The following is a 55,234-nucleotide window of genomic DNA, read 5'->3' on the forward strand; positions in this document are numbered from 1 at the left end:
CTCTCTCTCTCTCCAAAGGCTTTCTTCCTTGATTTTTTTTTTATTATTAGAAATTGAAAAGATCCTCTTGTTGATTATTGAAAAAAAAAGTAATTGCGAGCATGATTAACGGTTTTATACGGTAGTAAGTAGTACTAAGTAGAGAGCAAGGAAAGAATTGGGTTGGCAATGGTGTCAGTGCCATCTGTCCTATAAATAGCATGCTGAATGACAAGCTGTCGCAGTGTCGTGAGCAACGTGATCACACTCACACTCACAGTTATCCACTGCCTTTGTGCCTCCCTCCCTTTCCTTGCTTCATCGCAACCTTCCACTTCTTTTTCCATTTATTCATTCCACTCTTCCCTTCCCTTTCCTTTCCTTTTCTTCTTTCTTATAGTTATAGCACCCCAAATACTTGTTTTTATTCCTTTAGCTTAAATTACCAGATTCATACACATTATGCATGGCAATGGCTTCACAATGAAAGAACAAAACAAAACAGTACTAGGTGTTAAAATGACAAATATGTCAATAACTTAGGGAATTCAACCTTAAATAATTCATCCGGATATATAAGTATATATGATTAATGTACAGAATCACAGTAGCAGTAAATTTAACTAGCCATGGCATTTTAAGTTTTAACCTCTATTATATATTACTAATTTTGCCAATAAGTAATAGCTCAAATGGCATAGTCTCTCCATACTCAATTAAGAGGTTGTGGGTTTGAGTCTCATATCTTTGGTAAAATATATATATTACTAATTTTACAATTTTTTATATTACATATCACTGTCATTACAATTGAAATCAAATTTTTTCTTGTGAAATTAAAGAGTTCTTCCATTCTCTTTCTTTTTCTATGTCTCTTATTCTTTCACTCACTCTATCTTTCTTATATATCATTATCAACGGAAATGTTTGGTAACCAAAGAAAATCAGCCAAAAACAGTCATAATTTGCCTTATTTAGCATTTATTAATTATTGTGACAATTAATTAATATTAAATAAGGTAAATTTTGGCTGTTTTTTGGTCTACCTAGCATTACTCCATTATCAATAAGTAATTACAAATTTGAGAATCAAAATCTACAACATAGTATTCTCTAATTGCAATCAAATTAAATTAAATTAAAATTAAAATTAAAATACTAAAATTGAAATATAACTATATTATATATTATATTTATATATTACTAACTAATTTAATAACTAAAACGTGTCACATGACAATCTTTTATTAAAATTTAGAAAAAATATTTCTCTTCAAAATTAGTAAACTTCCTTCTTATATTCTTTTATCTATCTCTCTCTCTTTTTTTTATTTCTTTCTATCCTTTTCACTCTATATATAATTTATGTTTTATATTTTATATTAATAATTTGACAAATCAAAATATATCACCAGATATTTTTCATTATAATTAAAATAAAATTTTTTCTTAACTTCCAAAATTAACAAACTCCCTCTTTCATTTTTCTTTCTTTATCTTTCTCGCTCTCTCTTTTCTTTCATTTTCTATTTTTCTCTACCTTTCTATTTTACAAAAAAAAAAATTTAACAACATAATATAATTTAAATAAAAATATTATTATATGCATATTTTTTTTATTTAATTTTAAATTTTTACTGCTTATCTTTTTAATTTATATTTTTTTCCTTCAAATATTTATTACATATAATTTAGAGAAAATACTAATATTTCAATTAAAAGTTAGAATAAAGATTCAATTGTTTTAAAAAAAATTAAGTTAGTTTTATAACTATCAATATAATTTTTTTATGCTAATATCTAATTATAATTTTATATATATAAAGAAAAAATATTATTTTTAAATAACAAGCATAAAAAATAATTATTTCTATTTGTGCAAAAGAATTAATACCTAATCAGATATAAAAGTATACACATTAAATTCTTTCAAATTTTAGATAACGAATGTTAAAATTAATTATTAGTAAAAAATTAAACTCTTTCATATGAAAATAATAACTAAAAGACTTATTATTTAATTTTTTATCTACAAAGATCTTAGTCTTTTTAGCCAAATGGGACTTTTATCTCTTACGAGTTACAACCTTTTTTAAAAGTAGTTTAATGTTATAAATTTTTTTGGACATATTTTATAATATCAGCACCGACATAATTTTAAAAGATTTATATTTTCGTAATATTATTATGGATAAAAATACTAGTTAATTATATTTTCATTCCACAAATTTCGTTTACAATTTATTTTTAATCATTTTAGTAATTGCTTATTTTTATGATAAATATTAGATAATTAAATTTTTTTATTATATTATTTTTGTATTTGAATCAATACTAGTTAACTCTCCATATTTCTTTTCACTAAAAATATTAGCTCCTAAATTCTCTTCATTTTCATGTATATGAGAAAATCTCGTATATTTCATATGACTTCAATAGAGAGACAATTAGTGCCAATTGATAAATTTAAAAATTCTAAATGAAAAACAAAAATCATATACATAAAAAATATACAGTAACATTTAGTATATATTATTTATATAAATAACATAATTTTTATCTTGATTATATATATATGAGCTCAAATGTACAAGTAAATCCACCTTGCAATGTAATTAAGATTAATACCCAAAATTTACTTATTATCATTTCAATCTTAGAATAATGAACTAAAATAGAATAATATTAAGTGACCAATAAAATTTATTATTTTTAATAAATATTTTAAATTCTAAATATAAATTTTAAATACTAAATTTTAATAGTAAATATTAATTAAATATTGACTAATATTAATAAAAAAATATGAATATGACATTTTTCAACCTAGTATAACACGATGATGAGCATGAGGTTGGAGAAATATATATAACCATATGCCCCGGGTGGCTTGGTAAATATTAAGTATATACATGTTTTATTGCTCGAAAACAAGAATAGGAAGATTAGAATATTGTTATTGGCGTGGAAGGCAAGTATACATATTATGATGAGACATTGCATTTGCATGAGAAGCGAAGGATCTGAGGAGAGATGAATGATGAGGGGCCAGAGGTAGCAGACCACGATTGGTGCAATCGACCAAACTTGACAGTTAAATATCAAAGAATGGCATTGGCCTACACATATAATACATATATAACACACCACTCGGTATTACTCTCCCTGTCTGCTGGAACTGCAACCTCCTACCTACGCCATGTCTCAATTAATACACTGCTATATATTACTCTATGCTCATAAACTTATTAACTTAGTATGTATAATGTTAAGAAGAATACTAACACACTATCAAAATTTATTATTTTTAGTTATTGATTAAACTATAAATATTTAAAAATATGAGATAAAATATATAATTAAATTTAATTAAATAAACTAGACTAAGACCCAATTTGAGTAACTAAATTAATTTTTTTTGAAAAAAAAAAATTTAAACCATAAAGATTTGTATTAAAAACAGTTTATAAATAAGTTATTTTATATTTGTATTTTTAGTTATAGAAGTACTTGTTTAATAAATAAAAGTGATAAAAAAAATTTTGAGAAAGAGAGAAGTCTTTTTTTTTTTTTGTATTTTTTCCAAAGTTCTTAAATAACTTTTGGAGAAGTTAAAAGTATCTTTTAAAAACTGTACCAAACGTTAATATGATTTTTCGTGATTCAAAAGTAAAAAGAAAAATAGCTTTTGCCACTTCTCAAAGGGACTCTAAAGGAATTGAGTTGATCGCTAAATGATGGCCAAAACAAATAAATTATGATGTCCTCCTAGTATTTCTCTAATGTTATTTCGATATTTTTTTATTTCTTTTAGAGTAAAGTATCGTTTTTGTCTCCAATATTTGGGGTAAGTCTCAAAATTGCCCATAACGTTTGAATCGTCCTATTTAAGTCCCTAACGTTTCAATATTGACTCAATGTTGTCCTGCCGTTAGAAATCTGTTAACGGAATTGACAGCAGGACAAAATTGAGACGATTTTAAAACGTTAAGGACTTAAATAGGACGAAAGCGTTGGGGACAAAAATGATACATAAAAATAAATTTTAATTTTATCCTTCACTAATATAAATCTTTTACGGTACATAGTTATTAAATTATTTTTTAATCACATTTAAGTTAATTACACTTAATCACATTATTTTGATTCTAAATAATTTTTTTCTTATAATTATACTCTTAAAGATTTTTACTCATCATGAAATATTTATAAAATGACTAGAATCACATTACTTTATTGTATATGTATTATTTTTTTCCCACAAATTGATGTACTAGTAATTCTACAAATATTTTATGATGAGTAAAAATTTTTAATAGTAAAATTATAAAAAAATTATTTAGAATAAAATAATGTGATTAAGTGTAATTTACTTAGATGTGATTAAAAAATAATTGAATAACTATGTACCGTAAAAGATTGATATTATTAAAGGGTAAAATTAAAATTTATTTCTATGTATCGTTTTTGTCCCCAACGTTTTCGTCCTATTTAAGTTCCTAACGTTTCAAAATCGTCTCAATTTTGTCCCGCCGTCAATTCCGTTAACAGATTCCTAACGGTAAGATAACATTGAGTCAATTTTAAAATGTTAGAGACTTAAATAAGACGACTCAAACGTTAGAGACAACTTTGAGACTTATTTCAAACGTTTGGAATAAAAATTTATATTTGCTCCAAAATAATTCTCACTTCAAATTTTAGTGTATTATCTAATTATATTACATTATGATGATGTATATAAGTATACATAACTTTCATCTATACTGTTAGAATATAATTAGGATCAATTAGGATCAATTAGAATTATTTAGTATATCTGAATATTTATTATAGAATATTACGTCTTTATTATTACGATTCTCTTAGCCCCTATAAATAACTTTTTATATTGTATTATTCCAGACAACTTGAATAGACAACTTGATTACACTTAATAATACACAAATCCTTCATCCAGTTTAGTCTCTTGTTTCTAACATGGTATCAGATACTTTTTCACCTCATCGATTAGTCTGTTCTCTTTGTCTTGTGTTTTTTTTTCAAGTCGAATGATCAAACACTATTGTCATCAGCTGCTTATCTATTCTCATGAAGAAATCATATAGTTTTCGCTCTCTTTCGGCAATTCCGTCTGTGTTCTCTCGTGACAGTTCCGTATGCGTTCTCTTGTGGCAGTTTCATCTGCATTCTCTCGTGGCAGTTCCGTTTGTGTTCTCTCGTGGCAGTTCCGTCTGTGTTTTGTCTGTGTTTCCTTGTGGCAGTTACGTCTGGGTTTCTTTCTGGTAGTTCCATCTGCACTTCCTTTAGTCAAGCTGCAGTTCCGTCTGCGCTTCTTTCAGACTAGCGGCAGTTCCGTCTGCGCTTCCTTCAGACTAGCAGCAGTTCCATCTGCGATTCCTTCAGATAAGCGGCAGTTCCATATGTGCTTCCTTTCGGCAGTTTCGTTTGCACCCGTTTTATCAGTTTATGCAGTTTTTTTCCTCTTTATTTCGTTGTTTTAAATAAGTTTCAAACTCAAGTTGTCACTTCAACTTGAGTTTGAGGGGGAATGTTAGAATATAATTAGGATCAATTAAGATCAATTAGAATTATTTAGTATATCTGAATATTTATTATAGAATATTACGTCTTTATTATTACGATTCTCTTAACCCCTATAAATAACTTTTTATATTGTATTATCCCAGACAACTTGAATAGACAACTTGATTACACTTAATAATACACAAATCCTTTCTCCAGTCTAGTTTATTATTTCTAACATATACAAAGGAAAGATTAAACTACTACTACTACAGTTATATTTTGAAATACTTCTATTTTATAAACTTAAATTATATAATTTTGCAAGTAGTCCATTCATTTCTAAGAAACAATATGGAAAAAGAAAAGAGGTAACTGTCTATATGTTTTATTATTTGGGTTTTAAATATATATAAACAAAATATTTTAAAATGGATATAAGTGTAATTATCAATTTCATGTATTCATAAATACATTAATAATAAAAATGGTACTACATAATTCAAATATAAATACTATTTAATTTCTTTTTAAGATGCAAACACAATAATGCTCTGTCTTAATTCTTGAAGAATTGAAGTCAATCAAACAATATTTAATTTGATAATATTATACATATAAGTATTTTTGTAAATTAAGTTTAATTAAATTAGCATAAATTTAATAAAAAAACATATTTTTTTGTGTTTTTTCAGCACAAATTTTTTTATTAAAGAGCACAAAAATTTATTAATATAACATAGAAATTTTTATACATGACACATAAATTTTTACACGTAACACAAATTTATTATTGATATAGCATAAAAAATTTTACACAACACATAAATTTTTACTCATAACAAGTTTTTGCACATAACACATAAATATTGCTGCAAATATATTTTGTTAGTTGAGTAAGTCAATTGTGGTGCTTCAAATATTTTTGTTATGCATAAATTTTTTTTGTGTTGTGTGTATTTTGTTAATTGGGTATCAATATTTTTGACATATTGTCCTTCAAAAATTTGTGTTATACATCAAAATTTTTGTTATACACCAAAATTTCTGTGTTATGCACCAAAATTTCTGTGTTTTGCGTATTTTGTTAGTTGGATATCAATATTCTGGGCATGTAGTCTTTTAAAATTTGGGTTGTACATCAAAATTTTTGTGCTTTGTATCAAAAAATTATGTGCTATGAATAAAAATTTATGTGATTTAATTTTTTGAACATATATAAAAAAAGAAGATGAAGAAAACGATGATGGTGATGGTGATGATAATGATAATGAAGGATGAAGAGAAAAAAAAGGAGGAAAAAAAATCAAACAAGAGAAGGTAACGATGAAGACAATGATATTATCGAAGAAGAAATGTGCAGAAAAAGAAGTATAAAAAAGAATAAGGACCAATAGGAGGAGGAGGAGAGGAGGAGGAGAGGAGGAAGAGGAGAAAAAGAAGAAGAAGAAGATAATGACTATGTCATTGAAAAAAGAAGTGATGCGTATCTTAATTATAGTGTCCAGATAGACAAAAATTCATATTTAATTTTTTTATGTAAAATTAATAGTTGAGAGTCGTTAGATAACAATTTAGTCAAATTTATCAAATTAGCTATAAATAACTTAGTTTAGATGTCTAAATAGAAAATGCCATGTGCAATGAAAAATACAAGCACGGCCTGGAAAAAGATTTTTTATTACTTTCAACTATCAACTTCATATGAAAATAATTACACATGAATTTCACTGGTAAGATATTATAAACACCATAATTAAATTTTAATTTTAACTTTTTTGTTTTTTATTTGAATTTTGTTTATAAAAAGGACAATATTAAAATATTTATAAAATATTAAAAAAATTAAGAAAAAATAAGGACAAAATTAAAAATTTTTCCAAAAGTTTTAGATAAAAACAAACGCTTTTCATTAAAGTATTAAGTATGTCTAAATGTTTATAGTCAAAGAAAAACTTGATAATACTTATAAGCTATGTTACAAATCTTTCTCCTAAAAATAATTAATCCAAACATGAGAGTATGAGAGAGAGACCGCGAGAGAGGTGGGAAAACACTGGGTGGGGTAGCAATAGGCAAACAACCAAACACGGAAAGGATCCTAGAATTTGGAACAAGGAAGAGTATCACCGATTGGAGCTTGATTCTTTTTCCGTATTTGTTGACAACCTCCCGGTTGATATATCAAAACGAGAACTTTTTAGTTTGTTCAACTGAATAAGCAGGATTATTGACATCTATCTGTCACGGAAGAACAAGAATGAATAGATCTATCTGTTCGCATTTGTGCGGTAAGTACAAAGGGGAGAGCTTTAAAGGCTGTTGCAGAAATAAATCAGATGGTGTTGAGAGGAAAAAGAATTCTTGTAGCAGAAATAAAGTACAGAAGAAAACCTGAATTGAAGGACATTAAAGGTAAAGAGGTGCAAGGATCCATAAGACAAGGTGAAGAAGGTAGCCTTCAACAATATAGGGATACAAAGAAAGTGGAAGCGAAGGTGGAAAAGTCTTCGAGAGATGCGAATGTTAAAGACCCAAATAAGAATAGATGGACTAAGAAAATAGAAATTCCAGTGGCAAAAGATAAAGTTATATGGTTACAAAGGAGTATTGTCAAAGGTACAAAACTTTCAAGCACTCCGTCGAAAGATTCATAATGAATGGCCGTGTGTAACGCATGTACGGAAATTGGGTGCATACAAAGTAATGCTAACGTTTGACACAATATCCAGTGCGGAGGAAGCATACACATTCAGAATGAATGAGTTAGTAAAATTGTTCTATATGGTATGGAGATGAGATGAGTGAGAGGAGTGAGACAAGAAGAATATGGTTGGAGTGCTATGGAGTACCAATTCATGTCTGGTCAACGGAGACTTTTACCAGATTAGGAGATCAATAGGGAGAGGTGGTAAAGTGTGATAATTTAATGAAAACTTGTAATTCATTCATTATTAGCCGCATTTTGATTGATACATATATGTTCGATATGATTAATAAGTGGATTTATGTCACCATTGGTGCGAGCGGATTTGACGTCCTTGTGAAAGAGGTAGGTGGAGAGGTGTATCGAGAAGAATGCTTTCCGGAGACAAAGGTTGACCAAATAGATAAACGCATAGTGATCAGGGAAGATATGCAGCATGTTGACATAAGAGATGAAGCCGGTAGTGGCGCTGAGCTAATGGTGGCTAGATGGGATCCGGTGGCGAAGCTTACGGTGGAGGAACAATTGGATGAGAAACAACACAAGGGTAAAGTTGTGATTCTACCCTCTGAATTAAATGAATGGAATATTCAAAATTCAAAATGCCATTATGCGAGTGATGGTTATGCATTAATTAAAGGAAAGGAGAATTATATGGCATCAATTGTAACTCATCATGAGGAAGACTCGGATTGCACTCTATCATGTAATTATGAGGAGTTACGAAATGGGTATTCAAATGGTTATGGAAGGGTCCTTAATGGGCTATTGGCAAAAAGGCCCATTGACCTCGAACAAAGAAAAAGGTAAACATAACAAGAACGAGGCCCAACTGAAGGAGGGTGGTCTTGGGCTAGCTAAACTGATTAGGGTTGGCCCGGTAGAGGAGGTGACTCGGTTGGATGGCTATGCGATGATTCCAGCGGCTTCCTTAGGCAATGCACGATAACACCAGTGGGGAGAGGATGAGGTGTTCATGGACGGGAGTCCAATCATCCAAGGGGACTGTTGCGCAAATAGGGAGAACAAATAGGGAAATGCCACAACTGCTAATCAATTGCAAGAGACTAATCAAAGGAGGAGGAATCTGAAACAGGGGGAAGTGGAAGGAAGAGAGCCAATTGAAGGTGTACAGAGACAGTATGATGGTAGAGCAAAAATAGCAAACTTGGACGCACAAGAAGAGGGTCGGGTACCTGGTGGTGCAAAAGGCAAGGGAGACATCGGTGGTGGGTTTGGGAGAAGGATCTGGGGATGGGGAAGAAAATGAACATAAAGACCACGTAGTAGAAGAGACTGGCACAGAGGTAGATATGCACGGAGATGCGGCGATGTACAGAGACAACCAAATCCAGAGTTGGGAAGAGGAAATGGCAGAGAATAAAGAGGCGTGAAAACTGGCGGTAGAGTCAGGAGCAATACCATGCAGTGATGAGCAGGACATCATGGCTATTCTCCAAGAGCAAAATAAAGCAATAGCTATGAAACGAAGACAATTGAAGCAAAAGGAGAAAATCAGAAGACGTCGCCCAAAAACACGGAAGCAGGTGTGTAATAAAATTTACAAATGATTTTGAGCTCTTGGAATGTAGTTGGGAGGTGTTGCAAAATTGAATATGATAAAAACTGCAAAAATAAGTTTAGGTTAGATATGTTGGATTTGATAGAAACAAAAAGAGAGGTGGAGAATAAATATGATGTAGCTAGAATTTGGGGTAATAATAGTGCTAGTTGGGAGTGTGTTAATTCTACTAGAGCCTCCAGAGGTTTACTATTAATATAGGATGAATCTGTATTTAAATTGTTAAATTGCTATAAAGGAGATAGGTGGTTATGTGTAGAAGGAGTGATGCCTAAAGATAATTTTCACTGTGCGATTTGTCTGGTATATGGGCTGCATGTGAGAGATGAAAATCTCTTAATCTGAGAGGAATTAAGCTATATTATAGTATTGCGTCAAATTCCATTTTGCTACATGGGAGATTTAAATGAAATTGTGCATATAGAGGAAAGAAAAGGGGCGACCAGCTTGCCAGCTTCTGCTGAAGAATTCATAGCATGGATTAATTATATGGAGTTGGTGGACTTGGCACTTAATGATCACAAGTATACATGGTTTAGAGGTCAGTCCTACAGTCGTATTGATAGATGTCTGGTCAGCTTGGAATGGCTAGATGTGTACCCAGACACTCGTCTAAGAGGAGGACCGAGAGGCTTATCAGATTATTGCCCTTTGATAGTGGAAGAGAGAAGAATAATTTAGGGTCTAAGACCATTCCGCAGTTTAGACTCGTGGTTCGCACATGAAGGCTTCCTAAGGATGATGAAGGAAGAATGGAGGGGATTGGGCGATGTACAGTTTTTGGATTAATTGAAGGCATTGTCAAAACCACTGGGTAGATGGCATAAGCAGTACTTTAGGAATATACCTGAGAATATACAAAAGTTTGAGGACGAGATCAAGAAAGTGGACGATATGGTTAGCAACGAAGTATATGATGGTACAGTAGAAGAAAGAAGAAAGGCGTTGGTAAGATATTGTGAGGTAGGGTATACGAGATAAGATATACACTGGAAGCAAATGTCTAGATCTCAACAGGCCAACGAGATGGACAGGAATACTAGATACTTCCACAATATTGCATCAGCAAGAAAAAGAAACAACTGGATTTGAGTCTTTAGTGATTAATGGAAGGTTAGTGAGGAATCATGCAAGAATTAAGATCGTCATTAGAGATTTCTACAGAAACCTATACCACCAAGAAGAGTCGCCAAATATTAGCTTTAGAGATGGTCTAGTTAATCGGTTAGAGATGGAGGAAGCTCAAGCACTAGAAGTGTTACCGTCGAAGGAGGACATAAAGGATACAGTTTGGGACTGTGAATCATTTAAGGCTTCGGGTAGTGATGGATATAACATGAACTTTATAAAAAGGTGCTGGGAGGAGATTGGAGTGGAATTCACTAAAGCTGTGATGAGTTTCTTTGAGACGGCGAGGCTACCAGCAAAATCCAATGTTACTTGGGTAGCACTGGCTCCGAAGTTTGTGGGTGCAAAGGAGATAAAGGATCTTAGACCGATCAGTATGGTTGGGTGCCTTTATAAGGTCATATCAAAAGTGTTGACAAGAAGAATGAAGAGTGTAATGCCAGGGTTAGTGGGAGAATCAAAGAGTGAATTTGTAAAGGGCAGGAGGATACATGATGGAGCGTTAATAGCATGTGAAACTGTACAATGGCTAAAACTGAAGAAGAAGGCATCAGCAATCATCAAACTAGACTTCCAGAAAGCCTATGACAGAGTCAAATGGAATTTTGTTGATATTGTGCTAGAAAAGATGGATTTAGTAGAAGATGGAGGGCATGGACAGAGTGCATTAGATCAGCATCTGCCTCCAAAATAGTTAACAGGGCACCATCGAAACCGTTTAAGATGGAAAGGGGACTTTGGCAAGGCGATCCGTTATCACCATTTTTGTTTGTACTCGTTGTAGATGTGTTGAATAGGATGATCAGAGAGGCGGTAAGAAATAGGAGAATAACCCCTCTTTTAGTCGGCATGGATAATATAGAGTTATCACACCTTCAATTTGCTGATGATACTATATTGTTCTGTCCACCAGAAGAGGAGACATTGAAAAATTACAAGAGACTTCTGAGGTGTTTTGAAGTGATGTCCAGATTGAGTTTTAACTTCGACAAGTCTAGTTTGATACCGGTGAATTGTAGTAAGAAGTGGGTTGGTCGGATGTACCGACTATTAGGGTGCCAGGTGGCGAGTCTACCAGTGAAGTACCTGGGTATTAATCTAGGAGCAAATCCGAGGTTAGTTAAAAATGGAAGCCAGTAATAGATAAAGTAGAGGAGAAACTTAGTTTGTGGAAAGCAAAAGTTCTCAGTAAAGCAGGGAAGCTAGTTCTCATCAAGTCGGTGATTAATAGTCTGCCTACTTACTATTTGAGTTTGTATAAAATGCCGATGACGGTGGCAAAAAAATAATCTCATTGCAAAGGAGGTTCTTTTGAGGGAGGGACAATGGACGACCTGGGCTGGCTCATGTAAAATGGGAGTTGATACAAGCACCAAAGAAGCTAGGAGGGTTAGGTGTGGGAGATGCGATGATTCGTAAAATCGCATTATTGTTCAAGTGGTGGTGGAGATTTTCTAAGGAAGATTGTCCTTTATGGAAGAAGGTTGTGTGCTCCTGCAATAATCTAAACCCTCGGCAGTTATTGTCTACTCAAGCTATACAAGCAAAAGGGGGCCCGTGGAGAGATATATACCACTTTCAAATAAAAGAACATGTCAGACAAAAGATGATTGACAGTCTCGTTGTGGAAGTAGGTGATGGTAGATCAACCAAATTTTGGGAAGATGTATGGTTACAATCGAGAAAGCTGAAAGACTCCTTTTCGAGGCTCTACTTGATTTCAAATAATAAAGGATCTGTGATTAGGGACTGTGGGTTTTGGGATGGGATAGAGTGGGTATAGAACTTCTAATGGAGAAGGGAACTCCGCCAATGGAACTTCCAGTGGGTTTTGAACCAATTGCTTGATATCTTGCAAGCTGTGAGATTGACAGAAGGTGCACAAGATAGAGTGGTGTAGAAATTTGATAAAGAAGGCATTTATACTACTAACTCATTTGTGCAGGTTTTGTAGGTACAGACTTTGACGGATGATATACTCAGCTACAAGTTCACAAATGGAATCTGGAAAGGACTGGTACCCCCATCGAGTAGAGTTATTTACTTGGTTTGTGCTTGTAGGCCGATTAATACAAAGGATCGCCTGAACAGATTGGGCATCATTGAACGAAGTGATAATGTCTGTGCTATGTGTAACAAGGAAATTGAAACTGTGCAACATTTGTTTGTCACGTGTGAGTATACTTGGCAGGTGTGGTGTGCATGGATGACTTATGTAGGTCGTGTATGGAGCATCCCAGGTTCCATAAAAGAGCTCTATGAGAGCTGGAGGACGATGCCATTAAGAAAAGACGTGCGAAAAACATGGTTAGTGGGATTCTTCTCAATTATATGGAATATCTGGCTATGTAGAAACGATTTCATTTTTCAGAATAAGACAACAGATATGGTGGATTGTGTTACTAGGTCGTTTGGTTGTTCTAGAAAATAGTGCAAAAGTTAACCCATGTTGTTGATGGTAATACCGAAGATGACATAGGAGTTGCTAAATTTCATGTTATATCTTTTATATGATCCACTGAGTGTGTTGAGCTTGTTTTTGTAAACTCTGCTAAATTAGTAAATAATTAGTCAATAAATTAAATTTTAAAAAGAAAAATAAAAAATGTGAATATTAGATTAAAATAGGATAGAGCTCTTTAAAACGAGAATTTTGACACTAATTTCGAAGAATTTGGCCCAAGATTGGGCCAAACCGGGCCTGTGGGCCCAACTGGACCCATCACTTAAATGAGCTGAAGCTCATCTCCTTCCCCATTCAGCAAAGAAGAATGATGAACACAGCCAAGGGAAGAGGAGAACTTCCAAACCCTAAGCTCACTTTAATCCACCATAACTTTTCCATCCGAGCTCCGATCGCCGCACCGTTTACGGCCACGCGACTACCGCGTCGAGCTCTACGATTTCAACAGAACAATTTCATAGGTAAGTCACTCTATCACTCCAGTTTCTCTACCCCTTGAATTTCGAAAATTGGTGAGAACCCATATTGAGATTTGGTTGATTTTCGTACTCTAGGTTCAATTTAGCTTATGGAGCTTGTTGGTTTTGGCTCTCTTGATATGTGGGTATGGTGAGGTCTCTAACCCTAGCCAATCCTTATTTTTAGTATGTTAAATTCTGAGTTTTGAAGTATATATGTATGAAATATGTGAACTTAGGTGTATATATATATATATATATATATATATATATATATATATATATATATATTGGAACTAAATTGTGGACATTTGGAGGCTTGGTGGAGGATTAGTGCCAATGTTTTGGTGATTTTGGAACTTATGGGGCTGTGTGTGTGTGGCTTAAGTTGTTGCCTTAGACCAAACGTGGAAATCGGCCAAGGTATGGTTTAGGTTTTGCGTATTTAATATATAATATTGTGTGAAAACTTATGTTAGAGAACCATAGGATAAGTTGGATTGATTATGTAAGTTGGGTGCCTGGCATTAATGATGTTGATTGATGATATGAGTTATGTATGTGTTGGAAATCATAATTCTTTGGTGTGTGGATATCGTTGGCAAATTGATGACATTGGTGGTATATGTATGCATGGTTATATGTTGATGATTATGTTGATAGAGGCAAGAAAATTAGGTTGTGATTTGGTAAGTGGATAGTAGAGTTGTATGGAGATGTTATGTATTGTGTTGTGATGAATATATATGTATAAGGAGTGGATATTGAACTTGATTTTGATGAAAATGAGGTTTGGAACTTTTGAGAAAAAACTGATTTTTGGCCAAACTTTGGTGAGGCATAACTTGGCTTCCGGAACCCCAAATTATTTCAAATTTATTTTATATGAAAATTGGGTCCGTGAAATTTATGCCGTTTGAAGAACAGAAGAAAAATGATTTTAAACAAAGAAGTTATACGCGTCGGAAGTTGGGGTTAAAAAGTTAGAATTCTACAGCTTTTCAAACTTATGCAAATTTTTGGAAAAACGTACGCATAGCTGCTCGCGACGTGACCAACCCTTTCGGGTTGGAGTTCTCGCGTACGCGGGTAATGACTTTTTCATGCCCACGCATACACGACCAACCCTTTCGGGTTGGGGTTCTCGTGTACGCGAGCAAGGGGTTTGCGCACGCCCACACGTACGCGTGGCCCCTGTTTCAACAAAAATGAATTTTTATGTTTTTAAGTCAAATTTGAAGCTTCTATACCTCTATTTTCACTCTTTTTGCCCCAGATCATAGTAGTTACTCTAGCAGTAAGTTGAAGCTAGGAAATAGAGGTAACTTGGGGATGAAGTAAAGGTTAAAAGTGATGATTTATATGAGGAGAATGTGTATGTATAACGACTATATGATGCCATGGCTATGATGAATGATTATGTAATGAATATGAATGGTTATGAATATTATGCGGCTTATGAATTTAATGTTATCTGAGATATGAGTTTTTCTGGGTATAGAACCGTGGCTTGCCACCACGTGTTTCAGGTTGAGACTTAATACTCTGTTGACCCTACGTTATAAGGGTGACCGGGCACGTATAAATTTTCGGGAATGGATATCCCCATTGATTAAGTTATATATGAATGTATGAATGATATGAGAAAAAGTTATGCATAGACTCATGGGGATGCGCAACAAGGGACAGTCCAAGGGTTTCAGACTTGTCGGGTTGGCTTGATAACCGACAGATGAGCCTCATCAGCCATAGGACAGGCATACATCATGTGCATTTTGTTTTTTTGTTTGCTAGGCATACTTGGAAATGCCTAACTGAATACATATTATGCTAATTGTTATATTTGCTACTTGCACTACCTGCCTTCTGTTTGTGCTTGAAATTGTTTGTTTGTCTGTCTCTGCTAAATTATTGGTGATGGAGGAGCGGATGAAAGGTGGACAGGTTTGGTGTTAAAGTTAAGTTTAAACTGAGTTTAGAATTTCCTAGACACCTACCCCTTTTTATAATCTGAGTGTCGGCATTCTAGGATTGCCTCTTGCATTCTCAGGACCTTATATCTTATATGCGTGGTACCTTTACCATGATGAGAACCTCCGGTTCTCACCCCATACTGTGTTGTTGTTTTCAGATGCAGGTCGAGAGGCACCTCGCTAGGCATCTAGACTTCTGAATCGGAGTGGTTCCTGGGTTCTTTTATTATTCAGTTTATGTATATATGTACTTAGCTTTCTCTCCAAGAAACTTATTTATTTTGTCCCTCTTAGAGGTTTAAGGAGAGTTAAGGTTTTATCTCTGTATTTTGGGTATTTTGGGATACGTATATATGTATGTAAATATTCTCCGGCCAGCATTGGCTTCGCAGGTTGAGTTAGGAGCTAGTTATTCTGTATCCTTGACTCTTTATTCTCTCTTTTCGTTTATTTGCACCTATGATCTTTAGGTTTCTTAGCACGTAAGTAATCTCGTTTCCTGAGTGTTGCGCTTTTTATTTTGCGATTTTGTTTTACCTGTTTTTCAAGGCTCCTCGTATATTACTCTCTTTCAGATACTATTTTGTTTTAGAGCTCGTAATACTGCACCACCTCTATTTTACGGTTTAAACATAAAATTTTGTGTAATAGGGTGTTACAGTTTCTCCTTTCAAAAAAAAAAAAACTTCTGAAGTATATAAATTTATAGAATAGCAAATGCCAAGAAACAAAGATAACATAACTTTGGTTAGGTATAACATTTTAAGAATGTACTTATACTTTTGAAAAGCATAAAATTTTCATTTTGTATTTGATAAATAAAAAAATTATATACGTATACTTAAAATTTTTAAAAAATAAGCGTTTATAAAAATATTTAAAATAAATTTTTTTAAAATTAACTTATACTTTTTAAAATTTTAAAATCTAATATAATACCATATACATTAATAAATTATTAAATTTATTTTTATATTTATATCTATTATAATATTTTAAAATTTTAAAAATTATTTTATTAAATTAAATTATTGTTACTTATATTTAATAAAAATTATTTTAATTTAATTTACTAAATATAAATACTATAATTTTTTTAAAATATATTTTAAAGACTAATTTTTATAAAATATAAATTACTTTCAACAAATAAAAATTTTACCAAATCAACTCATCATAATCCATCCATATACTTTTGTCTCGCATTCTTTGCTTTGTTTCTGATACGAGGAAATATTAACTTCTTATTTCTTTATATATGTGCTGAGATAATAAAATTGTAGTTTTGTTAGGGAATAAACTTTTCTTTGATCAATATGTAGTAGTCAACTAATAAAGTAATAAATGAATAAATATTAAGAGAAAGAAATATAAAAAAAAAATCTAATTATTTGTTTAACAAATTGAATCTCAAAATTTTTGTATATTAGAATCCAGTATTAGTATATATACAGAAACAGATAGAAAGATCATGGGAAGTTAATTAGCAGGTCAACTATAAATTACATCATATGGATTGGAGTGTTACCGAATCCCAAAATGTTTATTAGTGAGTAGTGACAGCGATATTCCAGGAAATGAGATACATTACACACCGACGGCGAGTAGGTTTAGTGCAACTTTAAATTAAACCTTTATAGTCATATATGTTATAAGATAAATAAAAAAAATAAATATAAAATATAAAAATATAAATAAATAATTTTAATATTAATATTTTAATATAATTAAAATAGAACCTATGTATTTTAATATATGAAAAGAAAGAGAAATAAATATTTTATACAAGAGTGGTTTTTTATTTTCGTGTGTTATGTTTTAGGATATGAAATCTTATTTTTACATGTATAAATTTATTATTTCCAAACTTTATTAAAGATTGGTCTTTCGTGAGTATCTTAAGTCTTTCTCTTGAAAACTTCAGCCGATCGTATTATTAATGGGCATCTACCTCATGCATTCTTATCACAACACTTTTCCTTGAATGGCTATTTATGAATATGCCTCGTTAAAATCTTACTAAAAAAATTAATGAAAAAAAAATTTAATAAAAGAAAAAAAGTATAATATCTTTTGTGATGATGATTGTCTCATTAAAAACCTTGTAAAAAAAATCCAATAGGGATAAAAACCTGACCAAGGGAAAAAGAATACAGTTTCCCCCTCCTGTCGACATTATTTAATATCTTGAAATTGGCGCATCCCAATTTGATGTACCAATTTTTCAAAAGAGGATTTTGGAAGTGACTTTGTAAATAAATCTGCCAGATTATCGCTTGAACGAATCTGATAGACATCGATTGTCCCTTGATTTTGCAGATAATGAGTGAAGAAGAATTTGGGAGAAATATGCTTTGTTCTATCACGCACTTTTGATATATCCCCCTTTAAGTTGAGCAATGCATGCTATATTATCTTCAAATAGAACAGTTAGAGCTATCTTATGATCAATCAGTCCACATGATGACAGAATATATTGGATCAAATTCCTGAGCCAAAAATACTCGCCACTTGCTTCATGTATCGCTAGTATTTTAGCATGATTAGAGGATGTTGCAACTATCGTCTATTTCGTGAACCTCCATAATATAGTTGTATCACCATATGTGAATATGTATCCTATTTGAGATCTTCCTTAGTGTGGATCAGACAAGTATCCAATATTTACATAGCCAACTAATTGTGACTTGGATTCATATGGATAAAACAGTCACATATCAACTGTTCCATGAAGATATCGAAAGATTTGTTTGATTCTATTCCAATATCTTCTGATTGGAGAGGAACCATACCTTGCTAGTAAATTCACAGCAAGTGATATGTCAGGTCGTGTATTATTAGTAAGATACATTAGTGCTCCAATGGCACTGAGATATGATACTTCGGAATCAAAGATATCTTCATTTTCTTCTTTAGGACGGAATTGATCCTTTTCCATATTTAGACACTTTACGATTATTGGGGTACTTAATGGATGTGACTTATCCATATAAAATCTCTTCAAGATCTTTTCTGTGTATGTTGTTTGATGAATAAAGATTCTATTTTTTGTATACTCGATCTGTAGGCCGAGACAAAATTTAGTTTTTCAATATCTTTCATCTCAAACTCTTCTTTTAGAGTTTTTATAATTGTTGGAATCTCTTCAGGGGCTCCAATGATATTTAAATCATTAACGTACATAGCAATTATAATTGAATCTAGATGCAGATTTCTTTATGAAAACACATGGGCAGATATCATCATTCTTAAATCTGTTTTTTGTCAGATACTCAGTAAGACGATTATACCACATTCGTCCAGATTGTTTTAATCCATATAAAGATCTTTGTAATTTTACTTAGTATAACCCATGCGAATATTCATGAGATGGTTTAGATATCTTTAGTCCTTTAGGGACTTTCATATAGATATCACAATCTAATGATCCGTATAAATAGGCTGTTACCACATCCATTAGATGCATACGTAGTTTATGGTATGCGGATAAACTAACCAAATAACGCAATGTTATTGCATCTACTACACGGGAATATGTTTCTTCATAATCTATACTGGACCTTTGTGAAAAACCTTGTGCCACAAGTCGAGTTTTGTAGCGTACAACTTCATTTTTCTCTGTTAGTCGAAAAAATATTTTCGATTAAGGTAAGTTAGTTCGAAGTAGTGAAAAGGTCGATTGAGATGTAAGCAGTTGTCGAAAAGATGCACGTGCAGGCATTGGTTAGAGGAACTTGATACGGACTCAATTTCAAACACCTTATTAAATCGAACAGGCCTAGTCGAACAAATATTCGAAATGAGTAATCGAATAGTTATTCAAAAAGCAGATCGGGCAGTTACGTAAGTGGAGAAGTTAAAGGCTTTCATCATGTGAGAAATTTGTGGGTAACTTTTATTGGCAAAAGAGCGGGAACAGTTACCTGGGAGTGCGCATACAAGACAGCGCTATGTAATTAATAATCGGTTATAGAAGTAGACTATAAATACTAGAAAGCTTTAGGAAATAATGGTTGGAACTTCACCTCAGAAATTACTCACGCACACTCACAACCTTAGAGACTTTCTGAGTCTGCTTTGAGTCAATTATCTGTAGGGTTCCTTCCACATGTCTGTATCTTTTCAATTTAATTTTCTGTAAACTTTACCTTTTCAAGTAAATTTATGTTTTAAGTAATGATTTAACTTTCGAATGCAATTTATCTTCCAACATTTTTAATTTTCTTGCCAAAAGTCCTTCGACCCAGTCCAAGGTACCTTTATTGCTTTCTTTAAATTTCAATTCAAATATTTTCCGATTTCAGTTAATTTACTTTTCGAATTTATTGTCTTTAACTTCTTTTATCTTTTTACAAACTTTAATTTACTTGGTATTTCAATACCTGTCTAATCGAAGACACTTTGATGCACTTATAGCAAACTGGTACCTGCAAAAGAGGAGTTGGTTTCACTCCCAGACTATTAGAATCGAACCACCATCAATTTGCAAAAAATTGACAAAACAAATTGGCACGCCCAGTGGGACAGTTTTAAATTGAAGTGTATTAAATAGTTTTTGGTGTCATTTGGTTTATGCGATTAAGAAGTGGGAAGATCATTCACATGGCTGATGAATTGTCGAATGTGAATGGTGGTTCATCCACCAATGATAGCATACCAGTAACTGTGCAATCAGCGGACGTGACTTCACGTTTGGAAGGTGTAATTGGAAGTGAGAGTACAAACTGGGAGTGTCGGACGCAATATTCGTCCACGTGGTACTTTACCACCGACCCAACCTCCATTAACCACTGGTTGGCCTCCTTATGGTCTTCCTCCTGGTTATGTTCCACCAGTGGGTAATTTTGTTCCTCCTGTTCGATTTGGGAGTGTAAATGGAGGGAATAATTCTCAAAACCTACAACAACATTCCGAGTATTCTCGTGACTATAATGTGGGCTTTACTTCGAATGCTGCTAATTCTATGGCAGTATATTGACAACAAGTAGAGGAAAGTCATCATGAATTAGACAATTTGTTGACTCAATAAATGACCACAATTCTAAATCCTATGATGGCTGATCACGAATTGAAATTCGAATGCCTTGCTAGACAAGTCGAATGAATTGCTCGAATCGTAGATTATGAAGAAGGTGAGAGGCATGATGCCAGGGGAAATAATTAAGGATTTGAAAATGTTTTTCAAAATGAAAACAATATTTTGAATAGAGGAAATCCTCATATAGTTCCCTGTGGTCAAGATGCTGATGAGGTTCTAGCCAGATTACGTGCTAATCATGGTGGTGAACGTTATCAAGTCACAAGAATTGTGGAGGAAGTACTCAATCGAGTTGGCTTGAATGTTGGTTTTATGAATCGACCTCATTTTGTGTCTGCTTTTTCTCAAGTTGTTCAAATGGTTGAAGTGCCAAGAGGGGTGAAAAATTCAAAGATAATCACAAAATTTGCAGGGGAAGTTGGAGAGTCAACCACTGAACATGTTGCTCGATATTTGGTTGAGATTGGAAATTTAGCCAATGATGAGAATTTGAAAATGAATTTTTTCCTTCTTCGTTAACGAAGAATGCATTTACTTGGTTTTCGAATCTCAGACCAAATTTGATAACAACATGGAATCAGTTGGAAACTGCTTTTCACGCTCAGTTTTATCGAGGGGAATTGAATGTGGCAGTTACTGATCTAGTTGCTTTGAAACACGAAGATGGTGAAACCGTTGACGATTATATGATACGTTTCAAAAATGCTAGAAGTAGATGCTATGTTTCATTACCCGAGAGTGAAGTGGTGAAAATAGCAGTTATGGGATTAAGATTTTATATGTGTCAAAAATTGCTTAATGTGCATATCCCTTATCTGGCCCATCTGGCTGAAAGGGTTTGTCAGGTGGAGTTGATGAACAAAGAAAAGGAGAAACATAAGAATGAGTAGAGGGTAAAGAGTAGGCCTTTTACTCAAAAGGAGAAAGTTACTTATGTAACTATGGAGTCCTCAGAAGAGGAACTCAATTTCGAAACAGAGATCGATTTGGCTGAACTTAAAAAAGGTCCTCCATGTTTTTGTTCTTTACTTAAAAAGCTTCTTGGTAATGAAAATTCGAATGATTTAAAACAGAAAAGTGGAAAGAAATATAGTTTTGATATTTTGAAATCTGATAATATTTTCGATGTGTTGCTTAAAGATAAACAGTTAATTCTGCCTGAGGGTAGAACTTTACTTTCGGTGAAAGATTTGAAAGGAAAACCTTATTGTAAATTTCACCAAGAAACCATTCATTCGACTAACAGCTGTGTTCGTTTCAGGGACTTAAATTCAGGAAGCTATAATGGAAGGACGGTTAAAGTTCGATGATGGTAAGAAGGAAATGAAAGTGGATGTTGATCCTTTTGATGAGGATGCTAGTTTCGTTGAACCATATTTCGAAGTGAATATGGTTGGTATGTCCTATGACTTTGATGTGGCTTTGGATGATTTTGAGTCACAAGTTTGATCTGTGTATCCTCGAGCAAAAGATGGCTTGCTTGATTTCTTGGTACAGCAAAAGATTAAAGATCATGACGTGTCTTTATGTCCACGATGTAATGCTGTATTTGATGCTGAAGCTGCATCCATTTTCGAGAAAGAAAGGATGAAGAAAGAATTGGCGCATAGAGAGGAGCAAGCGCGTCAGAGGCAGCCAATTCGGCGTATAGAGGGTCAAAGTTCCAAGACCCCTCAACAAAATGTGGTTGTACCTCTAAGTCGGTCTCAGGCTCTAGGTGTACAATGGATTCGGAATTGTCAGGAATTCTAGAATTAGGATGCTCTATATCGACGGAACCCTCAGTGGGGGCATCGAGGACCTCCTCGAAATCAGTATCCTTATTTCCGTGGTAGAGCCAGAGGATACCCAAGAGGTAGGGGTAGAAGAAATTTCAATCAAAATAAAAAGCCTCAAACAGATATAAACAAGGAGGCAACGCCTTCTGTTCATTCCCGAATTGTCTTTCCTTCTGATGGAGAGACATGCCCGAATGGGATTCCATCTCCCACAAAAATAGAGAAAGGCAAGGCAATAGCTCAGTCCTCGGGGGTCGATAAAAGCAAGGAAGTTGATTTGGATGAAGAGTATTTTGAGTAAAGGGATGACGAAATGGTTGGAACAATTTCAATTATTCCAACTGAATATCTGGGGGAATATGAAGGTGACCCAGAAAAAGACTATGACATGGAAGCCGAAGAAGCTTTCTCTTTCATGCGATATGAGGATGAACCGAGATGTTTTATAAGGCCTACTGAAAGGCAGAAATTCCATCTCCGCCCACTCCATATCACCATTACTTTGAGTGGGATTAAAGTAAATAAGGTTCTGATCGATGGAGGAGCAACAATAAGTCTCCTGCCAGAAAGGATGCTAATGAAGGTGGGAAAGCATCCTGATGACCTGGTCCCTACTAACATTGCGGTGATAGACTTTAGTGGTGCTTCGACGCCAGCAAAAGGACTTGTTACTTTAGGAGTAAAGGTTGAATCATTCGAACGAAATACTGTGTTCGTGGTGGTACCGTGAAAAGCAAGTTATAATGCTTTGCTAGGGCGAGATTGGATCCATTGTGTTGGAGTGGTACCTTCAACTGTGCATCAAAGTGTCCTTCTCTGGATGGAAGATGGCAAACCTGAGATCGTTAAGGCAGATTCGAATCTTTATGTCGAGCAACTACATGTCAATTTCAGGATGTATAATCCAAAACTGAAGCCTTTGACTGTTGACAGGATGTTGAAATCTTACAATTGCGAAGGTTGTTACTTGTCCTCGGAAGGTCTGACGGTGAAGTTACGTTACCCACAATTGAATATGAGCCCGACTGGCTGGGATTATCTCTCTTAAGGGTATTGAAGGCTTGCTCAATGGGCCAGGGTCAAGATATTTCAGACTACCTGGTAACTTTATATAATTATTTAAGTAATTCTGTTTCTGTAGAAAATAAAAGTGGTTCTTCTGATGAAGTGGAATCATTTAGGAATGCAAATCTTTTAAGTAGTGGTAGTAGCTCGATGCCATCTATCGAGTTTTATCATGGTTTTAGTTTTTCTTCTTCATGTAATGCAAGTGATGTTTCAAGACAAAATGCTGATTTAATAGCAAAGGCACATTTTGTTGAAAATCAAGTTGATATTAATTTAATAAATGATCCAGTATATTCTATTTCCAAGGAAACTGTTGATTTCTCTTTCGATTGCATCTATGATTTGGAACCTTTGGGTTTCGAAAAATATTCAGTAAAAGATGATGATCATTTCCAAGGATTTGAATCTCAAGATCCCTTAGAAGAAATCAATTTAGGGACTCCTAATGATGTTCGAATTACATATATTTGTAAAGATCTTGTTGATCCATTTCGAATTGAACTTTTCCATCTTTTACATGAATTTAAAGATTGTTTTGCTTGGGATTATCATGAGATGCCTGGTCTCGATCGTTCTCTTGTAGAACATTGATTAGCATTGAAACCAAATGCTCGACCTGTGAAGCAAACCCCTTGGTGCACGAAATTGTGATCATCAACAATGGCGCCAAAAGACTTGGAGCTCTTAAACGTGAGTCACACTTTGTCACAATTCCGCACAACTAACCAGCAAGTGCACTGGGTCGTCCAAGTAATACCTTACGTGAGTAATGGTCGATCCCACGGAGACTGTCGGCTTGAAGCAAGCTATGGTCACCTTGTAAATCTCAGTCAGGCGAATTTAGATGGTGATGGAGAATTGATAATTAAAAGATAAATAAAACATAAAATAAAGATAGAGATACTTATGTAATTCTTTGGTTGGAATTTCAGATAAGCGTATGAAGATGCTTTGTTCCTCCTGAACCTCTGCTTTCCTATTGCCTTCTTCCAATCATTCATACTCCTTTCCATGGCAAGCTTTATGTTGGGCATCACCGTTGTCAATGGCTACTTTCCGTCCTCTCAGTGAAAACGTTCCAAATGCGCTGTCACCGCACGGCTAATCATCTGTCGGTTCTCGATCATGTTGGAATAGGATCCATTGATCCTTTTGCGTCTGTCACATGCCCAACAATCGCGAGTTTGAAGCTCGTCACAGTCATCCCTTCCCAAATCCTACTCGGAATACCACAAACAAGGTTTAGACTTTCCGGATCTCAAGAATGACCGCCAATAATTCTAGCCTATACCACGAAGGTTCCAATCTTAGATTAGAAACCCAAGAGATACACATTCAAGCTTGTTTGCATGTATAACGGAAGTGGTTGTCAGTCACGCATTCATAGGTGAGAATGGTGATGAGTGTCACATAATCATCACATTCATCATGTTCTTGGGTGCGAATGAATATCTTGGAGAAGAAATAGACTTGAGTTGAATAGAAAAACAATAGTACTTTGTATTAATTCATGAAGAACAGCAGAGCTCTACACCTTAATCTATGGTGTGTAGAAACTCCACCGTTGAAAATACAAAAGTGATAATGGTGTAAGCATGGCCAAATGGCCAGCCTCCAAGGTCTAGGGACTAAACATCCAAAGATGAAAATACAATAGTATAAGGTCCTATTTATAGAGAACTAGTAGCCTAGGGTTTACAGAAATCAGTAATTAATGCAGAAATCTTCTTTCGGGCCCACTTGGTGTGTGCTTGGGCTGAGCATTGAAGCTTTCATGTGTAGAGACTTTTCTTGGAGTTAAACGCCAGCTTTTGTGCCAGTTTGGGCGTTTAACTCCAGCTTTTGTGCTAGTTTCGGCGTTAAACGCCAGAATTCTTGAGCTGACTTAGAACGCCTGTTTGGGCCATCAAATCTTGGGCAAAGTATGGACTATTATATATTGCTGAAAAGCCCAGGATGTCTACTTTTCAACAAAATTGAGAGCGCGCAAATTGGGCTTCTGTAGCTCCAGAAAATCTACTTCGAGTGCAGGGAGGTTAGAATCCAACAGCATCTGCAGTCCTTTTTCAGCCTCTGAATCAGATTTTTGCTCAGGTCCCTCAATTTCAGCCAGAAAATACCTGAAATTACAGAAAAACACACAAACTCATAGTAAAGTCTAGAAGAGTGATTTTTATTTAAAAACTAATAAAAACATAATAAAAACTAACTAAAACATACTAAAAACAATGCCAAAAAGCGTATAAATTATCCGCTCATCACAACACCAAACTTAAATTGTTGCTTGTCCCCAAGCAACTGAAGATCAAATAGGATAAAAAGAAGAGAATATACAATGAATTCCAAAAACATCTATGAAGACCAGTATTAATTAGATGAGCGGGGCTTTTAGCTTTTTGCTTCTGAACAGTTTTGGCATCTCACTTTATCCTTTGAAGTTCAGAATGATTGGCTTCTATAAGAACTCAGAATCCAGATAGTGTTATTGATTCTCCTAGTTAAGTATGTTGATTCATGAACACAACTACTTTATGAGTCTTGGCCGTGACCCTAAGCACTTTGTTTTCCAGTATTACCACCGGATACATAAATGCCACAGACACATAACTGGGTGAACCTTTTCAGATTGTGACTCAGCTTTGCTAGAGTCCCCAATTAGAGGTGTCCAGAGCTCTTAAGCACACTCTTTTTTTGCTTTGGACCACGACTTTAACCGCTCAATCTCAAGTTTTCACTTGACACCTTCACGCCACAAGCACATGGTTAGGGACAGCTTGGTTTAGCCGCTTAGGCCAGGATTTTTTTCCTGTGGGCCCTCCTATCCACTGATGCTCAAAGCCTTGGATCCTTTTTATTTTACCCTTGCCTTTTGGTTTAAAGGGCTATTGGCTTTTTCTGCTTGCTTTTTCTTTTTCTTTCTTTCTCTCTCTTTTTTTTGGCATATATATATATATATATATATATATATATATATATATATATATATATATATATATATTGCAAGCTTTTCACTGCTTTTTCTTGCTTCAAGAATCAATTTTATGATTTTTCAGATTATCAAATAACATTTCTCCTTTTCCATCATTATTTCAAGAGCCAACAATTTTAACATTCATAAATAATCAAATTCAAAAATATACAATGTTCAAGCATTCATTTAGAAAAACAATAGTATTGCCACCACATCAAAATAATTAAACTGTTTTAAAATTTGAAATTCATGCACTTCTTTTTCTTTTTCAATTAAAAACATTTTTCATTTAAGAAAGCTGATGGATTCATTTTCATAGCTTCAATGCATAGACACTAAGACACTAATGATCATGTAATAAAGACACAAACATAAATAAACATAAAGCACAATTTTTGAAAAACAGAAAATAAAGAACAAGGAAATTAAAGAACGGGTCCACTTTAGTGATGGCGGCTTGTTCTTCCTCTTGAAGATCTTATGGAGTGCTTGAGCTCCTCAATGTCTCTTCCTTGCCTTTGTTGCTCCTCTCTCATGGTTCTTTGGTCTTCTCTTATTTCATGGAGGAGGATGGAATGCTCTTGTCCATGAGTGGGATCTCTTGTTTGCTCCATCCTTTTCTTAGTGATGGGTGTGCATCTCCTTGCATCATAGGCAAATTGAATGCCAACCTTACATTTTTCGGACTAAAGTCTAAGTAATTCCCTCGGACCATTGTAAGCCAATTCTTGGGGTCCGGGTTTATATTTTGATCATGGTTCTTGGTGATCCATGCATTGGCATAGAACTCTTGAACCATTAAGATTCTGACTTGTTGAATAGGGTTGGTGAGAACTTCCCAACCCCTTCTTCGGATCTCATGTCGGATCTCTGGATATTTGCCCTTTTTGAGCTTAAAAGGGACCTCGGGGATCACCTTCTTCTTGGCCACAACTTCATAGAAGTGGTCTTGATGCATCCTTGAGAGGAATCTCTCCATCTCCCATGACTCGGAGGTGGAAGCTTTTGCCTTCCCTTTTCTCTTTCTAGAGGTTTCTCCGGCCTTTGGTGCCATAAATGGTTATGGAAAAACAAAAAAAGCTTTAGATTTTACCACACCAAACTTAGAATTTTACTCATCCTCGAGTAAAAGAAGAAAGAAGAGAGTAGAAGAAGAAGAAATAGAGGAGATGGAGGGGGCTTTGTGTTTCGGCCAAGGGGATAGGTAGTGTGTATGTTGTGTGAAAATGAAGGAGTGAAGATGGGTTTATATAGGAGTGGAGAGGGGGGTATGGTTCGGCCATTATGGGTGGGTTTGGGTGGAAAAGTGGTTTGAATTTGAATGGTGAGGTAGGTGGGGTTTTATGGGGAAGAGGTATTGAGGTGATTGGTGAATGGGTGAAGAAGAGAGAGAGAGAGATGAGGTAGGTGGGGATCCTGTGGGATCCACGGATCCTGAGGTGTCAAGGATTTCTCATTCCTGCACCATGTGGCGTGCAAAACGCCCCTTGCTGCCAATCCTGGTGTTAAACGCCAGGTTGCTGCCCATTTCTGGCGTTTAACACCAACTCCTTGCCAATTCCTGGCGTTAAACGCCAGTCTGGTGCCAGACTGGGCGTTTAACACCCATTCTGCTACCCTTGCAGGCGTTTAAACGCCAGTAAGTTTCTCCTCCAGGGTGTTCTATTTTTCATTCTATTTTTCCTTCTGTTTTTGCTTTTTCAATTGTTTTTGTGACTTCACATGATCATCAACCTACAGAAAACATAAAATAACAAAAGAAAATAGAAATTTAACATAGATAATTAAAGATTGGGTTGCCTCCCAACAAGCACTTCTTTAATGTCAATAGCTTGACAGTGGGCTCTCATGGAGCCTCACAAATGTTTAGAGCAATGTTGGAACCTCCCAACACCAAACTTAGAGTTTGAATGTGGGGGTTCAACACCAAACTTAAAGTTTGGTTGTGGCCTCCCAACACCAAACTTAGAGTTTGACTGTGGGGACTCTGTTTGACTCTGTATTGAGAGAAGCTTTTCATGCTTCCTCTCCATGGTGACAGAGGGATATCCTTGAGCTTTAAACACAAGGGAGTCTCCATTCACTTGAATGATCAATTCTCCTCTGTCAACATCAATCACAGCTTTTGCTATGGCTAGGAAGGGTCTGCCAAGGATGATGGATTCATCCATATACTTCCCAGTCTCTAGGATTATGAAATCAGCAGGGATGTAATGGTCTTCAACCTTTACCAAGACATCCTCTACAAGTCCATAAGCCTGTTTCTTTGAATTGTCTGGCATATCTAGTGAGATTCTTGCAGCTTGTACCTCAATGATCCCTAGCTTCTCCATTACAGAGAGAGGCATGAGGTTTATGCTTGACCCTAGGTCACACAGAGCCTTCTCAAAGGTCATGGTGCCTATGGTACAAGGTATTGAGAACTTTCCAGGATCTTGTCTCTTCAGAGGTAATCTCTGCCTAGTCAAGTCATCCAGTTCTTTGATGAGCAATGGAGGTTCATCCTCCTAAGTCTCATTACCAAACAACTTGGCATTTAACTTCATGATTGCTCCAAGGTACTTAGCAACTTGCTCTTCAGTAACATCTTCATCTTCATCAGAGAAAGAATACTCATCAGAGCTCATGAATGGCAGAAGTAAATTCAATAGAATCTCTATGGTCTCTGTGTGAGCCTCAGATTCCCATGGTTCCTCATCAGGAAACTCCATGGAGGTCAGTGGACGTCCATTGAGGTCTTCCTCAGTGGAGATCACTGCCTCTTCCTCCTCTCCAGGTTCGGCCATGTGAGACGTATTTATGGCCTTGCACTCACTCTTTGGATTCTCTTCTGTATTGCTTGGGAGAGTACTAGGAGGGAGTTCAGTAATTTTCTTACTCAGCTGACCCACTTGTGCCTCCAAATTTCTAATGGAGGACCTTGTTTCAGTCATGAAACTTTGAGTGGTTTTGATTAGATTAGAGACAATGGTTGCTAAGTCAGAGTGGCTCTGCTTAGAATTCTCTGTCTGTTGCTGAGAAGATGATGGAAAAGGCTTGCTATTGCTAAACCTGTTTCTTCCACCATTATTATTGTTGAAACCTTGTTGAAGTCTCTGTTGATCCTTTCATGAGAGATTTGGATGATTTCTCCATGAAGGATTATAGGTGTTTCCATAGGGTTCTTCCATGTAATTCACCTCTTCCATTGCTGGGTTATCAGGATCATAAGCTTCTTCTTCAGAGGAAGCTTCCTTAGTACTGCCTGTTGCTACTTGCATTCCAGACAGACTCTGAGAAATCATATTGACTTGTTGGGTCAATATTTTATTCTGAGCCAATATGGCAATCAGAGTATCAATCTCAAGAACTCCTTTCTTCTGAGTTGTCCCGTTATTCACAGGATTCCTTTCAGAAGTGTACATGAATTGGTTATTTGCAACCATTTCAATGAGTTCCTGAGCTTCTGCAGGCGTCTTCTTCAGATGAAGAGATCCTTCAGCAGAGCTGTCCAATGACATATTGGATAGTTCAGACAGACCATCATAGAAGATACCTATGATGCTCCATTCAGAAAGCATGTCAGAAGGACACCTTCTAATCAATTGCTTGTATCTTTCCCAAGCTTCATAGAGGGATTCACCTTCCTTCTGTCTGAAGGTTTGGACTTCCACTCTAAGTTTGCTCAATTTTTGAGGTGGAAAGAACTTTGCCAAGAAGGCATTAACTAGCTTTTCCCAAGAGTTCAGGCTTTCTTTAGGTTGTGAATCCAACCATGTCCTAGCTCTGTCTCTTACAGCAAAAGGGAAGAGCATAAGTCTGTAGACTTCAGGGTTAACCCCGTTGGTCTTGACAGTGTCACAGATTTGCAAGAATTCAGCTAAGAACTGATGAAGATCTTCCAATGGAAGTCCATGAAACTTGCAATTCTGTTGCATTAGAGAGACTAATTGAAGCTTAAGCTCAAAGTTGTTTGCTCCAATGGCAGGGACTGAGATGCTTCTCCCATAGAAGTCGGGAGTAGGTGCAGTAAAGTCACCAAGCACCTTCCTTGCATTGTTGGCATTGTTGTTTTCGGCTGCCATGGTTTCTTCTTCTTTGAAAAGCTCTGTTAGGCCCTCTAGAGAGAATTGTGCTTTAGCTTCTCTTAGCTTTCTCTTCAAGGTCCTTTCAGGTTCAGGATTAGCTTGAACAAGTATGCCTTTATTTTTGTTCCTACTCATATGAAAGAGAAGAGAACAAGAAAGTAGGGAATCCTCTATGTCACAGTATAGAGATTCCTTGAGGTGTCAGAGGAAAAGAAGAATAGAAGGAGGAGCTAGATAGAAGAGAATTCGAACTTATCAAGAGGGATAGAGTTCGAATTGCACCTTGAGGAGGAGTGTTAGTCCCTTAAATTGAAGGATGTGAGAAGAGGAGAAGAATTTTCGAAAATAAATTAAAAAGATTTTGAAATAATTAAAAAGAAATTTGAAAATTTGATTGAGATTTTTGAAAATTAAGATTAGGAAAGAAATTAAGTGATTTTTGAAAAGATTTTGAAATTGTAAATTAAAAAGATATGATTGAGAGTTAATTTTGAAAAAGATATGATTGAGAAGATATGATTGAAAATCAATTTAAAAAAAGAAAGTTTAAAAATTAAAGTTGATTACTTGACTAACAAGAAATTAAAAGATATGATTCTTAAAATTTAAAATTTGATCCTTTCTTAGTAGGCAAGTAATAACTTTAAAATTTTAAAGTAAATCATTAATTTTAGCAAGGATTTTCGAAAATAGTAAAAATAAAAAAAATGGAAAGAAATTGATTTTGAGAAGATATGATTGAAAGGATATAATTTGAAAAAGATTTGATTTTGAAAAATTATGAAGATTTGAAAAAAATTTGAATTAAAAACAAAATCTTCCCTATAATGTCCTTCTGGCGTTAAACGCCCAGAATGGCATCCATTCTGGTATTTAACGTCCAAAATGCTACCTTTTTGGGCATTAAACGCCCAGCCAGGTACCTTGGCTGGCGTTTAAACGCCAGTTTTCCTTCTTCACTGGGCGTTTTGAACGCCCAGCTTTTTCTGTTTGATTCTTCTGCTGAATGTTCTGAATCTTCAATTCTCTGTATTATTGACTTGAAAAGACATAGTTTTGAGATTTTTTTTTTGAATTTTTCAATGATGAGAAACAATCAAAATACAATTAATCTTAGGAAACTCAAATCAAACAATGCATGCAGGACACCAAACTAAAAAATTTTCATATAAGAGACACTAACAAATTGAGAATGCATATGAGAAACAACAAAACACACAAAACAAGAGAATTTAAAGATCATAGCAATGAAATCATCAAGAACAACTTGAAGATTAATGAAGAACATAATGCATGTATTCGAAAAATGCAAGAAGAATAAAGACATGCAATTGACACCAAACTTAAAAATTGATACTAGACTCAAACAAGAAACATAAAAATATTTTTGATTTTATGGTTTTATAAAAAAAATTTTTTGTAATTTTTCGAAAATTGAGTGGAAAAGAAAATAAAGTGATTCAAAACTTTTAATAAGAATTCCAGGAATCATGCAATGTTAGTCTAAAGCTTCAGCAGGACATTACATTCAGCAGCTAAATTGATGAGAATCAATCAGCTTTTGTGATGATAAGAATATTACCTTGAAACTCTAGAATTCATTCTTAAAAATTCTGAAAAATAAAAAGAAAAGTACCTAATCTAAGCAACAAGATAAACCGTCAGTTGTCCAAACTTGAACAATCCCCGACAACGGCGCCAAAAACTTGGTGCACGAAATTGTGATCATCAACAATGGCGCCAAAGGACTTGGAGCTCTTAAACGTGAATCACACTTTGTCACAATTCCGCACAACTAACCAGCAAGTGCACTGGGTCGTCCAAGTAATACCTTACGTGAGTAAGGGTCGATCCCACGGAGACTGTCGGCTTGAAGCAAGCTATGGTCACCTTGTAAATCTCAGTCAGGCGAATTCAGATGGTGATAGAGAATTGATAATTAAAAGATAAATAAAACATAAAATAAAGATAGAGATACTTATGTAATTCTTTGGTTGGAATTTCAGATAAGCGTATGAAGATGCTTTGTTCCTCCTGAACCTCTGCTTTCCTATTGCCTTCTTCCAATCATTCATACTCCTTTCCATGGCAAGCTTTATGTTGGGCATCACCGTTGTCAATGGCTACTTCCCGTCCTCTCAGTGAAAACGTTCCAAATGCGCTGTCACCGCACGGCTAATCATCTGTCGGTTCTCGATCATGTTGGAATAGGATCCATTGATCATTTTGCGTCTGTCACATGCCCAACAATCGCGAGTTTGAAGCTCGTCACAGTCATCCGTTCCCAGATCCTACTCGGAATACCACAGACAAGGTTTAGACTTTCTGGATCTCAAGAATGACCGCCAATAATTCTAGCCTATACCACGAAGGTTCCAATCTTAGATTAGAAACCCAAGAGATACACATTCAAGCTTGTTTGCATGTAGAACAGAAGTGGTTGTCAGTCACGCGTTCATAGGTGAGAATGGTGATGAGTGTCACATAATCATCACATTCATCATGTTCTTGGGTGCGAATGAATATCTTGGAGAAGAAATAGACTTGAGTTGAATAGAAAAATAATAGTACTTTGTATTAATTCATGAAGAACAACAGAGAAAGCAGAGGAACAAAAAACAATAGTACTTTGCCATGGAAAGGAGTAGGATTGATTGGATGAAGACAGCAGGAAAGCAGAGGTTCAGAGGAACGAAAGCATCTCTATACGCTTATCTGAAATTCTCACCAATGAATTACATAAGTATTTCTATCTTTATTTTCTGTTTATATATTATTATTATTCGAAAACTCCATAACCATTTGATATCCACCTGACTGATATTTACAAGGTGACCATAGCTTGCTTCAAGCCGACAATCTCCGTGGGATCGACCCTTACTCACGTAAGGTTTTATTACTTGGACGACCCAGTGCACTTGCTGGTTAGTTGTATCGAAGTTGTGACAAATTATGAATTAAGATTAGAGCACCAAGTTTTTGGAGCCATTACCAAGGATCACAATTTTGTGCACCAAGTATCAACATTTAACCTCGAATGAAGGACTAGATGTAGAAGGTCTGGGAAGTATTGGTGCAGAAACAAGCACTTCATCCTCTTGGATGGCATGATTTAGATGGAAACCAGGTTAGCTAAGGTGGCACTTGTAGGTGTGGTAGAAGCACCCAAGTTTCCAGATTCTTGACCAGGGAGAGTTTGAAATTCAGCCTGTTGAGGGAGACTGGAGAGTCCTTGGGGAGTTTCTAAGACCTTGAATCGAGGAGAATCTGAATTTGTAGTTTTAGCAACTCGAGAAACAGAGTCAGAGTCTAGAGCCACTTGGTATTCAGCAGAAAGTGAAGCTTGGATGATTGGTGAGGTAGGTCCAAAGATTTGAGTCTGTGTTGGAGAGTGCTGAGTAGGGTCCTTTGTCAAATCAATCACCTGTGTTCCAGTGGGAGGCGAAAAAGCAACTCATAGTGGCTGAATAGACTCTGTAGCTTGGATTGAATCATGAGATGTGGAGTGTCCCTGCTCATGTTATTGTTGTAGCAGTGGCTGATTAGGTGCCAGAGGAGATGTGATTGATTGGGCAGCAGTGGGCTGATATGAAAGGTACTCAGTTATAAGTTAAGATTTATTCAAACTCAAATGAAATATATGCAGAAATGATAATGTTACCAGAATGAGTCTTGGTTTTCGAATTAATTGAGGACCCGAATCTGAATCAACTGTGTCCTCTGACTGAGAAAAAGCAGCAAGGATGTTCCGGATGGATTGCTCACTTCCATCAGAGCTCTCACTCGATGGTTTTGCAATCGTAATTGATGAAAAGATCGAAATCAAGAGTTGTTAAGTAATGTGATTAAGAAGTATTTCAGTTTAAGGTGCATGGGTACAGGCACGGACCCAATAAGAACTATGAGGGGGCACTTGCCCCCACTGTGTTTTTTTTTTTTTTTTTACAAAAAAATAGTTATATATAATGTATTTCTACTTCAAATTTTAAATGATCCCACTGCAAATAAATTAAATTTAATTGGCTAAAGTTCGAAATTTATTTTTTTATTTTTCTATTATTTTAAGTATTATTTAACCTAATTAAATTTAGTTTTTGTGTCATCACTCCTTTATTCTCTTAAACCCTTTTTTTTATCTTTCTTTATTTGTAACATTCTTTTTCTATTCCTTGTCTAGTAGTCACTTTCTGTTCATCGGAAGGTAAAATTCAAATTCTTCACGTTTTTTTATATAACTTTCTATGACTCTATGTATCTTTCAATTTCATTGTTTCTCTGTTTGATATTTTCAACTACAAATTTTAATTCAAATAATTATAGTTTAAGTATTAATCTAATATTTTATTCTCTTCATGTCTTTATATATTTTATTTTATTCCCAATTTATTCATCTTTATTACTTATTTTTTATCTTTTGTTCTATTATATGTACCTGTATTACATATAAAATTTTAAAATAAATTGATTAATGTACTAATTTAGAATATATTTTTTATTTATGAAAATAGTAATGACAAAATATTTTAATTACAGTACATAATTAAACAGATGAACAAAATCTTTCATATAATATTATATAAAAATTAAATTAAAAAATATATAACAAATTTAATTATTTTAAAAAGAAAGAAGGAAGAAAATTGTAAATTAAAGTTCTATTATTTTATATAAATATATTTTTATATATAGATTTAATTTTTCTAGTATTTATATATAATTCTAGTTTTAAATTATAAATATTAGTGTATCATTAGTTATTAATGTGCTAATTGAGTCCCTTTTTTATTATTAAATGTATATAAAAAATTAGTTAAGATAACAAGTTATCTATAATTTAGTTAAAATATTTTAAATTCAAGTTTTAGAAATAATTTTTTTTATAAATTATATATAATGAATAGTATTTTAAGAATAAAAGTGTTCATTAAATTTTTTTAATTTTTATATCTTCATATAATTAATAATATTCAATAAAATTTATTTTACTGTATATATTTTTGCCCCCACTCCTAATATTGTCTGGGTCTGTCACTGCATGGGTATTTGTAGAAATAGTTACCCTTCTGGAAGTTCTGGTGGGAGTTCTTCAATTATTGTGTTGTGGTTGTCGTAAGGAGGCTGTGGTGTCAGCTTTTCTTTTTTGAGTTTTTTGGGAGAACCTTCAGCGGCAGGGGCTGTTCGAATGGCAGATTGCTGGATTTCTTCTAAAGTACGACTGTACCTAGAGTAGTAAGCAATCCACCATTCAAAACAAGACTTGGTGATATATGAGCTGCGAACATAAACGAGAAAATTGAAATGCTCCCTTTGTTGTTGATTTTTTAAGAGGCAGAAATCAAGTTCACTTTGAGAAGTCAAAGTGATGTGGCAAAATGGTTTGTTGTTTCGAGGAAGAGGGGTTGGAATGGCCTGTGAGAAACCCAGTTGCTTGGCTATGAAATGAAGGTCATACAAGGTTATCTTTAACTTTTTTTTTTGTGCTGGGGTAGCCCTGTAGGAATTACTTGAACGTCCAGCAAATTCGCCAAATTTCGATTAGCCAGTTCATTTTTCTCAGTATCATGTGGAAAAAGCAAGTGATCGAGTCATACAGGACCACAATTTCGACGCATAAAGGGGGCGAAATTGAGGTTTTCATTATAAAAGTCTTTACAGGAATGGAAGAGAGAAAAAATAGCTCAAAATCAGTCTTCGTCCGATTGTGTTTCTGGAAAATCTGGCTTGAAATCAGCTAATCGGAAGCCTTTAATGTGCTATTTATCTGTAGCACCACCTCCAGGCTTTGTCATATATTTTTTGAAAATGGCATTAAGTCATAGTTGAAGAAGCCAGAGAGGACCACCTGTACTGATCAAATAATAGTTTCGGAGACAATTTAAAAATTGACCAAGCTCTTCGAAAATATGTCCTAGAAGAAGCTTGGTCAAATTAAGATTATTTTCTCCATGAAGCAGAGCAGCAGAGGAAGAAAAAACTTTGACATCTGGACACTTCGGGAGCAAAAAATGATTGCATTTAGTCAATAAAACAGAAAGACCACATGCTCATCGTCTGTAACAGCAGTTCCCTCCTTACCTATGTGATGAGCAATAAATTCACTATAGGAAGTGGTGGAAGCAATGGTGTATTGATGTCTGGGTTGCATGTCAGAAGTAAAGTCTGGGGGACTTATCGGGAGCCCAGTAATAACGGCTACGTCCAAAAGAGACATACCAATCATTCCACAAGAAAGGTGGAAATTGTTGGTAGTTCTGTTCCAAAAGCAAGTTACAGCTCCAATCATCCAGGGGAGTATTGAAGGTGAGAAGTGGGAAAGCCTTAGAAGGTCCTGAATTCCAAGAGCCCCCCAAGCAGCGCTTTTTAAAGGAGCAAGCGCTGGTACCAGGCTATGAAATCATACCCTCGAGGGTTAATCTTTGGATTATTTCTGAAGGGTTTCTGATTGATAAAGAAAGAGATATCAAGGGCTTGGTTGATCAACAAATCCTCTCCCTGAGCACTGGGAAAGAAAGGCAGCTTCTTGTTTGCCCTTTCCAGGGTTTTGACAGGCCCATGAAAACAATGAACATCTCCACCCACTGTAAAAAGGATTAGAATTCTGTTATCATTGATTTGAATTTGTGGATCATCATTGACTTGGTTTAATACATGAAGAGCTGGTGGAGCCAGTGGTTCTACTGCGGGGCCTTTTCCCTTGTCTTGGGCAGCAGCATGAGATGAAGAAGTGGCCATTGCAAAACAAAGAAGAAGGAAGTTTGGAAGGTTAAGGGTTGTGCGAAAAAGATTTACGCGAAAGGAATTCAGGAAGCAAGGGTTTGAGAAAAATTGAACAAAGGAGGAAGTGTCGAATTTAAAGAAGTATTACTGTAGCCGTTATTGCAGAAGGAATGCAAAAAAGAGGTAACTTTACGAAGAAGGCGAAGTGGTGGAAAAAGAAAGCGTAGGTCCCGGAAAACGTGTCAAGTGGGTTAGTATTAATGGGTAAGTTAAATGATAATTATTACTGATTCAAGATATTATAATTTGAATTTGGATTAAGTGTTTCATCTTCCAATAATGCTATTGAAGGCAAACACATTAATCCAAGGGGGGCAATTTGTTAGTCGAAAAAATATTTTCAATTAAGATAAGTTAGTTCGAAGTAGTGAAAAGGTCGATTGAGATGTAAGCAATTGTCGAAAAGATGCACGTGCAGGCATTGGTTGGAGGAACTTGACACGGACTCGATTTCAAACACCTTATTAAATCGAACGGGCCTAGTCGAACAAGTATTCGAAATGAGTAATCGAATAGTTGTTCGAAAAGCAGATCGGGCAGTTACGTAAGTGGAGAAGTTAAAGGCTTTCATCATGTGATGAATTTGTGGGTAACGTTCATTGGCAAAAGAGCAGGAACGGTTACCTGGGAGTGCGCATACAAGATAGCGCTATGTAATTAATAATCGGTTATAGAAGTAGACTATAAATACTAGAAAGTTTTAGGGAATAATGGTTGGAACTTCGACTCAGAAATTACTCATACACACTCACATCCCCAGAGACTTTCTGAGTCTGCTTTGAGTCAATTATCTGTAGGGTTCCTTTCACATGTCTTTATCTTTTCAATTTAATTTTCTGTAAACCTTTTCAAGCAAATTTATGTTTCAAGTAATGATTTAACTTTCGAGGGCAATTTATCTTCCAGCATCTTTAATTTTCTCGCCAAAAGCCCTTTGCCAGTCCAAGGCACCTTTATTGCTTTCTTTAAATTTCAATTCAAACCTTTTCCGATTTCAGTTAATTTACTTTTTGAATTTATTGTCTTTAACTTCTTTTATCTTTTTACAAATTTTTATTTACTTGGTATTTCAATACCTGTCTAATCGAAGACACTTTGATGCACTTATAGAAAACTGGTACCTGCAAAAGAGGAGTTGGTTTCGCTCCTAGATCATTAGAATCGAACCACCATCGATTTGCAAAAAATCGACAAAACATTCTCTTTTTGTTTTCTCACAAATACCCATCAGTATCTAACAGGTTTTACATCTTCTGGTGTACGGACTATAAGTTCAAAAACTTCACGCTTTACAAGTGAATCTAACTCAGTCTTCATAGCTTCTTCCTATTTCGGCCAATCATTCTTTTGTCAACATTCTTCGACTATTCTTGGCTCAAGATCCTTACTTTCATGGATGATGTGTAATGCCACATTATATGCAAATATTTTATTGACAATTGTTTCATTTCGGTTCTATTTTTCTCCTGTAAAGATATAATTTATCGAGTTCTCATCATTTTTACAATTTTAAGTATTTTCAGGTACCTAAACGTCTTCTAGTGTCAAAACTATATCAGAATTTTGGACAACTGTAGGTGTCTTTTCTATGTCTTTGTCTTTTTCAATAGGAATAATATTTACCTCTTTTTTTTCGAGGATTTTTATCTTTGGAACTGATAGGCCTACACGCTTCTGACGTGAATTTGTTTCGGTGACCATTTGTCGGATTGGGACATTAATTCGAATTGGAGTATTTTCAACTGGTATATAGGATTTATTAATCCTTTTCGTATTAGAAAATACATCAAGCAATTCATTTGCTATTCTTTGCAAATGTATAATCTTTTGAACTTCTAATTCATATTGCCCTGATTGAGGATATAAATGCATCAAGGATGATGCATTTCAATTAAATTCTTTTTCCTCTCTCCCCCTAACGTTAAAAATTTTGATTCATCAAAATGACAATATGCAAATTGAGCTTTAAACACATCTCCTGTTTGTATCTCAAGATACCTCATTATAGAGGGAGAATCATATCCCACATAAATTCCCAAGTTTTGTTGGGGTCCCATTTTAGTGCGAGAAAGTGGGACAACTGGAACATGTATTGCAACCCAAATATTCTTAAATAGAAAATATTTGGCTGCTAGCCAAAAACTAATTGTAGAAGAGAGAATTGATGGTAACTTGTTGGCCTCAAACAAATAAGTGCTGCAGCATATAAAATTGCATGCCCCCAAACAGAGGTTGGAGGATTTGTTCTCATAAATAAAGGTCTAGAATTGGAGGCATTTAATAAGTGATTCAACTAACCCATTTTGTGTATGAACATGAGCTACTGGATGTTCAATGCTTATTCCGTTAGCCATACAATAAGCATCAAAGGTTTGAAAAGTGAATTCACTAGTATTATCAAGACGAATTGCTTTAATTAGAATTTTTTTGGAAACTGTATTTTTAATTGAATAATTTGAGCAAGTAATCTCACAAACACCAGGTTGTGAGAAGACAATAAGCACACATGTGACTATCTCAAAGATGTGTCTAATAGGATCATAAAATATCTAAAAGATCCACATGGTAAATGAATAGGTCCACATATATCGTCTTGAATCCTTTCAAGTAATTCAGGAGACTCAAATCTAATTTTTACTGGCGATGACCTTAAAATTAGTTTTTCCTGAGAACATGCAGCACAACAAAATTCACTAAATAATAATTTTTTGGTTATTTAGTGAATGTCCATGGGAGTTTTTAATAATTCTCTGCATCATTGTTGTTCTAGGATGACCTAATTGATCATGCTAAATTATAAATTTATTTGGATTAGTAAACTTCTGGTTTACAATGGCATGCGATTCAATTGCACTAATTTTAATATAATATAACCCAGATGAAAGTGAGGATAACTTTTCTAATATAACATTTTTATTTGAATCATGAGTTGTGATATATAAGTACTCATGATTTTTCTCACTCATTGTTTCAATATGATATCCATTTCGGCAAATATCTTTAAAACTCAACAAGTTCCTTAGACACTTGATAGACAATACTGCATTATTTATCATGAATTTTGTTCCTTCGGGAAATAAAATTATAGCTCTTTTGGAGCTTTCTATCACATTGCCTGAGCCAATAATAGTATTAACATATTCTTCTTTTGATATAAGATGAGTAAAATATATATTATTTTTGAAAATGGTATGCGAACTTGCACTATTCGCAAGACAAGCATCTTCATTATATATCCTTACCATTTTCTTCAAAGACAAATAATAATAATAAAATGACTAGCCGTACATGTGCAGTAAAATTGTATTCCTAATTGGAATTATTTTTCTAAGAAGCACTATTCATAAAAATAGTGTCATGTATTAAAATTTTATGATTATTACCATTATTATTATTTTAGAACTTGACACATTTATTGATTTTGAAATTCATAAACATAGACATAAATATTTTATTAAACATTATTTTTATAATTATATTTGAAATTTAAATACATAAAAAATAAAACTTAACAAGAAAATTTTTACATTATTTATTTACATAAATAATTAACGAACCTAAATATTAAACTTTTTCATCATTGATCAAATAGCCAATATTTTCTTCAAGATTCTCAAAGAAATCAGACATTTTATAATCAAGTGTAATTTTCAGCAACATTCTTTGAAATAAAATTTATCTCATTTCTTTTGTCATCCTTTTTTAAAGATACTTGATAAAGATCAACTAAAAGCCTTGGAGTACAATAGATACGTGACCAATGACCCTTTTCTCACCCTTTCCACCATAAGGAAAAAATTTATCCTCTGTTGATTTATTTTTTCTATTATTTCTTTTTTTATCCCACTTCTGCTGAGATCCTTTCTTGTGAACATAATTTTTCTTCCTTCCATAATTTTTTTTTGTTACCAAAACCTTGCTATTTACCTCTTCTAGAGTTATGATTTGCTGCATTTGCTTCAGAAAATGGGGCGGTCCCAATTAGGCGCGCTTCATGATTTCTTAAAAGCAATTCATTGTTACGTCAGTAATAAAAAGGTAAGAAATTAGTTCAAAATATTTTTTAAATTCTTTTTCTTAGTACTACTGCTGCAGGAGCACATTCGAGACATGGAAGGTCGAGAAAGTTTTCTCTATTATGTCATTATCAGTTATCTTTTCCTCACACAATTTCATTTGTGAGGTCATTCGGAACATTGTTGAATTGTATTCATTTATGAATTTAAAATTCTGTAGACGCAAGTGTGTCCACTCATATCAGACTTGAAAAAGTATCACTATCTTTTTATTATTATACTTTTTTTCAAGGTTGTTCCACAGATCTACGGGATCTTTTAGTATGAAATATTCATTTTTCAATTATACGTCAAGATGACAATGAAGAAAGATCATGACTTTGGCTTTATCCTTTTAGGATGCATTATTTTCACCTTTAATGGTATCTCCAAGATCTATTGAATCAAGATGAATTTTGACATCTAATACCCATGATAAATAGTTGTTTCCAGATATATCAAGAGCATTAAATTCAATATGAAAGAGCTTTGATATAATAAAAATTTATTACCTGAGTCTTCTTAAATTTTGATCAGAATCTCATGCTGATAACATGTTGTACGATAAATAAATAAGAAAAAAAAAATAAATATAAAATATAAAAATATAAATAGATAACTCTAGTATTAATATTTTTTAATATTAGTATTTTAATATAACTGAGATAAAACATATGTATTTCAATATATGAAGAAAAAGAAAGAAAAATATTTTATGCAAGAATAATTTTTAATTTTCTTGTGTTATGTCTTATGCTAATGTTATGAAGTCTTATTTATATATGTATGAGTATATCATTTTCAAACTTTATTAAAGGTTGGTCTTTTCTTTTGTAAGAATCTTAAATCTCTCTCTTCAAAACTTCAACCGCCAATATTATTAGACATCCATCTCATGTATTTTTACTACAACAATATATTGTTTATTTCACCAATCTCGTATTTTATTTTCTATTAGTGCTATTGAATTTAATAGGTGAAGGTAGTACCGTAGTAGTGTTAGAAACTTAGTTAACGGGACCATGCGGGAAGTTACAATTAATTAAACAGAAATATTAGAAGATTAATAAAATTTATTATAAAATTATTATTTTTGGTCAGTAACTAATTGTTAATATTTAAAAGTGTAAATTAAAAATATATTATTAAATTATTAAATTAAAAAAATTAAATTAATAACTAAAAATAATAATAAAAATATTAAAAAATTATCAAAATTTATTATTTATAATCATCAATTAGATATTAATATTTAAAAATATAAACTAAAATATATTATTAAATTACTAAATAAATTAGATCAATAATTAAAAATAAAGATAAAAAAAATAAATTCTAATGACTCTTTACTATTTTTCAACAATAAATTGGTCCCATTTTTCTTAATTAAAGGTATAGAATATTCCATCCCAATGTTAGTAGCAGCAAATTGCCATGGTCAATCGTCAATCGTCAATTTACAGTATTTTTTGGGTTTGAGAAGTCAAGTTGAAGTTTTATTACATGGAATCAGCAGCATTGACATTTCATCCATTTGAAAGTGATCCAACATAAAGGACTAAACTATGGTTCGGAAATTGTAAAAGATCAACTTCCTTATCTTGTTTCATTTCTATTCAACTTTATCAATTATTTAACAAATTTAAATCAAGACAAACTTTCGCACAATAAATAATCGTTGTATTAATTAATTCATATTTTAATTATAACTATTTTAATACAGTATACACTATAATCTTTGATATATTCCAAATTCAAATTCAATACACACATAATTGGGATTCTTCTTAACACACTACGACATAGTTCGAATCTGTGGAGCAGCTCGTTTTGCAAGGAAGTCAGCTACATTATTTGCCCTTCTTTATATCATGTTAAATCGCTGTTAAATCTTCATCGTGTATCACTGTATCATAGCACACTTAACTTTTCCAATCTTGGTCACAGCATGTGCATCTATTTGCACAATTGAAAACACAATCAACTTAAAAAAGCCTTCTCAATCTCATTGCCATTATTTCCTCTTGCGTTGCCTTCTTTGTCTTTGGCCCAAAGAACTAAGTACAGGCCAGTGAACATGAGTAACATACCTGCAATGCTGCAAAGCAGTAGTATTGGTAATAAATGAATAACGTCTGTAATAATTAATATTAGCTAGGAATGTCAATAAAGTTATACCTTCCAAAATTAATAGTGTCTCTCATGGTAACAAGGGAGAAAATGACAGAGCAGACTGTAGCAATGGGGCTAAACATGGAGACCAAGACTGGTCCTTTCTTCTTAAGTGCCCAACCATTGAAGCTTAAACATATTCCACTCGCTACACCTGCCTGTGTGTCTATATTAGAATTTTTTGCCTTTATGACATTGAAACTATAACATGTGGTTGCCATAAATAACCATACCTCATCCACTTTAATGTTAGACTAGCTACCATACTTTATTTATATAAATAAATCATACTAATAGTAATAACAATGGAATTTTCAATATAGATTAAGATTACCCTGCCAAGGCTTAACTAAGCATCAAGATGCATTTATTTTGAAATTACCAGAAAAGAATAGCCAATTAGGTCTTTAAAACGCAGAACTTGCCAATCAGTTTTCACTTGGTGCTCTGTAAGTAACTGAAAAACTGCGGTCATGAAGGCCCCTAACAAGGACGTTATTGCACCCAAGGACATAGGTGCCGCAAAATCTCCAAGAACAAAAGCCTGCATTATAATTCTTTTATCAACTTCATGGCTTTTAACATTTTTCTAATGCAAACTTTTTAACTGGATCACATCACATGGTACCTGCAGGACTACGCTGCTCGACAGTATGAAGACTGCAGCGACAAGATAGAGGCTGCCAATCATCTTGTGCTTGTCGAAGACAAACTGCAATGGCGTCGATGATGATTGAACTGTAGCCTCAAAACCGGTTTCCGGAGGAGCAGAAATGGTTTGCATTATGCTCATTGTGAGAGCCCCAAAAACACATAGCAGTGTTCCTAAGATTTTTACTTTGCTATGTGTGTTCCTTAAGTTTACACTCTCCAACCTGCCCCCAAATTAAGAACTTACTTCGCATCTTGGATGTAGTTAAAGCATTTATAGATCACCATATGATTTTAATGTTAGTTAGATTACCCAAAAGTCCAAGACATGATGAAGATAAGACCCGGTGCAAGGTTTGGCATTGCAGTTCCCATTGCTGGTGAAGTTAGATTGATTCCTTTCAGAAACAGACACTGGAAAGCTAGTCTGCATAACAATAGCATCTCTTATTTTAAAAAATTGGATTCATAATTAATATACCATATGTTGGATAAACGTCATAAGGTAAGGATTGTCTTATAATATGTTTATTTTCTTTTCCTATATAAGTAACAATTTGGAATACATTACTGCAGCAATGTTTGGGTCAACTTAGCCTGCTGTAATTAAACTAATCAAGTATTATCATTGACTGTTGAATCATTAATAAGAGGACAAAGGAAAAGAACAATAAAAACCAATATAGGCTGCTTATGCAGTCAGTATTTTCCTTCAACAGTTTCTTTATGTTTCTCAACTTCTAACCTACTACTCATTAGTCATTTCCAAACTCTGTCACATTCCATAATTTAAATTCTCAAAGTCCTTAAACAACTTAATTCCCGAAGAAAAGACTACCTATCTTTCATTAGTCATTATAAAAAGATAAACTAAGCAAAGCTGTGATGACATATGCACCTTGCTTTTTAAGTTGGCCACTCTCTACTTTCCCTTGATTGAACATCTCAATTGAGGCGATTCTAACTCGCACAAAATTAAGTCGTTTCAAGATAGACACTGGACTAATCAATTTTCATCATATGAAATTAAAGAATGAGGGATAAGTGTTCCTTACCCTCCAAATGAAAGAAACAAGAGTTGCATAATCAGCTTGAGTTTGCACTCCTTGGGCCACTTAGTCCTGCAATAGATACAAATAAAACATGATGATACTAATCTCTGTTAAAAACCGCATTCCTAAAAACCATTCAGGGAGAAGTTAGAGAGAGGGACCTTTCAAAATAAAAGGCAACGGGGAAGAGAACAAGGAAGGTAGCTAGGGAAGTGAAAATAACAATGGTAAGAGAGTTAAGGCCTAATGACATAGCATAACTCATCAGAAAAGCGTTCCCTGCGTAGATAAATTGGACTCCGATCAACCCTCCGATTATTGCAACATCTTCCACCACCCTCTTATTTCTGATTTCCATAATCGCCATATTTTTGCTTCCTAACAAATAATAGCTCCCTCTCTTGTTGTATGTTATCACAAGAGAAGATATCTTGCACTACCCTGCCCTGTCTTCATTTTTTCTTGCGTTTTATGCATACGTTTCGGAGAACGGTGGCATATATGCTACCTTCTTTGGTCCTGTATGTATGTTCCTTTTAATTATCATACAAATCCTTTGTATTTTGTTCAAGGCAATGGAGCTAACCTTCATGATGATGATGATTGTGTTTTCAACAAGTACCTACCATTCTCTGTGGTTTGACTTGTTTTATTCTACAATTTTTACTATGATATAAATAGCTGTATGTGGCTAACGCTGAAATGATTTTCTCTGATCTAAATCTGGAGTTTTTCTTATAAATAGAGAAAGGATTGTCCTTCCCATTGTCTATTTTACAGAAGAAACAAGTTTTTATAATGGGGGTTTCTAAAACTCCATTTACTATCAACTGTTTAATTCAAGCAACGGAAACATGTCCTTTCAGTGAACGGTTTCCAAGATCCCATGCAAACCATGCCTGTTTCTCTTCGGTAAATTTGAGAATTTTATATTATAATAACTATATCAAATTCTTTTCAAAAAAAAAAAAAAAAAAACAAACATGACTAATTGAAAATACAAAAATATTTTTAACTTTTAAAAATACGATACATTTAAGTCTTTTCGTCTAAAATATATAAAAACAAATCGATTTTTTAAAAAGATTTAGATGTCCTATATTTTAGAAAATCAGAATGTTTTTATATTTTTAATTAGACAGAGACTTATGTCTTTGAGATAAAAAAATTTTTATCATTTACTCAAAATGAAAAAATTGTTGAAATAAAATAGTGAAATTATATTTGAATCAAAGATAAAAATTACAAATTTATTAATTCAATATGATTAACTTTTTATTTTATTATTTTATAATTCTCATCACTTTAAATTTTTTTATAATAATTAATAAACGAATATTAGAAGGTCAATACAATTTTTATTTTTAGTCAATAATTAATTAATAATATTTAAAAATATAGACTTAAAATATAGTATTAAATCGCTAGATTAAAAAAAATTAGACTGATGATTAGAAATAATAAATTTTGCTTTCACTTATTTTTTTTTCAATTAATGCATTATCAGGTGACATCTCAAATTTTTTATGTAACATGATATATAAATATAAAAAGAAATATAATTTAAAATTAAAAAATCCTTAAAAGATATAACTTGAAAAGAAAATATTTGATTATCCACAAAAACCATTGTCAAATACAGTAGGTTACTCCATAAATAATCAAATAGTATTTTTTCGGTCGCTTGCAAAATCTAGTACGTATAGCCTAGCATAGCAGAGAGAAAGTCATGCGAAGGTTTCTCTTCAATGTAGCAAGAAAATTCGAGAAGGCACATCATTCTCATGCATTTCCTTCAAACCTGGCATATAGCAGTAACACTAGTTTTGATCAAACTAATATTAGCATTGGACGTAGTAATTTCATGTGGGTAACTACCATCAATTCCCTTGTCCATGGTGAAACCAATACAGAGTTGGAGTTATGTGAAGCATCCAGAATGTTCAATTCTGGGACTAAACCAAATGAATATGCTCTTGCTAACCTAGTAAGAGTTACTACTGACCTAGGCTCCTACTCATTTGGACAACAGCTCCACGGTTACATTCTATGTTCGGGGCATTTTTCCCGCGTCTATGTCTCCGCCTCACTCATCAGATTCTACGTGAAAATGCACTTACTTGCTTATGCTCACAAGGTGTTTGATGAAACTCCTCAACCAAACGCTGTTTCTTGGAACACTTTGATTTCCGGTTATGTCCAAGCTGGCCAGTTTCTGAGAGCCTTGTGTTTGTTCAGGTGCTTAGGAAGGTCCGACGTTTGTGCTGACGCGTTCTCTTTTACGTCTGCTCTCGCTGCTTGCGGCCACCTGAGCCTGTTCATATTGGGAAGGTCAATTCATTCTGTGGTTGTCAAATTGGGCATGCTTGATGGCACTGTTGTTGCAAACTGCTTGATTGACATGTATGGTAAATGCGGGTTAGTTGAGGATGCTGTCTGGGTTTTCTCTGAGATTGTTGACAAGGACGTTATTTCTTGGAATTCAGTTATAGCAGCAACTGCAAACAACGGAAACATTCAACTTGCATACAGGTTTTTGCACCTTATGCCCAACCCTGATACCATTTCCTATAATGGGTTGATAAACGGCATTGCTCATGTGGGGAATATAGAAGATGCTGTTCAGATTTTGTTAACTATGCCAACTCCGAATTCATCTTCTTGGAACTCCATAATTACAGGGTTTGTTAATAGGAATCGAGCTAGAGAGGCTCTGGATATGTTCAGCAGAATGCACTCAAGAAACGTGCAGATGGATGAGTTTACATTTTCAATCATCTTAAATGGACTTGCTGGTATTGCAGCCTTAACGTGGGGAATGTTGATCCATTGTTGTGCTATGAAGTGTGGCTTAGATACATCTGTAGTGGTTGGAAGTGCACTAATTGATATGTACTCAAAATGTGGGCAAGTGAAGCGTGCCGAATCGATCTTCCATGAACTGCCTAACAGGAATCTGATAAGCTGGAACACTATGATGTATGGCTATGCCCGCAATGGTGATTCTGTACAGGTTATTGAACTCTTTAAGATGCTAAAAATGGAAGGAGATATAAAACCGGACAGCATCACATTTCTTAACCTTTTATCAGCATGTTCCCATAACCAAATTCCCATTGAAGTTGCTATTCATTACTTTGAATCTATGATAAACGACCATGGGATCACACCATCTGTTGAGCATTGTTGTTCAATGATACGGCTGATGGGTCAAAAAGGAGAGTTGTGGAGAGCAGAGAGGATGATACATGAACTTGGTTTTGAGTCTCAAGGTTTAGTTTGGAGGGCTTTGCTTGGTGCTTGTGGAACACAGAGAGATATACAAGTAGCAGAAACTGCAGGTGCTAAGGTGATTGAATTGGAGAGAGATGAAGATTACGTTTATGTGAAGTTGTCTAACATGTATGCATCTTTAGGAAGATGGGAAGATGTGGATGCAATTAGGGGTCTCATGAGTAAAAAACAAGTGTGCAAAGAAGCAGGTTCTAGTTGGATAGAAGTTGAGTCATGTAACACATGAATCCACATCACAGGAAGGTATCTTTCGGATTTTCAGAATAGTAAGGCTGTTTTACCCAGCCCTAAATATGGATATCTTTGTTCGGTGATCTAGAAGAAAAAGTTGAGTTTGTCTTCAAGTGGGGCTCCCGTAGGATGATTAATGAAAAAGCATAGCAAGAGTAAAGAAAATAAGGCATTGGAGGATGCAAGATGGTGTTTTAGGAATGACAATGCAAGAGCAGGAAATACAGTATAACTTCAATATTGAAAAAATTAATCTTGCTGGGTACCCAACTCACCATACTTTCTAATACAATCTCTCCCTTACGCTTTGTTATATAGATTAGAATCAACAAGATAAACAACTGGAAGATGAACGATCGTGCATTCAACTTAATTGAAAAAAGCACGTATAATATACAGAGAAGAACAAGATCAGTTGACTCTCTGCAGTTCTAGCTATGCCATATCGGTTTTTCTTACTTGAATAACTACAACTAATCTTACTTCAGCAACAAGCTTTAGTTTAAGGCACATAAGAAAGCCAAGACTAAACAAAACAACTGCAAGCAACAGAAATTCCTACACAATGGTTACTGTGTACGGCATTCTCATATATCAATCATTTACAGAACATGTAAGAGAACAGAAAATGTAAACCTAATCATATTGCTGAAGAGAATACCTAATCAACTACGTGCTTAGTACAAATTATGTTAGGGGCCTCGAAAGTTGCACGAGAGAGTACCCTGAAAACTTGACCGCGACCTTAGGCACGACGCAGCAGCGCCGTGTAGTGGCAACATCGATTCAAGGCATCCCAATTCCGCCGCAATTATGTTCCTGATTAAGAATGAGCGGCCAAGTTTGGAGGTGGATTTGGGGAGGGCTGATCTTGATAATCGACAACCAGCAACGCCTGATTTAACCGCCGATTTAATCAAAGAAAGTGTCGATGCTCTTTGTAACATTCTGCTGCACGATGATGCCATTGTCTTTCACAGTTTACGCAACTGACACCAATCTAAACCCCCTAGGCTCCTACTAGCGCAAACAAGGGTTCCGGTCAACATTTTTTGTCCAAAAAAAAGTTGGATCTAGTAGAATTAAATATTGGGCCTTTAATTAGACTATAGAGATCTTTCTTGTTTCTAAATTCTAATGTCCACTCTTCATGCGCAAGCTGCTAAAGGGACAAAAGAAGAACAATAATGGAAAGAAGACTTATTGGATTTCTACCAGTTTCAACATCAATAAATTATTAAAATTTGTCCCTTTTTTGTTTGTAGGCCTGAGTGTTTGCCCACCTCGCTATGATTGTGATTGACATTTCGGCGAAAACGTTTAATCTCTTCCCAACTTGGAATCAAGGAGTCTTGGATGGGAACGTTAGCTAACATGGATAGTTTCTTAGTATATCCATCCGTGTATATCCATCCGACAGGGATATATATCTTCAATTCCAGTTCCAGGAGATACCTCTAATCTATTTCTTCCATAGTCAGGTTACGCATGTACTCAGTCAATTTTATTCTATGTTCTATCCTCTCACGACAAGTTCCTTTTTATTTTTATTATTTTAAAATTTTCGTACGACCATAGTCTCGTTAAGTCATCATGTATTCCCTCAACCTTCTTCGCTATTTTCGCGGCTCTTGTTTTTTTGAAATGCGGTCTCAAATCCCAAAAAAAGGTCCATTTGCTTTACCAATTTCCATGTTAAAAGGTTATAACCTTTACTTCTTTTTTTTTTTTTTTTTTTTTTGAATTGAACAACAGGCTAAAAAAGGTCAGAGAAACAAATTACAGAGAATAATTCTATATATATATTTCTCCTTCCGTTTATAGATTTTATCCCAACTGATAAAGTGAGTCTTTCTTGTCTCGTATGTGCCATTGCAGATAAAATCTACCCAAAAATTTTGTCAACCATTAATTAGAATTTTGTAATTTGCATTATATGAGAATGAATAATTGCCAAAATAGATTTAGTAATATGATAGAGATAAAGTTCTAGTCTTCCAATCATTTAACCCATAATTGATGCAACCAATTATAAATTGAAATCTTGATTGAAAACCCTTTTTTGAAAAAGAAATATTCCAAGAATATTTAAATAAAAATGACACAACAATAACATGTACAAAATTACTAAGAAAGATGAATTGCAAAGGCTTAGCCCGTTGAATTTCTGTATCATTTGTATTTTGTATTGATTTTGCTTTTGGCAGGTTTTGTATCCTATCTTTACATACATATATTGACTAACCAAAGAATGGAATTCATGTATGAACGAGGAATTAAAAACAAAAATCATAGACGTAAAAATAATAAGAGGAACCCAAGAGCTAAAGTGAGGGTCCATTTAGAGAAGCAACTTTTTAGCCCTTCAGCGAAATTAGAGGAATTCTCAGACTGTAAGAGAGAACTAAATGAGAAATTGGGGTTAGAGCCATAAAGAGCTTGGACCCCTTCCACGTCATCAATTGTCAAGTCCACTTTCTTCTTCCTTGGGCTCAGGCTCGGGTACATTACCGCTTCTTTCACGGAAGAGTGACCTAACCCAAGCACGTGACCTATCTCGTGCGTTGCTACCGATTCTAAATCAACGGCCACCCTTGACTTATCCCGCTCAAAATCAACGGACCAAGATTCCGCCGCATCCAAGTGGAATCTCCCATTCTGAGGTGAGAACGCGTGCCCCAACACCCCCAATACTCCATCGAACGGTTCTCCGTCGCCGTGATCGCCGGAGTAGAATCCGATTTTGATGTCTGCCGCGTCGTACCACTCCGCCTCCTGGAAATTCACCGGAATCACCGTCGCCCACCTCGAAAACGCTCTCTGGAACACCGCTCTGATTACCGGCACGCTTAGCCGGTCGATCATGTTGTTCGGCGAGAAAGCGTACGTCAGAGTCATCGGAGAACCGCGGAGCCACCTGGGCTTCCCGTCGAAGTAAGCGTAGTGGCGTGTGGCATGTATCCTGTGGTGCGCAGCATCCGAAACACCGCACCTCGGGGCCACGATCGCGTGTATTGTTTCGGAGTCGAGTTTTCCAGTGACCGGCAAGCCCAACCGTTTCTGGTAAAGGAAGAGTGCGGACTCTAACTGCTTGTCGAATGTGTCAGTGAAATTCTGCGCCGTTTCCGGCAGAGTGAGGTACCCGAAACGGTGGAAGTACTCCTTCAGCTCCCATATGCCGCTGACTTGGCTGCCCCTCTCTGCGTGAAGGAACTTTGAGAATTCCTGCCACGTGGCAGTAGCGTTGTGAGTTTCGGCTGTTATTACGGTTACGGATTCGGATTCAGGAACCATCCTGGCGCCAAAGCAAGGGCGCGAATTAAAGACGGTTACATAATAGAAGAGGAAGAAGGTTAAGTGAAGGTAACCGAATAACGGAAGCATAACTGTTCTGTGTCTTCGGTTGACGGTTAATGATGTTGGGGTATGGGCCTCGTTTGTTGCAACGAAACAAACGAAAGAGCTCAGTTATGGTTTATGAAGCTTGAGAGTAAATGAAACCTCATTAGAGGGAAAAAATAATAGTTAATAAACAAATGGTAGGGTATTATCATAAGTTTGAATTTGGAATAATGGTATATATATGCGCATGAAGCTAGTCTTTGGTATGATCGAAGCAAAAGGAAAGTTTATTAGAACGATAAAGATAAGAAGATTCTGCCTTTTTTTATGAGAGATGCTGACTTTAGAAGTGTGAGTGGTGGGTAAACTACTGTTTCTGTTTATCTTTTGATTTTTTTAACTATATATTTTAAGTTGTACCGTTTGGGTTGGTTTTGTTTTTGCCTCTGATTTGTCTAAATGGAACTTGCAACGGGTTTGAAGTTTGAATCAGATACGGTTTGTTCAGGTTTAGTTGTTTGGTTGAGGAACTGTGTTAGTTGGTTGACCCAATTTGGTGGTGCTTCAGAGTTTTATTAACTTGTCACATAAGACAAAGTACTAAATATTGAAGATATATGTAGTCACGCGATGACATATTACATAATAATGCCGCTTATCTAAATTATATTTCTCCTCCTTTCTAGATAAGCCGTTAATTATATATGCTGCTTGATTGATCTTGTTATATTAATTAATTAATAATTAATATATGCTAGGGATGATCATGGCATGAATCACAACTTCGCTGAATCAAATTGTGTATTCTATTGGGTTGTTAATCATGATGGTGCGTGCTTATCAAGTTCAAGCGTTTATGAAGCTAACAAGAAAGTGATGCGGGAGAGTATGGTCAAAAAACGTACATTTTGATATTCAAGGCTCAAACAAGCACAAAGGAAAAAGACGAACATAACTAGTTTATGTCTAATCGTCAAGAGGTGGTTTTAATTGGATTTCCTGTCCTCATCGTTAACTATTCCTCTTATCTCTCGTTTTTATAGAACAATATATACTGAATACCAGTATTTTAATAAGAGGGGGATATTTTACATTATCATGAAATAAATAAATAAATAAACCAAGAAACAATAGAAATATGTCTATAGTTGGTTCAAAATGTATTCACTTGTAAGCACATATAGTAAATTTACTGAAACAAACAGATTATAGCACATGCATAAAGACCTGACTGAATTTGTTGAATGTTGTTCAAGTTTGTGTTAGGTATAGATGGAGAATCAAGAAGTTGAGAAGATGACCAAATTAGAAAAATAGAGATGGTTTAATATTTTGGTTTTTGCTTCTTGTGAATACTAGTTGAGCTAGTTCCTTTTTCTTGTTATACTAATATTATAATATAATTAATTAATCATAATAAGGACGGTTAATTAAGGTCCAAGTCATCGGAGGATTGCTTTCAATAGACTACGATTAGGTTATCCAGATGACGGGGTACCACTATATATCCTTTTAAATTGTTTCTCTCATTGTCATTCGTAATAAAGGGTCCTACATTTATTTATTTATTTTTCCCTCATCCTGGGGTGCTGTTGGCTTTTTGGAGCGTAATAATATTTTGTGTGTGATTATTTTTGTAACACTAATCGTTTATCAAAGTTGTTGCCATTGGCTTGAAGCCAGAATATACTTGGTGGCGGATTTGGTCCTTCACTTTTTGATGCCCGCATTGACTATATTAATCAAAGGCTTACTTTCTAATTTCTATTCAAAGGTTTTAACATTTTAGTCACAGCCATCGCATCTTCATACGTACACACATTCATTCACATTAGTCTGCAGTGCGACACAAATTGAATTACTTGATTTTCAACAGTGACATTTTCTCTTAGAAAATTATTAACTAGAACCTCACATACAGTTGCCTTTTGGGTAAAATTGTTAATTGAAAATTATTTATTAGGTAATTTAATATATTTAATTAAATTATTATTTAATAATTTTTATCTATTAATTTCATATAAAAATAACTGTATATGAATTTTCATTAAATTATCAATAATCATCACCATTTTTTACTGATTCTTGAACGTAGATACATTTATATACTTGACAAAATTTAAATATATTTTAATAATTTTAGTATTTAATAATTAAAGGTTATGTTTATATTTCTATTTACAGTTATATTATGTGTATATCAATTTCAACCATCAATTTCAGTTACATTATACAAGTACAAAAATTTAAAAATTGAAAAACAAATCCATATACACACTCCACTTCTCTCTCACCAATTTCAGTCGCACGCGTCAAAGTCACCTCCTCTTCCCCTCTCTCTCCAGCATAATTCTCTCAAAAAATCCACTACCATCTTTGTTATAGTTCTCTCCCACACTTCTTCAACTCATTTTTGCTACTTTTTTTCTCCATCTATAAAAATGAACATCATTTTGCTAATTATGGTTTTAGTCTGATTGAAACTTTAAACTAATTTAGGTTTAACATTGAAATTTGAATATTTTAGTATACAATTAAAGATTATTTGCTAATTTATACTTTTGACTTAGGAATAGAAAGATATTAAGGCATATGCTCCTATTCTATTATCGATTAAGAATGAATAAACGAATGATAGAGTAATTTAGTTTATGCACGCCACCTGTTTGATAGAATGTTTCGGTTAGTGATTCTTCTAATTAGGACTGGCACTCGCAGTTGCAAGCTTACACCTTCCTTAACCTCCCTTCATGTGATTGCCAGGGGTTTTTGCACCCATGATGAGGATGTTTTTAGGTTAGGATCGATCAACTTTTTTTTCCTTTAATTATGAAAGGTATCAGAGACTTAATAAAGTGTGGTTAAGAGAGAGAGAAAAGAGAAGGAAAAAACTAGAGAAGAAAGAGTTGAGTCATAGAAGA

The 55,234-nt window shown here is 34.4% G+C and overlaps 3 protein-coding genes and 1 non-coding gene across 4 annotated transcripts; 2 read left to right on the forward strand and 2 right to left on the reverse strand.

Annotated features, from left to right (window-relative positions):
- Nucleotides 1–30,226: 30,226 nt before the first annotated feature.
- LOC148563452 (small nucleolar RNA R71) lies at nt 30,227–30,334 on the forward strand. Its single transcript, XR_015884963.1, has one exon. It is a non-coding gene; the product is annotated as a small nucleolar RNA R71 (small nucleolar RNA).
- Nucleotides 30,335–43,370: 13,036 nt separating this feature from the next.
- Nucleotides 43,371–46,011, reverse strand: UMAMIT7 (Nodulin MtN21 /EamA-like transporter family protein). The gene is made up of 7 exons (XM_016345181.3): nt 45,608–46,011; nt 45,450–45,515; nt 44,708–44,821; nt 44,372–44,618; nt 44,126–44,287; nt 43,750–43,901; nt 43,371–43,669 (listed from the first exon to the last, which is right to left on the reverse strand). The coding sequence occupies exons 1-7, from the start codon at nt 45,811–45,813 to the stop codon at nt 43,552–43,554; spliced, it is 1,065 nt and encodes a 354-aa protein (XP_016200667.1). The 5' UTR covers nt 45,814–46,011; the 3' UTR covers nt 43,371–43,551.
- A 1,127-nt stretch (nt 46,012–47,138) lies between these two features.
- On the forward strand, nt 47,139–49,399 carry LOC107643046 (Pentatricopeptide repeat (PPR) superfamily protein). Its single transcript, XM_016346584.3, has one exon. It carries the CDS (start codon nt 47,176–47,178, stop codon nt 48,964–48,966), a length of 1,791 nt encoding a protein of 596 aa, XP_016202070.2. The 5' UTR covers nt 47,139–47,175; the 3' UTR covers nt 48,967–49,399.
- A 1,712-nt stretch (nt 49,400–51,111) lies between these two features.
- On the reverse strand, nt 51,112–52,801 carry LOC107643047 (Matrixin family protein). The gene has a single exon (XM_016346585.3). The coding sequence runs from the start codon at nt 52,353–52,355 to the stop codon at nt 51,261–51,263; it is 1,095 nt and encodes a 364-aa protein (XP_016202071.1). The 5' UTR covers nt 52,356–52,801; the 3' UTR covers nt 51,112–51,260.
- Nucleotides 52,802–55,234: the final 2,433 nt, after the last annotated feature.

This window comes from Arachis ipaensis, chromosome B5, assembly GCF_059453495.1.
Source record: "Arachis ipaensis isolate K30076 ecotype BB chromosome B5, ASM5945349v1, whole genome shotgun sequence".
Taxonomy (NCBI): Eukaryota; Viridiplantae; Streptophyta; class Magnoliopsida; order Fabales; family Fabaceae; genus Arachis; species Arachis ipaensis.

What these genes read in the sequence shown, in the direction of transcription:
- UMAMIT7 (XM_016345181.3), bottom strand. Translation starts at nt 45,813, where the DNA reads ATGGCGATTATGGAAATCAGAAATAAGAGGGTGGTGGAAGATGTTGCA. An exon ending in ATCATGTCTTGGACTTTTGG is followed by an intron (nt 44,619 to 44,707) that starts GTAATCTAACTA and finishes ATTTGGGGGCAG; the next exon opens with GTTGGAGAGTGTAAACTTAA. An exon ending in TAATTGGCTATTCTTTTCTG is followed by an intron (nt 43,902 to 44,125) that starts GTAATTTCAAAA and finishes ATAGACACACAG; the next exon opens with GCAGGTGTAGCGAGTGGAAT.
- LOC107643046 (XM_016346584.3), top strand. Translation starts at nt 47,176, where the DNA reads ATGCGAAGGTTTCTCTTCAATGTAGCAAGAAAATTCGAGAAGGCACAT.
- LOC107643047 (XM_016346585.3), bottom strand. Translation starts at nt 52,355, where the DNA reads ATGCTTCCGTTATTCGGTTACCTTCACTTAACCTTCTTCCTCTTCTAT.